Genomic DNA, 72089 nt, shown 5'->3' on the forward strand with positions numbered 1-72089 from the left:
ATGATGCACTCAAGTGTTGTATCATTTCCAGAACTCCTTTAATTGTTCTGGATTTTTACTGAGACACATTTTTCAATTAGGCATAAGAGGCACTTATAAGAGACATTAGGTATTTTGTTCAAATTTAAATTTCGCAGTTTTTTTACAATGTCTTGTTGTAATGAGCATAAACAACAACCAACTGGCCAATCAAACAAGTAAGAAACACATACGGTCCATTCACTATTGATTTGTAACGGTGCCAAAAGTATAATTAGCTATCTTAAGAAACATTTGGTAAGGTAGTAGTTTTTTTCAGTATTCCGATTATGTTTTTTTAATAAAATTAAATAAACGTTTAAGAAACTTCATACTTTGCTTATAAAACAATGTTAAAAAAAACCTCCAGGCATGAAAAATATTGCAGCGTTTGCACAAATCCCTCTTTCACCATACATGTCACAGCTGCTGGTCGGAGCAATAATAAACATTGGCACAGTTTCCCCCTCTCAAACCATATGTTCCGATCGATGCCGGTTCGGTTCGTGTGTTGTTGTTTCTGTAACACTAATGGGTTGTTTCCTCTTGCTTGATTTTCCACTTTTTCCAGGGAGGCAACAACGCCGGCCACACCGTCGTCGTCAACGGCGTCGACTTTGATTTCCACCTGCTGCCCAGCGGTATCATCAACGAGCGCTGCAAATCAATTATTGGTGAGTTTTGGTTTTTTGCTTTCCAGTTTTTTGTATTGATTTAATAGTTTTCCCTTTTTTCCGGCTTTTGTTATCCATTAGCAATGCCTCCAAGGTCATGGGGCAAACGCTGGATTTACCTTAAAACCCCAAAAATATCGACCAAATTTCCCTAAACTCAACGGTATTTTGTCACCCATAGACAAGTTTCTTTATAGATGGGTAGATAAAAGGGTTTCCCAGCTTGCCACACAGTTTGATGATTTGTGGTAACTTTGAAGGTTACAAACTTTGTTTTATTGCAAAAGTTGTGGTCGCGTGACCAAAAGCAATAAACTAAAGTAATTCAATAACGCGACAATTTGTTGAATTGAGTTCAAAACTTGAACCGTTTCAGAACTATAGATTAACCGCCAGCAGAAATTTGCTGATGAGACGGCTGCTGAAAGTCGGTAGTACCAAAATAGAAACACATCCGAATGATCGCCGACGCCGCGGACGGACTCTCTTGTTGATTGATGATAATTTACTGCCCACCGCCCCCACCAACAGCGTGATGATGGCTAGCAGCAGAGCAACAGCTGTTGTAAGGGTAGGGGGTAGGGTTACCAAATTTCAAAGGGTTCAAATTTCAAACAATCAAAAGCACTTTTTTTTGTTTGTCTTATTGTTTTTGTTTTAATGATTTTAACACACGAAACAAGAGACTGGATCTTACAATTCAATAATATTTTGTCCTTTGAAATTTTACAAAAATGTTGCCACTTTATCAACTCAGGTCCGAGTTCGGCTCCACAGCCCTGGTTTTAAATAATAAAAAAATACTGCTCTAGGTTATTGAAGATTTCAAAAGCACACAAAATTACCATAAAATAACATGCCCCACGTTTTTTTTTAAATTTTAGTAACGGGAAATAGGTACCTCAATTTAGACTGAAAAAGTTGCATCATACAGGAAATGAGGTAAATTTAAAAAGTTTTAGTGGTAAAATTAAACTTTTGTTTACATAAAATATGCACTCATTCCTAGATGAAATATTATCTAGATTTTTTTTTCAACTGTGTACGTCTCAAGTTCTTCAGATTTTGTGAACGGAACCCACACTTTAAGAATTATCTTGGGGAAAGAAAGAAGACGTGGACATACCGTACCAAACGCTTCGAATTATTGATGGGTCACAATAGAGGGATGGCGTTGTCCTTTTTAGATCTCGTTTTTCCACTTTTCCTCCAATAAAACCGACTACTTTATCGACACCTTTTCCACTTTTGCACTTAAAAAAAAAACCAGGTGGCAGCACGATGTAACGCCATCTCTCTATTATATGTTGTCGAAAAATGTCAAGGTCGGGAATCGAGCTTTGGACGTTCCGCTTATGATGCGAAAGCGACCATTATGCCATAGGCCGATTCTAAAATATGTTTTTGCCGATTTTTAAATTTTATTTTTCGCAAAAAATCTATTTCCTAAAATAACTATTTAATTGTAATTTTGTAATTTGTTGCTTTATTGGATACGATAACTTGTAGTGTGTACTTTTCGTCAAGTCAAGGAAGGAACTGTAGGATTTTACAATAGAGCCAACATAAAGATAGACAAATTTTCCAAACAAAGTTAGAATTGTTTAGAATTGTTGAAATTTTAGCTGACTTTATAGCTGTCGGCCACTATTGCTAGTACCAACCACTAGTGTCTTCTTTTAACTACAAGAACTTCGCCGCCCTGGGCTCCTAAGTGTTTGAGTACAGCACGGAGCGACGGCGCCGGAAAGCCATATTTACACTTAGAATTTTTATAGCGCCCGCGTATGATGACATAAACTTTGAAAAATATTTGCAACGGCCTTATCAGCAATTCCATTTGAAAGGAGCCTAAATCGAAAAAAAAAAAGTTCTCCGATCGGGCTCAACCATGTTCTGGGGGTTCTTTGGCTGAAATAATTAGACCCGTATTTTTGTTATTAGGGTGACCTACATCGTGCTAGGGTGGTTCCAAAAACGACCATTTTTGTCATTTTTTGCCAAAACCATTTCAACCGATTTTAGCTGTCTAGGACGCAAATAAAAGGTGATTAAATTACCTTTAAAAGAAAAATAGCTTAAAGACCGAAAAATCCAGGCAAACATTTCAAAAGGTCGAATAAAATTTTGAAATGCCGTTTTGCCTATGCCTGAAAATATTTTCATCGGATTCTTTGTACAATTTTACGTAGCATACTCAAAATGGGTGGCCTATGCCTGAAAATATTTTCATCGGATTCTTTGTACAATTTTACGTAGCATACTCAAAATGGGTGGTGTTCATTAACAGGATCCCGAGATATAATTTTTTGAAAATAAAAACTGGGAATTTTGGCGCGCCGCACGCAAAAACGTGAAAATGTCGAAATCGAGGAAAAATCAACTTTGAATCTTTGAAATTTAAGTGATGACCTATACATGTTTTGGTACCAAAATTTAATTAATTAAAAGACGCAACTTTTGGTATCCAAACTAGAGCTGGGACTTCGGATCGGATATTTTCGGACTCCGGATATCCGGATATCCAAATCCGGATAATTATCCGGATACTATCCGGAGCTCCGAAAAAACGGATATTATCCGAAATTTACGGATATCCGGATATTTTTCCATGTAATGCAACAAGAAAGAAGCATAATTTTCCCCAATTTTTGGTACAAGTGATGGTGTTTGGAGCAGAATAGTTCAGAAAGGAGAGGGGACAGGGAGGCCACCCTGAACAATTAAAATTTATGAGATTTGAAACAAATGGATTATTTTACTTCTGATAGCTTCATAAATCACGTTAAATGCTACATTAGTTAACTTCAATGATTCTGATAATTATTTGTAAAAAAAGTGTCTTATTTCAACATAAAGCAATTCCATTTGAAAAGAGTAAAAAAAACAAGTTCCCCAATCGGGCTAAAAATTATTCCGGGAGTTCCTTGGCCAAAATAATTAGACCTATATTATTTTGGTTTGGCCATTAGAGTGACTTGCAAAATTTCGTAAATTCCGCCAAAAACATATTTTTCAAAAAAAATATTAACTCGACTTCTTTCGATATCTTTTGACGGTGGGGCGGTACGATCCCTTAAATTTTTAATTTTTCTGGATATTTACTAAGACACGTTTTAATGAATTGTAGTTCAAAACCGTGAGGATGATAGAACATTTGGTGTTAAATGGACTTTTGTGTAACATTGGACGCCCGATTTGATGGTGTGCTCAAAATTCAGAAAAAAAAACTTATTTTTCATCATAAAAGTTAAAAAAATAGTTTTGAAAACGCTCCCGTTTCTCGTAACTGAACTGTCAAAAATCGAAAGACATATCGTTTCATTGGAAATTTAATGTACTTCTCGAATCTTCAATAACCCATTTAGAAAAAAATCATTTTCAAATTAGGGGAAGCTATCAACAAAAATAACCAAAAGTTAAATCATACTCTATAATAAGTGCAAGTCATTGGTAGGGACACTACTGATCTAGGAATAATGGCATTTTGATAAAATGACCTTAAAAACGAAGTCTTATTTTGGGCTTTCCAAATGTTATAAGAAAACAAAGGATTTGAAAAAAAAACACAATTCAATCTTGTGTCCCGTGGCGTTTACGTCGTTTTGGCGGTTATAAAATCACATCAATGAGGAATGGCTATAAAATCACTCGAAAAATGAATTTCTTTATTGTACCACGTAGACCCACCTCAACGTATACCTATCGACTCAGAATCAAATTCTGAACAAATGTCTGTGCGTGTGTATGTGTGTAAGTCCGTGCACCGAAAAATATGCACACGATTATCTCCGGATTGGCTGAACCGATTTGGACCGTTATGATCTCATTCAATCCGTCTTGGGGACGGAACTTTGGAAGATTGTAAAAAGGGTGGTTTTTGTAAGAAAACCCACCATGCTATACATTTTTAGAAAGGTATTAAAAAGACCTTTCCAACACGTTGAAGATCTGACAACCCTAGCAAAAGTTATAACCACTTAAGTGTTATTTATACACTTTTAAGATGCCGGATCTCACATATATTGATCCCTGGGCCTTGTAAAGTCAAGGGGCATGATTTGATCCTAGTGCATTAGTTAAAATTTGGGTATACATTCTTTTTTATAAGCACTATGGACACCACTTCATGCTACGAGAACTCGCTTTGCCGCAGCCCCAGGGCTTAAGCGTTGACCGATAAGCTGTCTTCGTGAACTAGGTAGTTCTCCGATAGTGAAAATATCACAATTGCACAAGACACCGCTGCTCCTGTGACTTTTTCACTATCACAATGTGGGATTTAGGTTGGGACTTCAGGATAGTACAATTGATTTGTTGCTTAGCATTAGCATTTAAAATAAACATGCATCCTTTCCAAATCTATTTGATGTTAAAGTTAGTTGCAATTGTTAAGTTAGAGTAATGCTGTCAATAAACTTTGATTGATGTAGAATACTAGGCATTCTTTTATGTCAAATTGTCCATAGAGTCTCGATCAATCAATAATGTAATGATATCGGACAAAATTCGTTGATCTGTTGAACTAACGGTTTTCGGATTATGGTTGTATTGACCATTGTTGCGAATCGAGGAACTACGGATCTTTTGACGTAAATGGTCATTTCTTTTTAAATTCGCGATTTCTATCCTATTTGTATATCAGTTCACAAATTTTTATTGTTTTTTGATAGAAGTAGTACTCTGCCCATAATTGAAAATTCGGCTATTATGCCAAATCAAGTATTCCGAGAAAAACGCGTTTTAGTGTTTGTCACAAAATCTCCGTCAAGGCAATTTCCCATAAGAGTGGCATATTAGCCGTTTGGTTTATCGCATCGGCAGCCAAGTCTAAACACTATTTCAGTGAAATTCAAGTTCCAGAAGATGCGTTGGAACATCCTCTACCACCTAGTGCTAATATCTCGTTTTTGCCAAAAGTGGATATTAGCCGTTTTTTCAATGGTGGGCAGTACTGCAACAGTTAAAGGAACGTTTAGTTTTGAACATTAAGTTTAGAAGATTTTAGTTTAAAATTAAGATTTTCAATCCAAAGTAGTTAGCAAATGAATATTTGGACTTAAATGAATAATTGAATAAGTTGGACTTATGAATAACACACAACTGTGCATTTATTCCAGAGTCAGATCCATACAGCGTCAGTGTTTATTTGGTCGAAGTGTACTAATTCATTGGCAGATCTGATTCTAGTTGTAATGTACGACAAGACTACTGACGGACGTGACAGGACGAGGGCCCAGTTTAGAGGTTTCAACATCAACGATGTGCGGCTGGACCACCCTCCCAAAAAAAAAAAAAAAAAAAAAAAGATGCCGGATCTCACATATATTGATGAAAACATTTTCTGGATCTACTATGCGCCCTATCGTTGGATGGGTAATCAAGAGATCTTTCCAAAGGTCAAAAAGATTAAAAATCTGACAACCCTATCAAAAGTTATAAGTACTTTAGTAGTCTTAATATACTTTTTTTGAGGCTGGATCTGAGATATTTAAATAAAGATATTTAAATAAGCGTTATTTATACACTTTCTTGAGGCTGCGTAGTGTATTCACTTTATGAATGTGAGGAAGGCACCAACCATCTAAAGGTGGTTTAAGTAACGTTTTATTTAAAAAAAAATCATATCTTGAATCCTGTAAATAAACACCTCTCATTTTTTAGTATGTTACGTAAAATTGTCCAAGGAATCCGATAAAAAGACAAAGGCTCTTTGATCCAGACACCGTCAAAACGGCATTTTAAAGTTTCATCCGACTTTTTCAAATAGTGGGCTAGATTTTTCGGTTTTCAAACTATTTTATCACCATTCATTTGCGTCCAAGACAACTAAAAGTGGTTGAAATGGCGTGGAGTAATGATTTTTTGAAAAATGTAGTTTTGTCTAAAAATGACGAAAAGGGCTATTTTCGGAACCATCCTAGCACGGGGAAGGTTACCCTAACGGCCAAACAAAAAACTACGAGTCTAAATATTTTATTTATTTAAAAAAAAAAAACTTCAAAATTTCAATGTAATTAGACGTGCAATCAGCTAAATACATTTTTCTGTGTTGATAATATTTTTAGCATGTTTGAACCTGCTTAAAAATGTCTTAATTTTTTTTTCAAGCTGGTAACCCTAACCCCACTGACCAATATGCACACTATTATTAACTACCATCCAAAGGGGTGGGGGCGTGAGTAGTCCGACTAAAGTGAAGTTCAACAGCTGCCCCGCAGGGATGATGGGGCGCACACTATTGATTAGCAGAGAAGGACTAACCCGAATCCCCCCGACTAATTGCCGCACAATAATAAACACTATCGCCGCGATGCCTTACTGTTTGGGTGGCAGTGAATTCTCAATCTATTTTAATTGTGTGGCATAACATTAGCGCGCACGACATGGTGATGGACATGATGCCGGCGGGTGGACGACGGCTTGACTTTAATCGCTCGGGACTTGTTGCCGATTTGGTTGATTTTTTTTTTTCATTTTGACAGATGTTGAAATTGGTAAATGGCTTAACTTGAACAAAATTGCGATAAATTTGGTCATCAGATCTATTGAGAATTTTTGTTTTCACCAAATTTTAATCACTTTGTCGTCGTGCCAACCAAGCTTCGTTGCCATGGATTATTTGATTAAACATCAGTGATATTCAATTAAATTTTCTACACTCGTCGACGTGCTTCCCAAACTACGATGCTATGAAATGGATTTGATGTTAATATTTTCCCAACTTTTTTTATTATTTTCAGGCAACGGCGTTGTAATTCATCTCCCAGGCCTGTTCGAGGAGCTGGCCAAGAACGAAGCCAAGGGTCTCACAAACTGGGAATCGCGGCTCATCATCTCGAACCGGGCCCATCTGGTGTTCGATCTGCACCAGCAGGTCGATGGACTGCAGGAGGCGGAAAAGGGCGGCAAATCGCTCGGAACCACCAAGAAGGGCATCGGTCCGTGCTACTCCAGTAAGGCGACCCGCAATGGAATCCGGGTTTCTGATCTGCTCGGGGATTTCAAGGTCTTCGGCGAGAAGTGAGTCAACGCAGGTTGAGGCTACGAGCGATTGGATTACGACTTTTTGCCTCCTTTCCAGATTCGAATCGCTGGTCAACATGTACAAGCGGTTGTTCCCCAACTTTGAGGTGGATATCGCGGCGGAACTGGCCAGGTAGGTGTCCCGCCTGACTTTCGCTAACCCCCTGCATACGAGATCTCGACCGGTTCCTTTCAGATATCGCGACTACGCCGACCGGTTACGACCGTTGGTGCAGGATACGGTCTCGTTCCTGCACGGTTCCCTCCGCGAGGGCAAGGCCGTCCTGGTCGAAGGCGCCAACGCCGCCATGCTGGATATTGACTTCGGTACAAGTTCAAGTTCACGAACCCCGTGTGAACCGCCGGGCTCGGTGGTCAACCTACGATTGAGTGTCGTTAATCGTTCTACTCCTTCCTCTTCCAAATCTCGCAGGAACCTACCCGTACGTGACCAGCAGCAACTGCAGCATCGGTGGAGTGCTGACCGGACTGGGGCTGCCCCCGCAAACCATCGGCGAGGTCATCGGTGTGGTGAAGGCGTACACGACCCGGGTCGGCGATGGACCATTCCCGACGGAGTTGCACGATGTGAGTTGCGCATCTTCTCATTGCAACATTTCTCAAAATAATCAATCTATCAACATTTTAGGAAGTTGGATCGCTGCTGCAGACCCGTGGTGGAGAGATTGGTGTTACGACCAAGCGAGTACGTCGCTGTGGCTGGCTGGATCTGGCCCTGCTGCGGTACACGGCCATGGTTAATGGATACACGGCGCTGTGCGTGACCAAGCTGGACATTCTGGATACGCTGAAGGAGATTAAGGTCGCAGTGAGGTAAATTTGAGAGTGTTGATGGAACGACTTGGAATATCGGGCGATTTTGGACGAGAAGAATGCAAACTAGGGGAATTATACCCTTTCTCAGCCTATTTCTATTATCGGCCTATCAGCACTTTGATCATGAATTACAGCTTTCATAAAGTGTGTTTGACTGTTCCAAAGTAATAAATAGCTCAAATAAAAGTGAGCAAGCAACTCTTCATTGTTGATACATCTAGAAATGTTGATTTAATAGCGGAAAACGGCAAAAGGGATGAGAATTGGTCTAACGGCTTTGAGTGATTAAAATGGGTATATTTCCCCTAGCTGGTCATTGTCCACATCGAAATCTCAAAAATAACACGTTGAGATCTGCATGACATCCCCTACTCACCACAAATTATAAAAATACCTCGAAGCGGTACGGTATGTCCACGCATCCTTTCTCCGCTGTTGATTCTGTGGAACGTTGGTCCATTCACAGAATTTTTCTCATGCGGCTAAGGGAACACCATGCGTGTTCGATTAAATTGGATTAGATTGAAACAATGATTTATAACTTTGATTTGAATTTTTGGACATTTTTAAAATTTTCAGGATAATTCTTTTTAAAGAGATACATAAATTTCATGACTGTTAATTTTTTTTCAACATCGAAAATCGGAGCAATTTTGAGTATTTGGGATATCGGCATGTTTTCACGAAAACATTTCCAGAGTTTTTTTTTGTTTTTGAAAAGGTCCTATAAACATGTGAAAGACAATAGCTTATAGGACCTTTCAAAAACAACTCTAGATTTGTTAATTCAAATTATCACAGGTTTTCACTAGCTTTTGAAAGCCTTCGGATCTTTTATTGGTTAAATATGTTTTGTAAGGAGTTTGAAAAGAACAGTTATTGAGAATCAACTTTGAACTGAGGAAAACTCGGAAAACTATCCAATTTATCCCTTTAAAATCAAACTGACAGTTGAATAAAAATGTCCTATTAGCTTTGGCCAAATCGAAAAAGCAATTCAATTTTAAACAAAGTTGTAAAAATTCCGTACAAATCCGTATTATGCCGTAAAAATCTGTACGGTAAGGAAATAACCGTACAGTTGGTAGCTTTAATCTGAAGCAACATTTTGAAAGGGCAGATAAACATTTTGACAGCTGGAACTATTTTGCAAATTCCGATACAACAGGAAACTATTCAACAAAACTCACAGTGTTGAATGGTAGCTGGGTTGGCCAGCAAATGTTTTATACTTCAAGTTTTGTGAAAAAGCTATTTTTTGTATCGGAGTTTGCGAAATAGTTCAAACTGCAAAATGCTTATCCGCCCTTTTCTCTTGTTGCTTCAGATAAGTGATGATGTCCTGAGTCCACTCGCCTAGAAATAAAACCAATTACAAACAAATCAGAATATTAACACCGCTGAACAACTGGATTTTTTGTTGATATTCCACTTTTCAAGAGGACAGGGGAAACAATTCTCCACGGTGTCTGCAAGCAACATAAACATGGGGTAACATTGATGGGATAAGTTTCCTTTGGAAAATTAAAAAAAGGACAAAATAAGAGCGGAATGGTATGAAACCGTACTGAGCACAGCAGTTGCCACGATCCATCTTCGATTTGCGTGAAATTTTATTCTAAGGGGTGTTTTTGGTGCCTGATCACGAATCCGAGGTTCGATTCGATATCTCGTGATAGAGGGGCGGTACGACCCCTTACATTTTTGAACCTGTGAGAGAAAATGCGGGTTTTTCAACAACTTGCAACTTGAAATGATTTTGAATTGGAAATTTGGTATCAAAGGGACTTTTATGTAAAATTGGACACCCGATTTGCAGGCCAAGGGTGAATGATACTGATGATACCTCTTCAGTTGACGCTCAGGCGAGGAACATCCTGGAAGGAGCGTCACTAACTACGTCCGTAGTCCTGTTAGATCATGGGTGCTCAAAGTTTTTGGAGGCCGGGCCAAATTAGAAGCACAAATGAGCTTGCGGGCCAAATTAAATAAAAGGTTGATTAAAACATTAAAATATGTACGTTATTTTAAATTGAAATACTTAAAAAATACATCTATCAGCGGAAGTTTTATGAAATTTATGTTATTTGTTGAATTTTTAATAAGGCCGTTGCAAATATAATTTTCTAGGTTAAGGTACTTGTACAAATGTTAAAGTTTTGTTATATATATTAAAAAAATGTGACATGTAATCTTTACAATTTATGTATGAGCGTAATCTTATCATTAAATTAAGTGTTATTAATTAAAAGTCGTTGCGATAATAATTTTCCAACAATTATGCCGATGCAAATATTAAAAAGACTTTTTGTCCTCGACACTGGCAATAGTCGAGAAGAGGCAAAAAAAAGAAGCCAAGCCAGAATTCAACAATTGAATGAAAAAAAAAATATGTTAGAAATTGTTTTAAATATACCCATACAGTTGAATTACAATCATTATTTTCAAAACATGTAAGATTCGACGAAAAAAATTTTGTAGCGAAAAAACACTGTTCATTGAAAATTCACTAAAAACGAAACTTGGATTTTTTAAATATCAAAATTCAAAAAAATGATTTTTCCCATACAAATTTGTATGGAAAATTTAATCGCTTTGCGCAAAGTGAGGACTAAACCAATCGTTTCCAAACTTTGGGGAGTTGTTTAGGACCCCAAAAGGAACTAAAATAATGCTGTGCTGGAAAATCGATTTTGATATTACACCCTAATGGGTAGTCTAAATATGAATAAATAATTAATTTTTATAAGCAAAAAATATAAAAAAATTGGCATAATTTTTTTTAAAATAAACCAACATTTTGAAAAAGTATAAAATTAATTCACAAGTGGTCAACGGGCCATTTTACATAATCATTCAAAATGGGTCCGCGGGCCACAAAAAATCACCTCGCGGGCCACGTTTGGCCCGCGGGCCATACTTTGGTCACCCCTGTGTTAGATCATTCTTGATCAGGACAGTATAGCTCTGGTTCCTTGCAAGTGTCCTATTTTAATGGGGTAGGCGTGGCTGAATGGTTACGCTGTTCGCTTTGTAAGCGGAAGGTTCTGGGTTCGATTCCCATCTACCCCTATCGAGAAATTATGGAAAGAAGGATTAATTCTGAACACTTAAATATGAACGAAAAATTCATTAGCTCGCGGCGGGGTTCGATCCCCCGTCCTTTGGGTCAGCAGACAAAAATGCTAACCACCAGACCATCGAGGCTTAGTTGTCTAGAAGGATTAAGAATGCTATAAGAATCCAAGAAACTTGATTGGAATCTGTGTGAACCTAAGAACAGGAAAATGCAATATTGAATGCAAGTTGAATTCAAGGAGACACTGGTTGCATAATTGTTAGGCGAATATTGAACTTTCAACACGACCAGAATTCACCACAAAAAAGCTTGGTGAACCGAATTGGAAAGCTTCCAAAAATGAATCCAAGAACATACGAAGAATTAAGGACTATAAATAGATTTGACCGGCCGCATCACTTACCACGGTGAATCCTGGCTTCACACCCATCTTACTAACACCCTCAAACCTCACGTGATACTTTGTCGAAGACGCAGCTGATTTAGCGGTCTTCATCACTCAAGTATCGGACTAAAATTCCTATCCACTTCCCCCGTGTCTTACCACTGGTCGTGGCCGGCGCTGTGATTGGCTAGCATGATAGGGACATTTGAAAGTTGCGAAGTGGTGATGATTGGTTCCTACTCTTCATCTGTGGTCCACGGAGCAATTCTTGGAGGTCCTGGTCAATAACAGAGTAGCAACTACGGGTAGACACCAATGCTTTGCTTTTTTTTTGGTTCCTTGCAAGTGTCCTATTTTCTTACCTCCACGTTGGCTTGGTTTTCATGATGACCTAGCTGGTGGCCTGTGGAAACGGATCGTAAACCTTTGATCAGCGAGGGTCAGAGTCGGGCAGCTAGAAGAATGGGGCGCGTCAATGTGGGAAAGGGAAGTAATTTGTGATTGTAGACGGTATTGTTTTGATTCGCAGTATGTTGAGTCAACTGCTGTGGATGTACCTGAAACATCGCACAATGGGGTTTCTCTTCTCTTCATCCTCAGCTACCACCTATCTCCTATTTTTATTTTGCTCTACTGATTCTCACTTCTTCACTGATTCTTCTGTTTAATAACCATCATTTGATTTTGATTTTACTAACTTTTGATTCTCTTATCTCTCAATGCTTTTCCACTCTTTTTTTTTGTTTTTTTTTTACCAATTGATACTGCTGTAACAATCTTTGTTTTTTTCCCTTAAAAATATACTTTTCCTTAATGTTAGTATGTGTAATATCAAGTCTATTTATCATTTGCCTATTCTTTTTTGATTTTATTGCGAATTTATTTATTTGAATAATTCTTTATCTGTCCTATAAATTATCATTACTATAATCTAAGCTTGTTTTTTATCTCTATTTATTAACTATTGTCTAATTTTACATCTACTACATCCAGCTTCTCATTTTTATTCATTAAAATACGCTCATCCTTCTCTTACTATTGATTCTTGATTTTAATAAAATATATTCTCTTTTACTGTCTATTGTTTTCAATCTTCACCCTTTTTTCAAACAAGTGAGGTTTGAGCCCTTACTCAATTTATGGAATGGTTAAAGGATTAACACAAATATTACTATTGTACTTTTGGTAAACTTTTATAACATGCTTAGGACCAAAAATTGTAACAAAACACCGTGACAAAAGAAATCTAATCTAATCTAATCTAATCTAACCCTAGCGCAGCCAGTCTTTCGAGGGCATCCTGGAGAATGCCTTAGGTTGATTGACGCCTAGCATCTTCTTGTCATTATCAACATTTGCAGTGCGCCATTGCATTAACATGCATTGAAACATCACAAACGTCGAAACGGCCAGGCCAACTGCGTAAAGTTTACCGCAAAGATGATTCGTTGAACTGGATTGAATTTGAACACGAATATTCAAACAGCAATACAGTTCTGAATCTACAGGGGAGGAAGAAACGTGGGGATCCCCCGCTCACGTTCCTGTTTTATAGGCAATAAATCGTTGGAAGCCACCATGCTAAGAAGTTTTGGTGCTCCGGGACCCTCGGGGATGGGACATTGTATTTCCACAAATGCCCTGGACACTATTTGCCGTGGTTATAGCGCCACAACTCGCTCATCCGCGACAAAAGAAATAGCAACATTTAAACACGACTCAACACTAGGAAAGATTTCAGGAGAAAACAATACACAGTAAAATAACAACTAATTTTTGAATTCAAACTAAAAATAAAACAGTTTTTGCTTTAATGATAGGCACACTATAGATGGTTAGGCGCTTATACTTACATCAAACCCTACGTAATGTACCACCCCCGGCCGAGTTAAAATGCGTAACCGGAAAAGAAGGTGTGCATGCCTGGCACGAACACTCAAAGCGTGTTCTAGCGTGTTGCTCGTACTGACTCAGAGCAAGGGTAAGATGTAGGTGTAAGGGCAGTGCGTGTTTGTCGGGAACCTGGTGCATAAGATCGGTCAAGGCCCGTTCTTACACTGAAAATTGCGAATTATTGCGAATTAAAAAAAGAACTGCTCATGTTTGAAAGAATGTTAAAACTCACAACATTTTTAAGTCAGTCTAGAAAAGTTTCTTTTAAAGAAAGGAAAAAAAAAACTTAGAAGTATCTTTTTTAGAGAACTGACCTTTTGTCCTTCGACCTATTGTCGCGGGTATTTTTTTATTTGGACCAAAATTTATCGTACCGCTCATCCGTTACGAGGTATAAAAAAATGACCTTTCGTGTGAGTTGGTAGATTTCGTGTGAGTTGGTAGAGAATGACCTTATCTCGTTTACAAACATTGGATTTTTTACACCCTCATTCCCTTCCAAAACACTGGTCTGAAGTAATGAGTACATAGATAAAATTAACAAAACCTAAACTAATTTCTACACCAGATGTCGTTTTTTTGCAATATTGTAATCAATATCAATATCTTAATTTTCCCGTTATTCTCGAAATAAGGCTAGTACGCTGATCGGAAGGAAAGGGGTCAAGAAATGGCTTTACGAACAGCAGAACAAAGGAGAGGGAGTGATTTCTTGGGGCTTTTCTTCACCCTCTCTGGCTTGCTTTAGCTGCCGCTGCTGCCCATTTGATTTTTTTCTTGACCGGTTTCTTCCGAAGTGCGTATACCGCTATAACAGTAACAGTGGTTCAGATTACAATCCAAATTTACAACTACAATACAAAGTTAAACTTTTCAGCACTTGTGTCGAAAAGTAATACCTTTCGCTATTGTTTTGAAGTGCTACACTTATCTTAAGAAAGGCAAAAACTGAAAAATAATATTAAAAGGATGTTTTCCGGAATTCGTCTAGTAATTCGATCATGATATTTACATTTTCTGACATTAGTGGTGGTGTGGTTTTGCCGTGGGAAAATCGATAGCTACACCATCACCTCTGTCAAACAAGGTAAACATTTTTATCGGATTTCTGACTAATTGCCAAAAATGTTGTATTCAACTCGTTGTAAAACTTGATGTTTGCAGCACTCTTTCTATTTATCTAACTCGATAAACCTCATTGAATGAATGTACGAATCGAGTTAAAATAAAGTTTTTGCAATTCCGTCGATAAACTACTTACTTTTCCTGTCATTCTTAAATGTCGAAATGGCCTTTTTCAATACCAAAAATATCAGTAATACTTTTCGATACAAGGGCTTAAAAAATATACTTTTCAGTACTTAGATGAGTGCTAAAATGTTGAAGTTTTCAGCACTTGTATCGTAAAGTAATACTTTTCAATATTGTTTTGATTTGAATAAAGAATCGACTTGGTAAACTTAACAAATCACAAACGAGTCCACAATATCAATTGGCGGCCAGGCCTACTTTGTAAAGTTAACCGTGAAGATGATTGGACTGAGTTTAAGCAAGATTGATCTCATAATCCATTTGCAGTGGTGCTTGAGAGTACCTACATCTCTTTGCAGCAATATTTGTGAGGCCTGTTTTTTAAATTCTTTTTATTTTTTTTTTTTTCATTTCTACTACTTGCTTACATATAGTTACAACCTGAACGGCGAACGGATGAACTACTTCCCCGGTTCGATCACCGCGCTCGGCCAAGTCGAGGTCAACTACATCACCGTGCCCGGCTGGCTCACCTCGACCGAGGGGGTGCGCGAGTTCAGCGAACTGCCACCCCAGGCCCAGGACTACATCCGGCTGATCGAGAACGATCTGGGCGTGCCCGTCAAGTGGATCGGCGTCGGCAAGGGCCGGGAATCGATCATCAACGTGAAGGATTAAGTGCAGTGTTTTTTTTATGTTTTATTTTCTTCGATTGGGTTTGTCTGTTTTGCTTCTCTTTTTCTTTTTCTTTCCAAAGGGATTTTAAAACTCTGTTTTTGAAGGTAGAGATATGTTTGTGTTTAAGATTAGTTCTTAATCGTGTATGAAAACTATAACCCAACACCAAATTACCGTCACAAGTGTTGTCGTTGTCAAAATGTCAATGTCCAGGTTTTGAAACACCATAAAGAGAGAAAAAAAAACCTTACAAATTATACGCTGTTTTAGCTCGTGTTCCTTGGCGAGGGATTAGTGTAGCGCTAACATTAGTTAACTACCGCCGTGTTTATAGATTTAGAGCAAATGGCGCAAGTTCGCACAAACAATATATAAACTACTATTACAATTACTAGAGGAGCCTAAAAGGAGTGTGAGACAAAGTCTCGGATGCCATTGTTTAGAGGGTTGTTTTCCAGAGTGGTTATCACAATTTCCCATTAAAAAAAAATCATTATTGCAAAAAATATTTTTCGATACTTCAAATAGAAAAATAAAAACTCCAATATCTGACGGCGGCATTCCAGCAATCAATTTCACTTGAAGCGATTGGTGGTGAACCCTACGCATAGATTCTGAAAATCAAAAATTCCAAAGAATTGTCTTTGCAACGACCTTGACGGAGTAGGTCTGGCCGCACTGAATCAACTCTCCGGTCAATTTGACACGGTAGGCCTGGCCGGCATTTCGTTTTGTTAGAATTTTAGAATTTGTAATGAAGTTCGTTTTCAATTAAATTTATGCGATGCACAGTAAAAAATCGATTATGATTCATGAACGATTGTTCACGTTTTCGCAAACTGATTTTTATTCGTGTAGGATTGTTGATTTTTACAAGTCGAAAAAGGGTTCAGAAACAAAATTCTGTGAAAACATCCTCTAAAAAAAACTATCTAAACGATGGTTCTCGAGAACATGTCAACAAAGTTGGTATCGAAACGGTGTTGCAACCAGTGTTGGAAGACCGCACAGGTCCAAACTAAACTACCCCAAATAATCTACTATAAATTCTCCGCTGAGAGAGCATGTTAACAGTACACTTATGCAGAAATAACACCGTCAAACCCTCCTTTCCCCCCAATTGTTAGCTAGGCTGTATAAGAAAATTAGAGTTTTGTTGAAGAGGATAAAAGAACAGCTACTTAAACATTGAGAAAAAAAGAGAAGCTACGCTACTTAATAAATGGGTCATGTCATTTAAGTTTTTAAAAACCCACAAAAACACACACTTTTGAAAAGGTATCCAGTTTTGGGCACTAAGTTTAGACGCTGTAAGACAAGTTGTAATATACTTAATTAGGTTAACTATTTTAAAGAAGGCAATCGTTTTATTTCATTCTTCTGTGGCAGCATATCACATCCTTAAATTCCTCTTAAATTTAAAATATTTCTAATCTAGCTCTTTGTACAAGAAAAATCTCACTTTAAAAAAAATATCTCTCTATTTACATAACCTCAAAATCAAACCCGCAACAAGTATCATTTCATCGGAGGTAGAAACGGTTCCCGCTTGCTCGGACTTCCGGCCCCAAAAAACGCAAAATGTCCTCCAACTGCTGGTGGTCCGCCACCTTCGGCGGCTTCCCGCTTTTCGCGGCGATCGCGCGCCCTCCGGTTCTGGAACCAGATTTTGACCCGGGTGTTGGTGAGGTCCAGGCTGCACGCCAGCTGGTTTGCCTCTTCGGAGCTCAGGTAGGTTGACACTTTGTACGCGTCCTCGAGGGCGCTCAGCTGGGACGGGGTGAAGGGAACACGGGGTAGACGACCGGGAGTGCGTTTGACGGGGCCGGCTTTTTGGGGACCTGTGAAATGGAGGGACGGAGAGAAATGGAGGTCAGTTTTTTTTTCTTAATTGTAAATTTAGTTATTACATTGGTACTTTAAAAAGTGATAAAATACATCGTTTTGGAGTTATTTGATTTTGGTTTTGCTAAATATTCAATCTAAGAAATATTTTTGAAAGTTCTAACGTAGTTTGAGTCGAAAACTATTTCACTAAAACTTTTTTTTTATTTATTGAATACAATAAAAAAAGTTATTAGCGTTTGGGTTCAAATGTTTCTCATAGTACTTCTGACACAAAATTATTTAGGATATTATGAAACTTTCCCTTACAAAATCTTTTAGAAACAAAGTTTTAAAAAGAACAGGATAATCTTTTGATTGTGTTGTCTTGAAGCCAAACTTCCTGTGTGATATCACTGTCTAAATAACTTATTTTGCGTTTTTTTAGATAAAAAAAATATAAATATTGAAATAAAAAGCCATAGTTTCAACATTTGCATGGAAAAAGTGTTGTTAAATGCATTTTACACTAGTTCAGTTGTTTTGCAACCATTATTTAAAAAAAAAAAATTAGCGAAAAAAAACTTTTCGCGATAGCGAACCTCGAAAATTTTCAAAAATTCAATAGATTTCTAAATCAACCCAACCCGATTGCATCTAACTCCATTAAAATTTTGAAGTTTTGGAATTTTTTTGCCCCCTGATTTTTCTGGCCGGGGGAGAGAAAAACTTTAAATAAAATTTGTACCAGCCTTAGCCTTAGCTGACTATCAGCTCTTTTTTGTATAATTATAACTAAAAAATATTTAAAAATGTGAACCTGATGAAAATTTACCAGAAACTGAGGGAAGGGAATTTCAGGCACCAGGTCTAGACTGTAAACGTTTCTCATGGTTTCTTGAATATAGTTCATGAATTCATGAAAAATATTCATGATGTTGGGATTTTACACAAATTTCTTATAAATCTTCTCTGTAGAACTGGTTAAATTAGGTCCTAAAATAAATAAACTTCTGATTCTATTTTACCCGACACTACAGCTTTTTTCTATGCGCATGACCATTGTACTACAGCATAGGGTTGAAAATATTATTTAAATTTATTTTTTACTACAAATGACATTGGCGGCTGAGCAATAGGGTGACAATAAAAAAATCGACACCAGGGATATCCTCTTACTCGATTCCTTAGGCAATAATAAGTATCTGTGCCAATTTTGAGTCCAAATCGGTTTAGGTTTAGTGGTCGCTTTTTATTGTTGCAGTTTATATGGGGAAAATCGTTAAAAATGTATGCAGAAAAACATAGTTTCTGTATTTTTCTGCCAGGTGGCGCGGGTCTCGCCCAAAATTGTCCAAGTGTGAGATTCTTGTAGGAAATTCAATTCCCTAAAACTTTGCCGGCGGGTGCAAAACGATCCGAGTTGTCTCAATTATCTACGTTTTGCTTAGACTTTTCTTTGGAATTTTCTATTCGATTTGGTGTCTTCGGCAAAGTTGTAGGTTACGTTTAGGACTACTCGGAAATGTGGGTACACGGAAAAAATAGCCTGTTTCTTATAAACGTTTTATCACAAAATATGTGCCAGTGCTAACTTTTGAGCCAAAGCGTATGACGGACGTTTTGTTTCGAAAGTATCAAAGTATCGAAAATTCCGAAAATTTCGAAAATTTTCCGAAAAAAAATATTTTTAATATTTTTTTTAAAGTGGTGTTCCCTCGTCTATCTCTTAAAAATTTAATATTAGAAAAGCTGTAAAAAACTTCTACAATTATCTTTATATGACATTTGTTGATCCGACTTTTAATTGCTGAAAATCGTGTGAAATCACTCAAAAAAAAAGATTGTTTAAATCACGACTTACAAAAATAATAACAAATATTATCTCGAAACGGTGCACTTTACAAAAAATTCAAAAAAGTACTGTTGATTTTAAATTCAAGTTTACATCCAAAAATGATTTTTTGAAGCTTCTTCCGATGAATTTTCATACTTTCCAAAAATCACTATTTTTTCAAGAAAATTGAAGAAAAACTAAACGGAAAAAGTTTAGTTTTCCAAATCGTTTTTTTGTGGTAAAAAGTTTATAAAAAATCGTTTCTCCCTGGAGATGGAGCCACACGTTGCCGTCGTTTCAGGGCTTTTATCCAAGATGGTTCCGATGTTGATATATATCACACATTTATTTTATATTTATATACTTGTGTTGATAGAAATCACAGCTTTTATAATATGTAAAATTGCAAGATATTGAAATTTTTTATTTGAATCTCAATATTCTTGTTCGTAAAATCTGTTAGGAACAGGTTTAAATCTGTTTGATAATGGGGAGGAATAGTTAGTTGTTTTTGTAACTTTTTTTAGGTTGTTTTATAATTCCAGACTCCAGTTATGTGTAAGCCAGTTTAGTAATGCTATCAAAATCACTGATTTCAATTGAAGTGGTACACTACCAATTTTGAGTTGTCAAAAAATCCATAGTGTCTCGATCAATCAATAATGAAATGATATCGGACAAAATTCGTTAATGTGTTGAACTAACGGTTTTCGGATTATGGTTGTATCAACCATTGTTGCGAATCGCGGATCTACTGGAGGTTTGACGATCAAATGGAGCCTAACATTTCAAAGGGACACATGGGATTTGTAAACAGGAGTGTGTCTCCTTCACTCAAATGACAGTTTACATAAGGTATGATAGGGATACGCTCCTGTTTGCAAAGCTTGTGTGTCCTAATAAAATGGGAGGCACGAAATAGTCGTCTTAACGACGAGTGTTCAACTTGTAAAATATGAACAGTTAATTTATGGTTATTGGTTTTGAGGCGACAGGTTTAAAAACTAGGTATAAGAATGTTTGGCTTTGTAATTAAAATTTCGGGGATTTGAGATTCAAGTTACTTTCGGACAGTTGAGGTTGTTGATTCAAGTTAGTTAGCTTTCCTGAAATGAATAATTGGGCATAAATGATTAGTTAAATTGGTCAAAGTGTACTATTTCATTGGCAGATCTGCTTCTAGTTGTAATGTACGACAAGACTACTGACGGACGCGACAGAACGGGGGCCAGAATAAAGGCCTCAAGATTTATGTTCCCTTGACAAGTTAATTTTCATCTTTTGTTTTCCAGTAAATGTATTTGATTTCCTTTAGATTTGAAGTACAATATAGGTTCCCTTTGTATAAATCTCAAATTAGTTTTTGATTGAATCAAAATTTCATATTTCCTTTATTCAGTTTTAAACTTAGATTAACGTAACTGCTCAAGTCATCCAAGTTCTTACTACTCACACCTACACTAATTTTCTTTCACCTTCCCCCTCCTGATCCCCTATATCTTCCGGTGGTGTTCATTTTGTATGCAATACTAGTTCGGCCACTACCCTTTTTTCCACAAGAAACCGGACTTGGACTGACTTGAGGCCGCGTCCCCCACCTTGCTCCGTAAAACGAAAACGAAACGATAAAAAGTTTATAAAAAATCGTTACTAAATAAACTGTAAGAGGCCTTCCTCACATTTGTATAGTTTTTTTTTTGGTAAAACAAAAACTTCCGACCTACAAATCTTCTCTAAACACAACTTCATATACCGTAAACCGGGGTGACTTTGATAGGATTTCAATTTGTTTTTAGAATATTTTCCAACAAGTAAAGTTTTTCTCAAGATTATTATTTTTAAAACATGTACTGGGGTAGACTACACAAAGTCCATGCACTATTTCGGAAAAAAGTTTTTTCAATAATGTTTAGAAAAATAGTTACGTTAAAAATTCTTAGTTTTAATTCCGGGGTGACTTTGATAGTCATAGTTTTTCTTGTTAAAATCATATTTAAGTTGTTCAAACTTTATTTGTACGCTAAATGTACCATCACTAAAGTAGCTGATATAGTTTTTAAGAAAAAAAAATCAATGTTTATATTTAGTTAACTAAGTGCGTAAGCTTTTTAGCAAAATACATATAAATTTTAGGTAAAATTGTTAAAAAGTCGGTATTTTGCCTGAAATTTGTTAAAACTAGTTTTGCTTATAAAATTATCGATTTATATTGCATTGTATACTGAATTCAAAGCACGAATCACAAGTTTTCACATTTTACATGAAATTTGTTCAACTGAAATTGCCTATAAATTTGGAGATTTTTTTTAATTGTGTTTCAAAAACACATATTATTTATTATTTACAAACTTTTTTAACCTTCTCCTTGTGGAAAATTGTCCAAAGAATCCGAAAATGCATTCCGTTTTCCGATTAAAAATCATGTTCATTGAGAAAATCATGACACTTTGAGAAGTTTAAAATAATGACTTTCATCAACATTTTCTTAACTATAGTTAACTAACTTTTTAAACTTGTCAACATTTTATGAAAAGTTCTTCTTGAGGTACTTTGAACACTTCTCTACCACTTCTCTACGGTCAGTATATTTCTAAACCATTCCTTGCGTATTTTAATTGTACTCTTTATTTTTCGGAAAAATCGCAAACCTATCAAAGTCACCCCGTTTTACGGTACTCATTTCTATCGACAGGGTTGTGACATCTTCTATCTTTTAGACTCGTTGGAAAGGTATTTTGATCCGGACATCATTCTCATCAAAATGTCTGATATACGGCTTCAAAATAGTGAATTATTACCACTTAAGTGGTTATAACATAGGGTTGTCGGATCTTCAATCTTTAGGACGCGTTGGAAAGGTCTTTTCAATACCTTTCTAAAATGTGTCTTCTTACAAAATAGAATGTTCAGGGTTTTAGTTTCCAATCAAAGTAGGGTTCTTCTTGGGTGGCCATATTTTGGGTGGATCACTTTTTGTTGTTGATAATGTTCGGTTAAAAAAGTTAATTATACTCTAAAACGGACCATTGTGACCTACAAAATCGCCAAATCTGCACTGATTTAGCTGGATTTTGCTCTAATTTCGGCAATCGGTCTATTTTTACGTACAAAATTGAACACTTAATGTTCAGATTGATCCGATGAACTTTTTGCAAAACCAATCAGGCAAATGGACAACCCGCAAATTCGCATGGAGACTTGTACGAAGAAACCAATAATGCAAAATATCTTATTATTGGACTTTAGGAAACGATGGACAAAGCTTCATCCAAACCCAAAAATACAAAAATTAACAAATTTTTTTTGCGAAATTCTAAGGCACTGCCCTTTTTTCAAATAAACAAATATTTTGTCCAGTTTATAATTATTTTTCTAGTTTTACATAAAACATAAAATCATTGCCTGCTGTTACTAAACACTCTTGAAAAAAAACTACTCACGTGGCAACTTTGGCGGCCGATAGCGCGTATAGTACAACCAATCGAAGCTCGGCATGCAGTTCTGCAGGTAGCTCGACGTCGTCGTTGCACTCGCCGTAGTATTCCTATCCACTTCCGGTGTTCTTCCTAGCGCCGCCACCGATATCCTCGGCGTCCTTCGATCTTCCACCACAATTTCCTCGTCCTCTTCCGAAGAACCTCCCCTCGTTTCACTATCGTCACTGTGGCTGGGCGATTCACTGTGGTAGTACGACGTCGAACTCCTCACCCCAAAGGACTCATCCTCACTGCTCAACTTCCGGCGCTTCCGGTACCGTTCGCCGGCCCTCGTCAGGATGTGCTCGATACTGAAGTCACTGCTCGAGGTTGTCGTCGGCGAAGCCATCGTTTCCACTTGTGACGAACTTTTCATTTCAAACTCACTAGAACTTGAGGAGCGAACGGATCCTCACAGGACGAGTACCCGGCACGGACTAATCAGGACACGCATCTCGGTACCACTTTTTATCCCGGCCACTCTTCGTCATCTTTGAACATCCTTCTCCTCACCACGAGGACGAGGTTTTTTGGGTTTGTGGTGATGGTGAAGCACACCCATCAGTTGCATATCCCTTTTCCAGGGGGAAAACTTTGGCCGTGTCCTTTTTCAGCGCCCATCTCGTCGAGGATCCTTTTTGGGCTGGCTTTACAATGTGCCGAAGGACACACGCACAAACATTTACGCATTTCATACTCATTACCTGGGTTCGTAACTGGCGCTAGTCAGGAAGGATTTCATTGTTCAATTTAAATTAGAATTATTCGACCATTTGCAATTACATGCAACTGATCGAATATACTTATTTTTTCAAATTAAATTACCAAACGTTTTTGAAAAAAAACCCTCTCTTTTTCAGTACTTCAAGGTTTTTTTTCGAGCAAAAGTTTTCTGTGTTGTTTGACATCCACATTTTGATTTAAAAACAAAAGTTTTGGGATTGACATTTCTGCAACTTTGTATGACTCATTTTCTCCCTTCAGACCCAGTGTCACCCCTGTTGACGGTATTTAAAAAAGCGCAACAGATAATATGAACCAACTTCAAATATCTTTTTCAAAGTAAGCAAGCATGTTGACAAAGATTTTGGATGAAAAACATGCGTGAATTGGTGAAAAACTATTTACGTCTACAGATGAACCGGTAACGTCAATTCAACGACGTGAATTCAGGAGTTATGAGAACACACCCTAAGAGTCTATTTAACCAAAATACATACATAATATTATTTGGCCCTATTGGAAAGTAAGTCGTGATTTCAAAAATCTGAACATATTTTCACACAAGTTTCACTTTTTAGCATTGAAAATCTGATCCATAATTTCCCAGATATCATCGATAGAAAATTGAGGCTAAAACTGAAGAAAAAATCTCATTTTTCCAATTCCGTTGTGAAACTAATAACATTTCCTGTAGTTCTCGCCTGACGAAAACGCCGAATCAAATAGTACAGTCGTCCCACAAATTCGGAACACTTTTGTGCTAATTTGTCAATATAATGCTAATGCATCTTTTCTGTCGATCATTCTATTTTTAGAACCTTTATTTGGACATTCTCTTTCTCTTTCACTAGTAAAAGTGGTACTTTTGGAAACAAAAACTGAATTTCAAGACAATTTTATCCAGAGCAGCAAAACACTGCCTCCAAATTGCCTGTTCCATTATTGTGGGATGTTATTGTGCTAAGCTTGAGTTTCATTGGTTACAGTGAGTGAAGTCATTATTTTGTTAAAAATGTGTACTCCCGGAGAAGATCAAAGTTTGTTTACATCCGTAAGAAAAAAGTGTTCCGAATTTGTAGATTTGAAGGGTCAATGTTTTTCTTCAAAAACTTGATATAAAAGTTAAAATTTGCAGTTGTTCGATACATCATTCGAAAGATCGCAAGAAAAGCTTTCAAATGAAGGTAAAAGCGAGTCATTAAGTTCAATTATCGATTTTCTATGATTTTTGGAACATTGGCCGATCTGTAAACTGTTCCGAATATGAGGGATGACTGTACCTAATACTTTTCAACACAAGTGCACCAATCGGAATCAAACGTTATTTAGAACTTCCGAACCCTTCACGCAGAAAAATGTTTTGTAGAATCAGGCTGTATGAGGTTTGAATCAACAAAATTTTTGTTGAATATAATCAACAACAAAAAATGCGTTGAAACAAACCTTAATTTTCTCAATTCCACAAAAGTCTCTTGTTGTTTTGAAAAAGCTGCTTTGACGTTTAGCGTTGATTCAACTAGATTCTTGATTTTCAAATCAACAAAACGTTTTGTTGATTCAAATATTCCTTATTTTTCTGCGTGTTGTCAAATGGACAAAAGCCCAGCGCGTATTTAGTTGGTAGTAACAGTATTCCTGATTCCAGTCATAGCTCACCAAGCCGTGATGGCGTATTTAGCCTTATCTCAAAATCACTACTAACATCTCATAAAGGAAAAATCATTCGTTTTAAGCTCTTTTTTAAGACTTTTATAGAGAAACTACAGTATACAGTCGTAGTTCAGTTATCCAAAAGGTTTGTTTGTGACTTCGGCTAATCTAATCACAAGCTAGGTTTTTTTTACTTTTAGTATCAAATTCGAATTCTGCGACCCCATTTTAATCAAATTTGATTGAATGACTTTAAAATTACCAAGTGAAGTGAAATTTTTCCTAGGTTTTCGGATAATCGAGTCTGGCTGGACTTAATTTAAGCCTCAGATCCCTTCGAAATCCTCGAAAAAGGCTACGTTATTTGTGGATGGCTCCTTATAAATGTGAGGAAAAAGTAACTTTTGTTTCTAAAATCATGTATATTTTGTACAGTTTCGACCTCAGCATAACTGTCAAGCATTTGTTTCCTTTATTTTTTAATTGCTTGATATTCAGTTGCAAATTTTTATCTAACCATCTAAATATTCCACTTCCTGTCCTGCGTCCTCTGCGGATGCCCTCAGGGATAATCGCGTGCGCACACACGCACATGTTTTCCTTCCACCAGACGCACACACACACGCACCCTCTTTTCGTCCTTCTTTCCTAACTTTTCGTGTGTGCGTTGGCCAAATCTAATTTTTAACACAAATATTTAGACAACAGCATGGAAGGGACGCGCGTGGCGAACAAGGAAGGATCATTATTCTTCCCTTAGGGACGAATTGGAATATCGTTCAAATGGCAGAGGGTCGATTTGGTGGTAAACCCCTCCTCCTTTTTATTTTATTTTATTTTAAATGCCCAAAGTTGAGGAAGAGCGGGAAAATCAAGATGACGTCGAGATTTGGCTTCATGGTTGATGGCGCACTGGAGAGGGACATCAGGACAGTAGCAGTTGTTGAGAGATAATGATAGTTACCGTTCGAGTTTCAAGTGGCCGGCCGCACTTTTTGTAAGGATTATTGCGGAACAGGAACATTTTGTCTTCAGGGGAAGGCGGCAGCTGTGTTTGATTGAGACACAGACGGTTATTTTTTCTCTGGATTTTGTCGTTTTGTCAATGGAAAGGAACCGGGTTTCGATCGGGTGCTGGAGATAATAATTAAAGAACCGTTTAAACAATTTTAAATTTCTGGATGATTTGACAATGTGGTCATTATTTCATTTTGAGGTGTAGTTAAAAGAGCTATGGATAGGCATTTAAGAATGGTTTCAAAATTATTTACAAAATCATCTCAAACCTTTTGAGTGCAATTGAAATTTATGCTTTTCTTGTTAAAACATATCAGTTAAAGTTTACAAAAGGTCTCAAAGGGATAAGAAATCTGCGTTTGAACAATGATTTATGGAGAAAATGAACATTTTCACTGTTCCCGACATGTGGAAATAAATATATCTCGCTTAATTTTCCAAATGGTCCTATGTACATATGAAATTTGCATCTTTTTTACCTTAAAATGGTTCACGATTAGGGTGATTTCGAAAATCTAAGTTTTCAGGAAGATTCTTGGGTTTTTTGTCTTCTAGAAAGTTGTTGGACTTGCCAATCCAAGCAACTTTGTTAAAGGCACTAAACATTTATCCCGCAATCTATGCCTTCTACGACCAAATTTCAATTCAATTCAATTCGGTTTTATTTGTGAATAATCAAGTTACAATGAGTTCATTTAGGTACACAACAGAGTTTTGGTGTTCCTTTCAGCTGTGTTTTACATCGTAATTCAATCGAAAAATTATTACTTATAACTATGGAATAGACAAGAGTAAGAAAAAGTTTTCAAAAAACTTACAGAAAGTGCAATGGGAAAAGGATAGATAGAGAGAAAGCTTAAAACTAGATCACAGACAAAAATAATCAATTATAGATGTGCTTGATCATCAGCTCCCCGAGGGCCAGAAATTGCTCCGCCTTGTTACGGCAGCTCCGAAACCGCGTCATCATCTCCCCCGCGAGAGCAAAGAACTCCGGCAGGGTAAAGAGATCTTCCCCGGTGACTCCTTGCTGGGCCGCATCGCCGCTACCGGCAGCGACCACGCTGGCAAACGACCGCCCCCATCCAGGAGGGATCGCTGGGTTGTCCGCTGGAACCGTACGCTGCCCAACTGCAGGAACGGCTGCGCTCGTACTTCGCTGAGGAGAGTGGGACGCTGCTGCTTTCTTCTTCCTCTTTTCCTGCTCCTCGAGGTAGGCCTTGCGCGCGACGCATCCGCGGTAATTGCCGGTATGGTTGCCGTCACAGTTCGCGCACTTTACGCGCGGCTTAGTTTGTCCGTCGGGTTCTTGGTGTAAAACCGCCAGTTTACCCAAACTGTTGTCGTGACTGTTGTCTTTCGCGAGAGCACTTTTATCTCCCGTGGCTTTATTCCGGCGTTCGAGAGGTGTCGCTTCAGGTCGGCGATCGGACGGTCTTGGTAACCCTGCAAGACGACCTTAACAGGGGGCTTCTCTGGGTCGTATGTGTAGAAGTTGAAGTTGCTACGCTTCAGTTCTTCAAGCACCAGGTCGAAATCTTTTCTGTTCAGTGTGATCACTTGCACTGCCGACTTACCGATTTTCAGACAATATCCGAGGCCTTCCAGCAACTCGTCAACATCGTCCGCCAACGTGTCCAAAACAAAAATTGGAGGTGGTCTTCGTTCCGTTGGAGAATTGTTCTTTTTTGACGTCGGCACTTTTTTCCGTGCACGACCATCATCGTCGTCGTCGTCGTCGGTAGTGCTGCTACCGTCGGTGTTGTTGTTTTCTTCGTCGTCGCTCAGCATCTGGAACTCGTTCCTGATGGGAATGTTGGCGGATGTCGATGAGCCACTGATCGTGGCACCGGAAGTACCTGAACGGGTTCGCACTGGTGATCTTGGAGCATATCCGGGATGTAGTAACTTTTTGTCGATTCCTTCTGCGCTCACGCTCCCCTGCACGATGGCGGTCGACACGGCGTTGTTTTGTTTACCTTTTTGCACACGGCCGGTAGACGAACTTCGCGGGTTTTTCGAGGCCGCACTCGAACTGCCACGGCCACGGCCGGCTACAACCAAATTTAGATAAAGCATCCAAGCAAACCTTCAAAAATCAGTTTTTTGGGTGTAGCAATTCAAGGTTAAGTTTTTGAGAAAATTGTTACAGTCCAGACTCGATTATCCGAAGGCCTCAAAAAAAATTCACATCAGATAATGATTTCATCGAGACTTTGGATAATCGAGTCTGGGCTCTAAAAAACACTCATTTTTATTTTTGACAGGTTAATTTCGACTTAAGGGTCAGAAGTTACAACCATTTTAAGGTAAAAAAGATGGAAATTCAAAACTTGAATAACTCGAAAAAGAGCGGGCCAAATTTTAAGCGCCACATTGCATTTGAAATGGGAGATCTAGCACAACAAACGCTGAAAAAAATTCAGAGGTTCTTTTCTATAAACTTTAAAATATCTTCATTTCAAACTGTTAATTTTCAAGAGAAAAGTGTATGGGACCACCCTAACGAAATTTGAAAATTTTCCAACTATATTTTTTTCCATGTAATTTTGCCCACTGAATCTGATTCCGCTCTCAGAATTGAGCCAAAGTGTCAAAATATAGATATTTGGTCATAAAATATGCCTTTTCAAATATTAGGCTAGATTTTTTAAACTTCTAACTACAATGGCCTCTCTGGTTGTCGATCTTCTCGATATCAATATTGCTCCAGCTGTCAATAAATTTTTCAGTCCCTTCAAATAGATTGCTTTGATTTTTCGTTCTATAATTTGATAACTCCCGCTCTCGACGGTCCCTTCAATATCGACAATGAGAGAGTCCACTGTATTTGTCATTGAAAGGCCAACTAACCACTTTTCATTTGCGCGGAGTTATTATTTTTTGGAAAAAGTTTCTTTTGCGAAAATCGACGAAAATAACATTACCTTATCACGGTGTAGGTATAGGTCACCCTAATGGCCAGAGAAACAAAACGTGTCTAATTATTTGGCACAGGAACACCCAGAAAAATTTTGAGCCCGATCGGTTTACGCTCTTTTCAAATAGATTTCACATAAGTTTTAACAAATACATTTTAAAACACTTTCGAATCAGTCACATTATAGAGAACAGTTTGCTAAACAAAATTTCTGGTTTAAATTGCCTTTAACACGATTTTAACACCTCCGTGTACGCACGAGTGCAAGCAGCAGTCAAGTGCTCAGTGCTCCATCGTTTTTTTCGAAATTTTTCGCCGTAATTTACCGTGATTAGCCGCGAGTTTGCTCCAACAGCATGCCAAGGGCCGGCCGTGGCCGTGGCAGTTCGAGTGCGGCCTCGAAAAACCCGCGAAGTTCGTCTACCGGCCGTGTGCAAAAAGGTAAACAAACCAACGCCGCGTCGTCCGCCATCGCGCCGGGGAGTGTGTGCGCCAAAGGATTTGACCCCAAGTTATTACACCCTAATTACCGTGTCCAGGGCCGCAGCCCTATAAGGCTCCGTTCAGCTACTTCCGGCAATCTGTCGACCGATGGCGCTTCAACATCCGCCAACATTCCCACTAGTAACAAGTTCGCGAGACTGAGTGACGAGGAAAGCAGCTACAACAACACCGACGGTAGCACTACCGACGACGACGACGACGAAGGTCGTGCACGGAAGAAAATGATTTCGCCAAAAAAAGTAATTACTCCAAAGGAACGACGACCACCACCAATTTTCGTTTTGGACACGTTGGCGGACGATGTTGACGAGCAGCTGGAAGGCCTCGTGTACTGCCTCAAAATAGGTAAATCGTCAGTGCAAGTGTTCACATTTGACCAAAAGAACTTCGACCTGGTTGTGGAGAAATTGAAGCGTAAAAACTTCAATTTCTACACATTCGACCCCGTGCAGAAGACCGCTGTTAAGATCGTCTTGCAGGGGTACCAAGACCGCCCGACCTCCGTTCTCAAGGAGCACCTCTCGGGTGTCGGAATAACGCCGCGAGACATAAAAGTCCTCTCGCGGAAGACAACCGTTACAGGTACACACACACTGTACCTGTTGTACTTCGATCGCGGCACCGTCAAAATTCAAGACCTGCGGCGGACTAAGGCGTTGGACGGTTTTTGGGTAAACTGGCGGTTTTACTCCAAAAATCCGACGGACGCAGCGCAATGTCACCGTTGCCAGAAATTCGGCCACGGCTCGCGGAACTGCAACCTCCGGCCCCGCTGCGTGAAGTGCGGTGAGTCACACCTCTCGGAGGTGTGCGCACTGCCACGAAAGGCGGACTTGGGGGAAAACGCAGAACAAACCAAGCCGCGCGTAAAGTGCGCGAACTGCGGCGGTAACCATACCGGTAATTACCGCGGATGCGTCGCGCGCAAGTCCTACCTCGAGGAGCAGGAAAAGAGGAAGAAGAAAGCAGCAGCGTCCCACCCTCCTCAGCGAAGTACGAGTGCAGCCGTTCCTGCAGCTGGCCAGCGAACGGTTCCAGCGGACAACTCAGCGTTCCCTCCTGGCTGGGGGCGATCGTTTGCCAGCGTGGTCGCTGCCGGCAGCGGCAATGCGGCCCAGCAAGAAGTGACCGGGGAAGATCTCTTTACCCTGCCGGAGTTCTTTGCTCTCGCGGGGGAGATGATGACGCGGTTTCGGAGCTGCCGTAACAAGGCGGAGCAATTTCTAGCCCTCGGGGAATTAATGATTAAGCACATCTATAAAGGATAAAAAACTGTGATCTAGTTTTAAGCTTTCTCTATTTCTATCCCCTTTTCCTAGCAAGTTTAGTAAGTTTTTTTTTCTTAATTTTTCTTACTCTTGGCAACACCTTTATTTACAAGCAATAACTGTTCCAAAATGGATTATGATGTAACACACAGCTGAAAGGAACTCCAAAACTCTGTTTTGTACCTCAAAAGAACTTATTGTATCTGATTATTCACCAATAAAACCGAATTTGAATTTGAATTTGAAACACGATTTTAAAATGCCGTTGTTGATACTGTTGAATGACATCTTTAACAGGTCCTCTCATATTTTTTGACGTAATTACACACAAATAAAGTTTATGTTTAACAAGCCGAACTTTCTAGGAGAGCAAGGAATCTATGGAATCGGTATTTTTTCTTAAATTTTAATTTTTGTATTTTTTAATCCGACTGAAACTTTTTTGGTGCCTTCGGTATGCCCAAAGAAGCCATTTTGCATCATTAGTTCGTTCATATAATTTTCCATACAAATTTGGCAGCTGTCCATACAAAAATGATATGTGAAAATTCAAAAATCTGTATCTTTTAAAGGAATTTTTTGATCGATTTGGTGTCTTCGGCAAAGTTGTAGGTATGGATAAGGACTACACTGAAAAAAATGATACACGGTGAAAACAAATTTGGTGATTTTTAATTTCACTTTTTGTCACTAAAACTTGATTTGCAAAAAAAACACTATTTTTATTTTTTGATATGTTTTAGGGGACATCAAATGCCAACTTTTCAGAAATTTCCATGGAAAAAATTGTTGACCGAGTTATGATTTTTTGAATCAATACAGATTTTTTCAAAAAATCGAAATATTGGTCGCAAAAATTTTTCAACTTCATTTTTCGATGTAAAATCGAATTTGCAATCAAAAGTACTTTAGTGAAATTTTGATAAAGTGCACCGTTTTCAAGTTAAAGCCATTTTAGGTAACTTTTTTGAAAATAGTCGCAGTTTTTCATTTTTTTAAATTAGTGCCCATGTTTGCCCAACTTCGAAAAAAATAGTTTTGAAAAGCTGAGAAAATTCTCTATAAACAACCCACTATTTTCTAATGGTGATATCTCAGCAACTAATGGTCCGATTTACAATGTTAAAATATGAAACATTCGTGAAATTTTCCGATCTTTTCGAAAAAAATATTTTAAAAAATTTAAAATCAAGACTAACATTTCAAACGGGCCAAACATTCAATATTACGCCTCAGGAGACCATCCATAAAAACCACGTGGACACTTTTTTTTAAGTCTCAGACAACACCCCAACCCCCCTCGATGGACAAACAAATTTTTTGTAACTTTTTTAAATATAACTTCTAGCGTGGATTATTTGGACACCTCTGCCCGTAATTACTCGTAAATTTCTCAACTTTCTTTTCAACTATTGCATGAAAGTCGCAAAACTTTTCGATTATGTCATCTTCGTTCATAATTCTTAAGGTCAGGTTTAGTTCAAAGTTTGGCCAGAACACACCTGCGGTTGCGGATATCATCATGCTGGCTTCCTCACTGCGTTCGCAGTCCTGTTCGTTATCAATCCTGCAGTGCAGGACCTGCACAAACGCAATTGTATCGTGTCGATTGTGACTAATTCGTTAAGGAATCTCTTAGAGTGTTGAAAACGGTGGTGATGTTTGATGAAAAATCGTCCCAATGAGACCGTACGTTTATAACGCGTTGGCGATTTATGTTGGTGATAACTTTAAACTTTAGCGCTGCTCCGAGGTTGATCAAGATAATTTTATCCGGTTTAATTGGTCGGCAAAGGATGGAATTTTGCAAGTATATTCAAACAGGAACGCAGAATGTTCGGTGTCGACTCTTTCGAAGGATAGAAAGGGAAATTTACGAGTACGACTTGGATTTGTAGGGCGGTTTCAGCCCGAGGAGTTCAACAGGAATGTTTTACATTTGGCAGAACGATTCTTTTGTGGTGAAGGAATTTTGGTTGACGGAACCGAGTCCGAACAACTCTGTCCTCAAACCAACTTCCAAAAAGCCAGAATGTAATGAAACACTTCTTGATTTGAATGTGTACGAGCAACCGAAAATTACGCGTAAAGCACAACTTGTTTTGTGTGGTGTTTTTGGAACTGCAATACAGTAGTTGTTCGGTAACCGGGCGTTAAAAAGCAAACAATCGTCAAAAAACCAAAACAAACCGAAATGACCGAGGGGTTAATAAATGCAAAAATCGTGTTTGATAAAAATAAAATAAAAATTTCAAACTTTCAAAAATAATTTAAAAAATATTCAAGCAAGCATAGTTTATTAATATGAGAAACTTTTATTTTTATATTAAAAAATAGCACAAACAAAAAAAAGCACAAATGTTTGTGAACTTTCTTGAATAAATAAAAAAGTTTAGTTATTGATCAGGAAATTCTTCTTTTCTCAGGAAAGACATCATTTCTGGCTTGTTATAGAAATTATAAAAAATCAATTTGTAAACCGACATTTGTGCTTTTTTTTATTTTGCCGGCTTCCAAAAAGTACATAAATATTACTTAAGTGGCCATATCTCGAGACAGGGTTGCCAGATCTTCAGTGTTTTGGATTCGTTGGAAAGGTTTTTCGATTACCTAACCAACGATGGGTCGGATGGTGGATCCGGACATAGTTTACATACATTTAAGTGAGATCCGGCTTCCAAAAAGAGCATCAATATCACTTAAGTGGCCATATCTCGAGACAGGGTTGCCAGATCTTCAATGTTTTGGACTCGTTGGAAAGGTTTTTCGATTACCTAACCAACGATGGGTCGGATGGTGGATCCGGACATAGTTTACATACATTTAAGTGAGATCCGGCTTCCAAAAAGAGCATCAATATCACTTAAGTGGCCATATCTCGAGACAGGGTTGCCAGATCTTCAATGTTTTGGACTCGTTGGAAAGGTTTTTCGATTACCTAACCAACGATTGGTCAGATGATGGATCCGGACATCGTTTACATACATTTAAGTGGGATCCGGCTTCAAAAAAGTACATCAATATCACTTAAGTGGACATATCTCGAGACATGGTTGCCAGATCTTCAATGTTTTGGACTCGTTGGAAAGGTTTTTCGATTACCTAACCAACGATGGGTCGGATGGTGGATCCGGACATAGTTTACATACATTTAAGTGAGATCCGGCTTCCAAAAAGTGCATCAATATCACTTAAGTGGCCATATCTCGAGACAGGGTTGCCAGATCTTCAATGTTTTGGACTCGTTGGAAAGGTCTTTTGATTACCTAACCAACGATGGGTTGGATGATGGATCCGGACATAGTTTTCATGCATATAAGTGAGATCCGGATAAATGTGAAAACACATTTTTATAAATAACTTTTGAACTACTTATCGAAACTTCAAACAATTCAATAGTGATGTATGGGACCCTAAACCAAGTCGAATGCAACCGGTTTGATCAAAATCGGTCCAGCCAGTGCTGAGAAAACTTGGCAAGAATTTTGAACACATACATACATACACACACACACACACACACACATACACACACACATACACACACACAGACATTTGTTCAGTTTTCGATTCTGAGTCGATAGGTATACATGAATATAGGTCTACGAGCTGTATTTCAAAAGTTCATTTTTCGAGCAGGATTATAGCCTTACCTCAGTGAGGAAGGCAAAACGTTATTCAAAGTAAAGAAAAGTTTGCAATACTTTGTTCCAAAAAGTATCACAAAATAAAGTTATGATGCCGTTTAAAAAAAAAAACAAATCTAATAATTCAAATTCCCAACTGTTTCAACATTTTCCGCCATTCTGCACACTTCCTCCACGAACCCATGAGTACGCACCCCTCCGTTTGATGTTTCCACGAACAATATATTAATATTACAACCTCCCGAAGGGCAGGGCTGGGCCTGTTTCTGAAATTTGGAAATAACCTATTTAACCTGGACGAGGAGCCGTCAGTTGCAGCTTTTTGTGGCCTCCGCCCCTCGAAATAAAACATTTCCCTCACTCTGACGAGATTTTCCGGGCCTTCGAGTTCATGTCCAAACAGGCTGGTACTGTACTACATTAAAGTTTAATTAAATTGTCTCGAGTTACAAGGCAGTTATTTAATTGAGTTCGGCGAGACCACTTTGAGGAGGTCGGAGATTTTTCTGTTGGATTTTTATTTTGAGGGGTGAATCTGGCTGGCATGGAAGATGCAGACCACGTGTGGGAATTGAAATGGCTCAACGACCGTCTGTTGTGGCCATTTTGGTTATTGGAATATGTAAATTACGTTATGGTAGAATGAGCTTGGATTTGATTGAAGTTTTTTGTTGGGGAGGAAGATGCGACGTCGAGGGAGAAATTTGATAATGGGTAGAGGGCTAGTCTTGAGAAGATTTGGTTACAGCAAGAGTTCAAAATTTAATAATCACAAAACGTGGCCATCCTTTTATGCCAGGTCCTTCAAACGAACAATAACTGATCTCTCTCCAAAAAAACAGCCACACTCATTAGGGGGAATTATCCGGGGTTGATTACCTTCAAATCCGATCGGTCGCTCCATTCTTAAGTTGTTCGCAACAATTGTTTACAATCAAAGTGCCATTGAACTTGACAAAGCCGGCGAAAGTAAACCTAAACAGAGGTAAACAGAGGAGACCCCGACGACGACGACGACACGGGATCTACGGTACTTAGACCTTTCTTCTTGTTGTCTCTACCTCGAGAACCCTTTTTGCGATCCTTCCGTAATTCTTTCCTTTCGGGAGAGAGTCGAGGGGTCCCATTCTCTTAATGCCCGAAGAACAGTGGCAAAGTCCTGAAAATATTTACGACAACCAGGAGTGAGCTGATGTTGCTGAAAGGCTGCCAAACAGAGCCAAACAAACATCGCTAATACCGCAAATATTTGCTTCTAAGCAGTTGAGATTATCTTTCGTTTCAAGCAGCAGACTCGGGACTTCTTTCTTGCTCGGGTTCATGAGAGGCGAGAGTGATCACCGTTGAGGCAAACATTGGGATAAGACCGGTGGTGATCTCTGAAGAATGGTTCTGCAGAAAAGGAAAGGAGACTGAATCGATCCACCTAATCTAAAACTATGATGGTTATATGTTGAAACAACTCTGAATGAAACTTTGATGATAAAACGTCCAGTTAATCAGTTATTAATAAATTCTTAAAAATCAAATAGTTCATGTGTCATTTGGAATACATTTTGGCCATACATTCTCATAAGAAACCTACACAACCATGCGAATTTGGGCAATATGAGTCTAATGATTCAAGGTTTTCGAAACCGGAAATGAAAATTGACATTTAACATATTCGACCTCAACTCAGATTTGAAGGATTTTTGATTGTTTTTATTGTCCAACAATATTTTTTTACATTCTGGTCATGTCCGTAACATAACCATCAGTACATTTTTTTTCTCATGAAATATTCGATAACTCGCGATAGTTGCGAAAAATTACGCTTAAATTTCGTATTTTATTTTTCACGACGATAAAGCCTTTTTTCTAAAGCGCAATGACATCATGTTCTACCACAGAAAATTAAAAAGAATGTAGAATAAATAATAAAATTGATTTTTAAAATTTCAACCATGGTCTTTCCTGACAGATTTTTAAAAACTTAAAACATGCTTTTGAATTAAAAACAAACCGCAAGGGGCTATTTCTACCAATTGCTGCTTTTTCAAAATTTGGGAAAAGTAATTGAAAAATGTTAAATGAATGTAGAATAAAACAATTAATTGATTTTTTAAATTTCAATCGCGGTCTTTCCTGACAGAAATACTTTTTTTGACATAAAACACCACATCATAAGCGAAAAAAATATGATTTGCAATTAAAATCAAACTTCAATGGGCTTTTTCTACCAAACAGTAATATTTCAAAATTTGGGAAAAGTGATAGCAAAACTTTAAGGAGTAACATTTTTTCTGAATGGTCCTTTAACTAGATGTGCGACAAAATGTCGAAAGTCATGTGGCCGAATGGACAAGAGGTCGAATGAACCAAACGTCGAAAGGACAAAAGTTCTTGCAAACATGAGCAGCTCTTAAAAACACTCGTAGGGTAGAGTAGTCATCAACGAGAAACGGGGAGCAATGATAAAATGGCTCTCACAAGTAGTAGTTTCAACCAATCAGGCTAATATTTTGGGGAATGGTGTGTCTACAGGATACACGCTTTGGTTATGGACGCTCCCTTGAAAAGTTATTCATTAATGTTTGTTTCTGGGGTGTAAAAGTAAATTACGGACAAAAAATACTTTTTCGCACGTAGGCTGCAATTAGAGGGTGACGAGCGGGAATTCCCGGGAAAAATTTCCCGGGAAATCGACCATTTTTGGACCTCTCGATTCCCGGGAAATTCGGTCGAGACTCCCGGGAAATTTTTTACTTATAAATATCGAAGCAAAATTATATAAACTAATCAGAAAAACATATGAAAAATTCAATTGTTTTGAACATTGAATGATCAATCAAGTTCCAATAAACCAATGCTTCTCTTATCTTCTTATTCAGAAAGTGTAAATTTTAACTTGTCAAAATTCCAAAAACTATAATTGAGAGGAGCACTTCGGATAATCGAAACTTCGGATAATCAAAACTTCTGATAATCGAATCACGATTTTTTTTTCGTTTTCTTATTTTTGATTGTTTAGCTCAAGAATGACCCCTAAACTACTCTGAAGTGATTTAGAAATTTTTAGTCCAAGATAGATAGCGGCCAAAATGGCGGTGTGAAACATTGAAAAATGCATTTTTTTTATTTAATAGGCAATCAACTATTCAAATTTTACTAAAACGGGGTCGCAGAACTCGAATTAGAAGTCATAAGTAATAAAATAAAAAAAACAAAAGATTTTTTTTTGTTCGTGATTCGATTATCCGAAGTTCCATACAAACCTTCGGATAATCGAACTTCGGATAATCGAAACTTCGAATAATCGAGGCTTCGGATAATCGAGTCTGGACTGTATTAGTTTTTTTTACAAAGATCTTTGTGCAACTTTTGAAAAATCACTCAGTGCGAATTAAGATTCGTTAATATTTTAAACTACAATTTTGAGTCTTAAAAAGCTCAAGAAACGATTTTGTATTAGCAGATTAAAAAAAAATCAAAAGGTTTTATATAGTTCCCCAAAATAATGAGGCTACCTGAATAAACGTTTCATAGAATTAGTATGAATTGATTGTAACAAATTCATTACTTTTCATTTTAAATTTTGCCACTATTGGCATAGTCAAAAAAAACTCCCGGGTCCCGGGAATTCCCGGGAAATGGACAAATTCAACTCTCGATTCCCGGGAAATTGAAAATCTCGAGAATCGTCACCCTCTAGCTGCAATTAACACCAAAACTAATATTTCTTCAAATTTCTTTCGATGTTCCATAGGGATTGAGTTGGGCTACAATGGCCTTTCATTAGATTTGGCTCAAAATTAAGAATATACCCAGAATCCTGTCTTGTTATTTTTGTTGTTAACAACAACAAAATAAAATCCAGGGCTGTCTTCTTGTTCCCTACTCTTTTCAGCCCATGGGTAACAATGAGACACTTTGATGTTTCTTCAATAAACTTTTCAAAATCTATGTAATTTTTTCAAAACATGAATTGAAAGTGATTTTTGGCATTTTTATTGAGTTTTAACTCCATTTAACAAAAAAAAGTTATTTGGTATAAATACATGGATTTTACAAAATTTAAATACTTTTCAATATAAATTTTGTTAATTAAAGTTTCAAGTTGGTGAAATTGTTTCAAAATAATTAAGGCAAGTTACCTGCAATGGAACAAACATGACGTTTTACTTGAAAATTATTGATTTTCGTAGAGTTTCATTGTTCCTGCCAAGTGCGTCTACAATGGGACAGTTGAATAACTCTGGCTGTAAACGTAAGATCAATCTCATATTTTGGCCAATGTTAGAACACATAACAATAAATAAAATGCAACAAAAAGCTCATTAAAACACGCTGATAAAAAATACAAAAATCGTTGAATGTTAAAAACCAAAAGTGTCTCATTGATGACTACCCTACCCTATTAATATATTTTGAGTCTATCTATTTTTCAATCAATAAATAAAATTAAACAACAACATACTGGTGGTTGGAATATTTTAGTGACTTTTTCCATTTTTACAAACATAAGCAGTTCTGTCTTACTTCTTAAATATTTTTGCAAGTGACTCTAAAATATTTACAATTTTCTAAGTTCCAAAAATGGTTCCGTAAATCCGGGAGCATTTTTTTTTTCTTCAAGAAACCTCCAGCATTTAGCTAATTTTGATTTTTTTTCGTGAAAACATATTTTTTCAAACATTCGATCTTTGGTCCATTCGACATTTTGTTTTGTTTTTCGACCTGTTGTCCATTCTATCTTATGTCTTTCGACCTTTTGTCATACATTCCATTTCAAAAAGTTTACAACCTTTTTCCAAACGACAAAAGTACCAAAGATTCACAATTCAGCCAACCATGGTAAAAGGCATCGTGACGAGAGCTTCCGTACCCACCGGGCTGATGTTGAACCTGGCAATTGCAACTTTGTACTGCTGATCTTTTCAAGTGTGCGCTTGCGGATTTGCGGATCTTTGACCATCCCGTCTCCTCTTATCCTCTTTGTTTAGAAGAAAGCCGTAATACTCTTCACATATTTCCAGAAGTAAGGGCCGAACAAAAATATGTTTTGAGTGGAAAAAAAACATAGAGAACTTAATTCGGTAGCCGCCTCTCATAACATAATAACTTCCCTGCCGAGATAAGTTATTATAAACTTATTTAATCTACATTCGCAGCACGGGGCCGCCCCAGCCAAGGAGAGGCTGTTCTCTTTTTGCACTTTAAGGATTGCGCCTTTGCCGCCACCGATCGACACCGAATACTCCTGGAAAACAGGCGGGAGGTTTGATCCTTAAATTGAATGTTTCTGGATCAGTGAATCTGGTCGGCTGCGATGACCTCCAAAGCTACCTGACCAGATATGTATGTTGTACTTTTGAAGTTTGGAGGACCCGCTTCTTCCGGATAATCCTCTTGGGCGGAGGCGAAAGCCTCTTTTGGGCAGTGTGTGGTGAGATTTGCATTTTTGCTCGAATTCGGGTTTCCTTCTTGAGGGAATTAAACCTCACCGAAAAGCCCGGTGTGTGAGATTAATGCAAATGCAAAAGGTAAACAGCAGCAAATTGTGTAACTGGGATTAACATTAGTATCAAGCTGCGGCTTTCTTTATAAGGAAAATATCAACGTTGTATAGAAAATCAACCTTCGCATATTGTTCAGCTCGAAGAATCGAGAATATTTGAGCATTATTACAATTTACTACAGCCAAAGTTAGATAACGAGGGGATAGTCGTGAGGAAAGTGCTATTTTGCGAGAGTATAGTCCTCTCGCGTGTTCATTCGTTCATTGGAACAGTTCATCCTATTGAGTGGCTTATATGGACAAATGACCGCCACTTAGTCATCGAACCATGGTGGCCCATACGGCAAAGGCACGGTTCAATATGCCGAAGGTCTTGGGTTCGAGTCTCGGTACCGGTACTTTTTTTTTGATAGATGAACCTTTTTTGAAGATGAACCCATGAGTAAAGTACTCTCGGTAATTTCGGGATTTATCCTAAAATGGTCCGCACACAGTACCATTTTACTACCGAATCGTGCTCTTTATCCTCTCGTATGCCGATGCCCAGTTATGGGTGTATAAACAAATGAAAAACAATAGTTTATAGGACCTTTAAAAAAAAAAACTCTGGACTTTGAAAGAAAGAAAATGCAACAAAAACCTCAATAAAAAAACTAGCTTAATCCACCTATGTGGTTGGAGCCTTCCTCACTCATTACCAACAATGGCTGTACACAAATTTCATCTATTTTTTAAATTCGGAATAAAAAAGTACATAAATATCACTTAAGTGGCCATATCTCGAGACAGGGTTGCCAGATCATCAATGTTTTGGACTCGTTGGAAAGGTCTTTTGATAACCTAACCAACGATAGGTCGGATGGTGGATCCGGACATAGTTTACATACATTTAAGTGAGATCCGGCTTCCAAAAAGTACATCAATATCACTTAAGGGGCCATATCTCGAGACAGGGTTGCCAGATCTTCATTGTTTTGGACTCGTTGGAAAGGTCTTTTGATAACCTAACCAACGATGGGTCGGATGGTGGATCCGGACATAGTTTACATACATTAAAGTGAGATCTGGCTTCCAAAAAGTACATCAATATCACTTAAGAGGCCATATCTCGAGACAGGGTTGCCAGATCTTCAATGTTTTGGACTCGTTGGAAAGGTCTTTTGATAACCTAACCAACGATGGATCGGATGGTGGATCCGGACATAGTTTACATACATTTAAGTGAGATCCGGCTTCCAAAAAGTACATCAATATCACTTAAGGGGCCATATCTCGAGACAGGGTTGCCAGATCTTCAATGTTTTGGACTCGTTGGAAAGGTCTTTTGATAACCTAACCAACGATGGGTCGGATAGTGGATCCGGACATAGTTTACATACATTTAAGTGAGATCCGGCTTCCAAAAAGTACATCAATATCACTTAAGGGGCCATATCTCGAGACAGGGTTGCCAGATCTTCAATGTTTTGGACTCGTTGGAAAGGTCTTTTGATAACCTAACCAACGATGGGTCGGATGATGGACCCGGACATAGTTTACATACATTTAAGTGAGATCCGGCTTCCAAAAAGTACATCAATATCACTTAAGGTGCCATATCTCGAGACAGGGTTGCCAGATCTTCAATGTGTTGGACTCGTTGGAAAGGTCTTTTGATAACCTAACCAACGATGGGTCGGATGATAGACCCGGACATAGTTTACATACATTTAAGTGAGATCCGGATATATGTGAAAACACATTTTTATACATAACTTTTGAACTACTTATCGAAACTTCAATCTGTATAAAACTCGATCTATGGGACCCTAAACCAAGTCGAATGCAACAGGTTCGGATCAAATCGGTTCAGCCAGTGCCGAGAAACATGAGCTAGTTTGTTGGTCACATACATACATACACACACACATACACACACACACACACACACACACACACACACACACACACACACACACACACACACACACGCACACATACACAGACACAGACATTTGTTCAGTTTTCGATTCTGAGTCGATATGTATACATGAAGGTGAGTCTACGACGTTTTTTTACAAAGTTCATTTTTAGAGCAGGATTATAGCCTTATCTCAGTGAGGAAGGCAAAACACTTCGGATTATCGAATCTTCAGATAATCGAACCACTTAAAAAAATATTCGATGTCTTGTTTTGGATCGTTGAGCTGGGTTCGCACAAAAACCATCCTGCATAATCAGTAAAACGGGCCACATAAATCCATTTCAAGCTTGATTTGTGCAATCAAGCAAGATGATCAATTCAATTTTATAAATTCTATCATATCGTACTGGCTTAGATTAAGCTACACTCAAACCCCGATGGTTTGACACCAACTGTTGTCAAACGAACGGGGTCACTTTTTAGTTTGACACCCCTTTTACACGGAGTTCACACATACTACCAAACGTTTGTTTTGATAGTACGCGTGAGCGGCGTGTAAAAAGTGACAGTTCGTCACTTTTTAGTTTGACTTTGACCAACCAACGGGGTACAAACTAAAAAAGTGTCAAACGAAAAAGTGACCAACCACCGGGGGTTGAGTGTACCGTCATTATAACCGGTTTTATTCTCACCACTTCCCATCACCCACATGCATTGCCCAATGCTTTTTAAAATGGATTCCAACCTAGGTTGCATGCTTCCAGTTTGATTTTTATGAATTGATCAATAATAAATCTAATAATAACGCGTCATTCCATGCGTTATGTTGAGTTGATAATCGGAAGGCCTGTTCTGTTTGTTTAAAATTCGGATTAAGACATAAAAGAAGCTTCTTTGAAGCGAACAACTGCAGTCGTCAGTTAAGTTGAAAGCGGTTAGTAGTGATTCTAGACGGAATTAAAAACTTTTGAAAAAGTTTCAAGAATTTGCTTAGTAGCTGCAAGTATTAGGTATTTTAAAATTTACTGTTTTATTTTCTCTTGTGGAATAAAATGTGGAACCACCCCAACCAATGAATTCGCTTATAATCAACGCGACTCTCCCCCCAATACACTCCAATACACGTGCACGACACATGGGGGGACAACACAAGTTCACAACCCAACTCCAGGGGGAACCCAGGGCGCTTGGGTCGCGTCCCACAACGACACAGTCGCGCGTTGGCTTGCCTGGAGAGTGGTCACACTTTTAAGTTCCTCTGGGTGCAACGTTACGTTGCTTTGGCGGTGCAGGTCATAAATAATTATAATTTTTTTTTCCATTCTCTCGCGAGTTTCGTGTACAGTATTTATTGTGTGTGCATTTTCTGCTGATAAACTGGTCTTTTTGAAGGAAGAGCAATGGCCTGCAAGATGAGCTTAACTTTCGAAAACGGCACCGAAATGCCGGCCCTCGGATTCGGGACTTGGCGGGTAAGTGCGCCACTTGACTTGACCTGACTTAAAGCCGTGATGAGCAATTATGAATTGTGCTCTTCAACATTGACAGGCGCCCAACGAAGAGGTGGAGAAAGCGCTGAACGAAGCCCTGGAAGCCGGCTATCGCCACATCGATACGGCCCCGGTCTATCTGAACGAGAAGACCATCGGGAACGTGTTGAAGGAATGGCTGGACGCGGGCCGGTTGACCCGCGAGGAGTTGTTCATCGTGACGAAGCTGCCCCCGCACGGGACGAGGGCCGCCACGGTGGAGAAGTTTCTGCGCCGATCGTTGGACGATTTGCAGCTCGAGTACGTGGATCTGTACCATGTGCACGTGCCGTTTACGGTGCCGGAAGTGGATGGGCCGTTCCTGATGGATGACAACGGGGAGGTCGTGCTGGAGACGACCACGGACCATGTGGCGTTGTGGAAGGTAGGGAATCTGATTGCATTTGGATTAAAGGTAGTTGCACAATTGATTATTCAAGATTTAAGGTGACGACTTCCATCAATGCTATGATTTCTCGTTGAACGATATAATTTAGCTTCTTTTTCGATATTTTCTGAAAATTCTTTCTACAAGTTGTTTAGAATAGTGCCTTGCACGGGTTGATACTTTTTGGTAACGATTTTCCTCTTTCTTGTAAATTTATGAAAATCATTAATAATCATTGTCAATGATGTAGTCAATGATTGCTTCACAAAATTATATAACTTTTGAGACATATTTGGTTTTTATACAACATTCCTTCAGGGACTTCTAGAAGGGTTCAACCGGATTTTACTGATTCATTATGATGCAAAAATTCGTAAAACTGAACTAAAAACAGAGCAAAACTTGTGAAGTATCGTAATCGAAACAAATATCCGGCTTTCAAAATGTTCAAACCCGTTACATTCAACATTTTACATATTCCAGGTAGAAAATGTCTCTATCGCTAATGAAAAGGAACCAAAAGGTGGACGTTACCGATTCAAACCCCAAAGATGTCGTTAATTGCCACAAAAAAAAACTTTCTCCACTTTACGGTCCTAAACTTCCGGTGCGCCGATACTGAAACAAAAAAATTAATTCATTTGCATAACCAGAATGTGAAACAAGCGCAGAGTCTGTCGATCTGTTTGTTTCGATTAAATTTCTAGGTCACCCACCACCACCACACAGCAACATTTTCGGAGGCAATATTTGCCCGTCAAATGAACGCCGTAGGTCATTCAACCGAAAAGTGCATTTACGCGAAAATAATACAAAAAGGAAGTGAGCAAAAATAATACAGAACTGCATCGAAAGCGGCTTTATTCGAGGTCAACCAGTATTGCGAGATTACATTTGATTTTAAGATTTTTAAATGATCAATTTTTAAGAATTTTACCAAATTATTTAAGAGTTGAACAAAATAGAAATTCCTAAATAATTTTGTTAAATTCTTAATTCGTGATTAACCTCATTCTTTCCTACATCCCCCTCCCCCCCCCTAACAAAGTACTGGATGTTGTAGGCTTTTCTGAAAGGGCATACGATTTTGAACCAAACTGCATCAATAACCACCGTCCAACAAAATTTCTGCGCAGGCTCAACTCGAGGGGAAGCATGAAGTATGGGGTCCCCAGAAACACGTGCACTTTGAATTTTTCAAAAATATTTTTTTTTTTGGGTTTTTCTCCAAAGTTTGTATGGAGAATTAGGGCGGTTCGTCGCTGTTGCATACAATCCAAAAATTGCATGCAATATGTGGAAGTAGCGAACAGCCTGCGCAGAAATTTTGTTGGACGGTGTAATGAATAAAAATTCTGTTTTTGTTTGAGAACTCTTTTTCATTCAATGATTGTTGTGTTACTACTGTTACGTAATAAAAGAACTCTTCTTTAGTGGGTTGATAAGGCTCATCTTGAAAGATATTTTACAAAAACATATGTTTGAACTTATTTTTTAACACTTTTAGAGCTTCAATCAACTATTAAACGGGGATTAAAAAAAACTGTTTTTTAAATAACTTTTCTGCTTGCTTAAAGAGAAGAAAGTCTAAAATTTAAAAGCCAAGTCATTTAAAAATTACATCAGTTGTGGACTGCCGCTCTTATCGAGTCCGTCCCATATGTAAAAACAGCAAGCCGAGAAAAACGCAAGTCAAATTTGTCCCGCCCATAAGGCTACGTGTTAAATTTTGCGAAAAACTGGATTTTCTACGGTTTTCTGGAATAAAGTACTAAATTTTATTGGTTTTTCTGATAGTTCACATGATTTTGAACCAAACTGCATCGTTAACTCAAAATTGATGAAATTACATATGGGACGGACTTGATTTGAGCGGCAGTGGACATCTCCTTTAAACAAACATAACGGAAAAAGTGGGCATTTTTTACATATTTTTCTAACATCGAAAAAAAAACAAACATAATATTTGTAGCTTTCCATCATGTTATATTAATACAAAACTGTTCGATCCATTTTTCAAATTTAAATTCACTTAACTGCCGCTCAAATCAAGTCCGTCCCATATGTAATTTCGTCAATTTTGAGTTAATGATGCAGTTTGGTTCTAAATCATGTGAACTATCAGAAAAACAAATAAAATTTAGTAGTTTATTCCAGAAAACCGTAGCAAATTTCTTTTTTTCGTAAATCTTAACACGTAGCCTTATGGGTGGGACAAATTTGTCTTGCGATTTTCTCGGATTGCTGTTTTTACATATGGGACGGACTAGATTAGAGCGGCAGTCAAAAAGATCCAGAGTTTTTTTTTTAAAAAAAAGGTCCTGTAAACAAAATTTTCAATATTTGCTTCTTGGGTGTTTTTAGAACCGCCTTGAGTCAGGGGTATTCAACAACAACCAAAAAGTAAAAACAATCCTCCGGTCCCGGCGAGGAATGAAAGATTATGAGGAGTAATTAATTTATTCAACACAAAAAATCTCAACTTTTCAAGAAGAACTGTAACTGTAGGGTTCACCTCCCCTAAAAAGAACAGAGAATGTTTTTGTAAGAATTTACTCTGCATATGTGTTTAAATTAAATAAATAAGGGGTTGGTAAGTGGAAGGGGCGTGGCTTATTAATTGAAAATGTGTTAACTTCTCTCCTAACTTTAACTCTTCCCAAAGTTAGAAAAAGAACATCAGAAGAAAACTTAGTGCCAAAGGGACTTCCGGAAGCCAAAAATGACGCCCAATTTGATAACATACTCGAAATTCCGAAAAAAATGCATTTTTCCTTAAAAATAAGTTAAAAAGGTTAAAAAAATATGTACTTTACGAATCTACAGTGGAACAAAGATTTTCAAAGTTACAGAGCATCAAATTCTATACCCAGTCGACTCTCCGGTTGTCTAGCTCTGATTTCCCGATGATCCTTCTTGTTTCGATGGATTATTAAGTCCCTTAAAACTTCTCTTCCTCGAACAGTTTCGGAGATTGGGTAAATTAAACACCCTAATGAAATTGGTCACCCACAGGCATAAGCATTTTTAAGGAAAGTCCATGGCAAAAAGGATTTTGGAGATCATATTCACTGAAAAAAAAAAACACTTATTTCGATAGTTTTTAAAAAATATTCATTGTTATCGCAATAAGGTCTAGGGGGGAGGGGGGTCAAAAAATTTAAATAACAAGCCAGAATTTAAAACAGTTGATTTGCAATCATTCGTTTTCAGAAAATGTTAGAAATAACGAAAAGAAAATTAAGAGAAAACATTTCCTTTTTACTTACAGCTAGTAACGAAATATGGCAGATGTTTTAAACATATTGTTTTTGCAATTCCGTCGTGAAACTACTAACTTTTTCTGTCATTCTCGAACGCCGGAGCAACCTACTTTTCTCTACCAAAAATAACATAATGGAATAGAAACCCCTTTTCAATGTTCTACTTTTCAGTACTGAAATGGATGCGGAAAAGTTGTACTATTCAGCACTTGTTTAATACTTTTCAACATTGTTTTGATTTACACGGTGGATTGACTAAATACATGGAAGTTTGACTTAAAATTCCATTCAAAGGGTGTTTTTTGGGATTGCAAAAAATGTTGTATGGACCTCGCAGCAAATCTTGACTTTTCAGCACTCGTCGTTTTAATTAAACTCGGTGAACCTCGTTGGATAAATGCACGAATCGTGCAGAAAAAAATCGTCTTTTTGCAACTTGTTGCATGAACTACTTTTTTTTTTGTTTTGATTTTTTGGAATGTGACACAAAATTTACGACTAATTACTGTTTTGAGCTGCAAGTTGTTAAAACAATGTCGAATCCTTAAAAAAATTGAAGGGGTCGTCCACCAAACCGTGATCAGTAACCAAAATTAGCCCTTAGGGCAAAGTTTCTCGAAAATCGAAGAGGGGGTTGGGCAGCCTTTCTCGATTTCTGACGAACTGAGAGTTTGTTGTCTTATCCTTAAATAAATGAATGTATTTTAAAATGTAGATCTCCAAGTGTGTGTGAACAAATCACGAGAAAAGGGCGGATAAGCATTATGACAGCTGAAACTATTTTGCAAATTCCGAGACAATCAGTAATTTTTTCCCAAAACTCGAAATGTAAAACAATAGCTGGCCTTCAAACTACATTTCTTGACTTTTTTTTGATAAGGTCCTATAAACAAATGTAAACATTGAGTGTATCCCTTTCACACCTTATGTCAAAGTCCATCGGAGTAAGCGGGATACACTCAATGTTTACATTTGTTTATAGGACCTTATAAAAAAAAACTCAAGATTTTCACACTCCAGGTATTGTTTAATCTATATCTATCTATCTATCTATCTATCTATATATATAAAAAATTTCGACGGTTTTGTTCGAACGCGAATCAGTTTAATACGGAGCGTCGAATCGAGGTGCTCTTTGTTGCGTTGGGTTCGTAAAAGTCCAAGGAAGGTTCTTACGCTAACTAATTGACACTTTGGCCACTCTGGAACCGATTCCGGAGCATCGGCAAATTGTATGGAGAAAGTTAAGTAAAATCATATTTTGATCACAGGAGGCTGAATAGGCAAAAATCAAAAAACGTCAACAAACGAAAAAAAGGCACAACGAAGTTTGTCGGGTAAGACTTGTACAGTATGTAAAAAAAAGTAAAGTAATTTGACTCGTTTGAATATATTTACGTAAGCTTATTTCCTATCCAGGTTTGTACCACACTGAATAAAATATTCTATTTTTCAGTTATGAGCAATGTAATAATGCTTATATCTGTAAGCCCATACATCCAATTGAAATGTGGTCAAAGACAAACTTATGGGAAATTGGACGAGCTTTCCGGTAAAAATATTTACGAGACTGAAAAATCAAGTCTGTCATATAGAAATTGCCAAAAACCACAAAAAAACCTATTTTTTCAACATTTTTATTTTTAAAACCGCTGTATCTTCACAAGGATTGGACATAGGACAATGGTCAATATGGAGACTTTTTGGTAAATGATTTTTGTATTTTTTTAGGAGAGACATACCATCATGCATTTTTCGTGAGTCTTTTTGTCACATTTTAGGCTATTTTCACAAAAAATTTGAACGAAAAAAAATCGTGACTTCACCTTAAAATTTATTTTAAACTTAAAAATTGAAAAATCTCATAGAATTGGCGTGTATTTTTCTTTCAGTGTATTTTTTTCAAAAAGCTCGTCTAATTTCCTACAAGTTTGTCTTTGACCACTTTTTGATACGATGCAACGGCTTCGAGATACAGCAATATTTAATTTACAAAATACAAAAATATTTAAAACCCTTACGCCCTTCTAAAATGTCATTATCGAGTGCAACTGGCTCTATATACACAAAAATGGCTTATATAGGCCTAGGATAACATGTCTAAAAAGTTTCATTGAAATCGGAGAGGGTCGGGTACAAAAGTACCAGAAAAATTCCTGATTTGAGGTGGAATTGCTCAATAGTTGCCTGTTGTCTCGGAATTTGCAAAATAGTGCTTGCTGTCAAAATGCTTATGCGCCCTTCTCAAATGTTGATCCAGAAAATGTTTAATCATCCCACGCGAAACCGGCATTCCTGCTTCCCGATACCGGTTGACCTCGAAGCAACAACTCTCACCTTATACCTCACCGCTGCGATCGCGTTCTGTCTCACACGTTTTTGGCATGTGCACCGGTTTAACGCGAAAATGCACTTTTTCGGTTCAACGACCCACGTCTCACAACACTGCTGCGATTGCGGCCTCCAAAAATGTTGATTCGGCTTTTGCTGACCTAGAAATTTAATCAAAACACAAACAGTAAAAATGGTTCCTAGGGTGGTCCAAATCCGGACTTTTTTGGGGCTACCCCCTGAAATCAAAGATTGACCCATCACTAGGCTAAATTCCAAATTTGAGCTCATTCTGACCACGGGAACTCCTCCCGCCAATCGCTTAAAGTTTGTATGGGAAAAATCAAGGGTTTCCAGAAGCGTTTATTACTTGCCAGTCTGCCAATTAATTACTCAAATTACTGGTCAAAAATGATTAATTACATTAATTACTTAATTACTTTTCACTACGATAAAAAACATTTAATTTAAATTTAAGTATTCATTTCTACGGTTCTAAACTAAATTATTTATCACCTAAACTCCCAAGCTCGAGAAAAAGGGGAAATTTGTATGGAAATTCCCCCTTTTTCTCGAGCTTGGGAGTTTAGGTGTTTTAAATAGCTCATTCGATAGCTATTTAAAAAATTATGCTGTTTATTTTTTTGTGCCAATCTGGATATTATGAATTTTGCGTACAATTTTTATTGAAAATAGCTATAGGCGATCAAAAATGCCCTCCTTTAGAGGGCGCTGAAACTTTGGGTGATGTTTACAAAATATCCTACAGCGAATTAATTGGTTTGAAATTTGGAATTGTTTTATTTTATTATAAAATTGACATTTTATTTAATTATACCATTTTCAGGTAAAAAATAAGTAGCTCAATTGATATTAACAATAATATTTGTTTTATGGCCAATTTAACCTGTTCATTATCTGATTCGAAATTCCATTATGTTTCACGTTTCAATCAACCGAACCCTTATCAATCAATTGCAAAAGAAGATTATTTAAGTTGACTTACGTTTTTTGAAGTCGTGTTTGTCATAAAAACAAAAAAAAATACTGTACTGTTTTACTTCAATGTATGAATTTTAATATAATTAATTAATAATTTAAAATTGTTTTCAGTTTATTGCAAATCGAATGCCATTAAAATATAGAAGTTGTTTGAAAAAAGGTCCCCTGATTTTTCGAGCCAAACATAAACTTTGACAAATATTTGCAGCAGCTCTTCATGAAAATTGTGAAATTCATCAAAATAATGTTAAGTTTTAAAATGTTTTTCAAACATTGGTTTGACAATTACTTTGCATGTTTTTTTTCTCAAGCAAATTTAAAAAATCCGTTACTGAAAATACGGATAATGTGAAATGTGACATTTACATTGGATTTAATTTCTGCATCTGAATATTGGTCGATTTTAATTTCACTGAGTTTGATTTTTAACATTGAAACATTTGTCTCAGAAATATTTGGAAATTTTTCGGGGAAATAGCTCTTAATAGAGAGATGTTACAGGACTGTCAATTCCTGCAGATTATGAAAAAATATATTTTTTTAATCAATAAAAATAGATTTTTAAATGGCTATCACTTGAAAACTTTGTTTTTATCAATGATAATTAAGTACATTTTGGTTTTAAATATTTGATCCACATAAACTTAAAATAATTTTGACTGCCTATTAGAAGGAAAAGCATAAAAAATTAATCAATTCTAATGTAGTTCTTGCAAAAAAAAAGAAACATATTTTCATAATAACTTAATAAAAATGAATTGATTTCGGATTCACAAAACATTTTTCACTGGGTAATATATCATGGCGTTGCCTTTTGTTGTTAATCAGCTTCGATAAACAACATGATTAAAATAAATTTTTAGGATAGTTTTAGGAGAGAACTATGGTGAATAAGGCCTCCCACATACAGAACCAGTCTATTTTAATCTTTATGTTTCACTCTTATTTGAAATTAATAAAATACTGTTATAATAGATTATATATAAAAAGTAAATAGTGTTGTTGAAGAAGTACAATTTAAAATAATGAATTACTTTAATTACTCAAAAATTACTTTAATTATCAATTAATTACTTTAAATTACTCTAACTGCATGAATTACTAAGTAATTAAAGAATTACTTAATTACCAGCTGAAAATCAAAGTAATTATTAATTACTTGCCAGTCTGAGGCCTTGCTGGAAACCCTTGGGAAAAATCGTCAAAATGTATGGAGAAAAGCAACTGTTTTACTTTTTTACCTGTGGAAGGCGCCATAATTATCCGATTCTTACCATTTCTCAAATGTAGAACCTTCATTAAATTTAGAACAACTTTCCCGAAGACACCTTACTTTTAGGATTTTTTCCCGCAAAGTTATTAGCGCCCAAAACTGACCCTTTTTGCGCGGTCAGCTGTAAGGGGCTACCTAACAACGATGTTTATTTCCAATTCGTACACACACGTGCTCTCTCTCAGGTTCAAACTCTCTCACGAGCTTGCTCGCCTGCCTGCCTGCCTGTTTACCTACAAGCGCGCGCTGTTTCTCTGCTTGGACTTTTGTCGTCGTCGTCGTTTTCGTTTGCTATCCGCTGCGCTGCGTTCTTGACATGTTTATTATAATTTTGAACTAAAATACCAGGTTTGTTTTGAGATATAAAATGTTATGTAATATGTGATCAACAATAGATATCATGTTATAAGAGCGTGTGAGAGAGAATACAAATTTGATGAATTAGTTCATCCATGAACCGTCATCTGTTCTGATCCAAACCTAATTGCAAACGTTTTGGATTTTAATTTATCTGCTTTTGTTACAAGAAATACCATGCAGTTTTTGTAGATAAAAAAGGAAGGAATTTTCTTTAGATTTTTTAAAACTGAATCCAAATGAGTATCTTAGAGGAAGGCCGCAACTGCAAGATCTGAATGTAGTTAACGATTGTGCAGAAAGAGATGTTTCCTGAATCGAAAAAATTACAGGTAAAAACTACCTAAAGGAACAACATTTGTATTACCTGAAGATTTTTTTTTTAAATAATTGAATCATTATCATGTTTCTTTAGCATATACGAAAAACTGCGTGTAATGCTTGGAAAAACAAACAAACCCTGTTCTCATGACATTTGCTGTAATTTTTTAAGTGAGCCTAAGCTGTTTTTTTCTTTAATCTCTTTTTAGCGCAGTTTTTTTTGACATAATTAAGAATTTATATGCTAAATATATCTCAAAACAATCCTGCTATTTCAGTTGAAATTATAATAAACATGCCAGAAACGCAGCGCAGCGGATAGCAAACGAAAACGACGACGACGACAAAAGTCCAAGCAGAGAAACAGCGCGCGCTTGTAGGTAAACAGGCAGGCAGGCAGGCGAGCAAGCTCGTGAGAGAGTTTGAACCTGAGAGAGAGCACGTGTGTGTACGAATTGGAAATAAACATCGTTGTTAGGTAGCCCCTTACAGCTGACCGCGCAAAAAGGGTCAGTTTTGGGCGCTAATAACTTTGCGGGAAAAAATCCTAAAAGTAAGGTGTCTTCGGGAAAGTTGTTCTAAATTTAATGAAGGTTCTACATTTGAGAAATGGTAAGAATCGGATAATTATGGCGCCTTCCACAGGTAAAAAAGTAAAACAGTTGCTTTTCTCCATACATTTTGACGATTTTTCCCATACAAACTTTAAGCGATTGGCGGGAGGAGTTCCCGTGGTCAGAATGAGCTCAAATTTGGAATTTAGCCTAGTGATGGGTCAATCTTTGATTTCAGGGGGTAGCCCCAAAAAAGTCCGGATTTGGACCACCCTAATGGTTCCCCAATCTGGTTAAGCAAATTGTTTGATTTCAGTTTGGTTTTGATATCGCTGCTGCACCGGAAGTTTGTGTAATAAAGCGAAGAAAGTTAGTTTTATTTTAGTAATTAACAAAATCAGAGGTTTCATCTGGTCTTTGTCTCACTTTGGATACAACTTCATCGTCTCTGCAGAAGGGTACAACTTCCTGTCGCGTGACAATTTATTGGCTCGATATTAGGGTGCCCAGAAAAAATTAGATTAACCCACTGATACCCGAGCCTAAAGTTGTAGAAAAATATTTTTTTTCACACAAAAATGACTATTTAAATCGTTAATGACTTTTCAGGATCGAGTTTTACACCATTGGTATGTTCTACAAAGACCGTTAAATTTTCAATAAAAATCTCACTTTTGAGGGTATTTCGATGGAAGTGACGCACCATGCAGACAAAACCGTGAGAAGATTGAGTTTTTCATACATTTTTTTTCGATTTTCCCCATACAAAGTTCACCTTCGATTATCAATGGGTAAATGTTGACCGATTTTGCTCATATTTGGCCCAGAGTCCTAAAATAGCTCAAGGAACAATATTCAGCTTGTGGAGCGCGGTTTTGAAAAAATGTTCCATATTCTGGGCACCCTACTCGATATGAATAACTCTGTTGTGGGCCTACATTTCTACATGGAATTATGAGTTTTGCTCAAAACGGTATAATAAATTAGAAGAAGTGAAGTCTAGGGCTTTTCAGCTACTCGCATAATTTGTTGTATATCAAGTTTTTTTTGATGCGTTGAGTTTTAAATTCCGAAATGACCGAGAGCGACATGGTTCACATTATTTCAGAATGAAAATACAATTTTTACTAAGAAATTACAAAAAAAAATATTGGTAATGGTATATTCCTTCATCTATAATAATTTGGTTTGACTAATAGGCTGGGTTTTGATCAATTCCAAGCACTATTAAATTTAATGTATCTTCTACCGAAAAATACTGGTCTTGTTCGATGATTTGAAGAACCATAAGAAAATTACTAACATTGAACAACTAGTTTACAAATGCTCACTGCAAATTAGGGATGAGGTACGTTCTGGAAACTACCACTTTGATTCATATCCTGAAGACTCACCGTGCAGTAGTTAAATGAAATGACTTGCATTAAACCGATTACCTAGTTCAATTATTATCGATTTCTTTGCGGTGAAATCCGCCTGCATGTGTCCTTACATTGTAACAATACTTTATGGTTCGTGCAATAAAAAATGCAAGAGAATTATACGCAATTTTTTTTTCGAATAATTCAGGTTCTGCCAGGAATACAGAAACAGTAGGTAGGTAGCCAGCGGCTACCGTTCCCAGCTTGAAATCCTTTCTCAAGTAGTTTTTCTTAAGAAGTTGATGTAATTACCGTTACCAATCTTGCTTTTCCTTCTTCAGACAATTTCCGGCCGCCGCGTCCTATATTGTGTTTAAAAGTCAACCTCCGAACGCCAAAAGACCAGAAAACAAATCTTTTCATCGCTTCCACTCACCATTAAAATCCCATTCGAGATGCCTCAAAATATCGGCCAAAACTAAACTATCAGTTACAATTGCACCCTCTTTTCGTTCGCTCCGTACACCCTTCAATTCCCAACAATTGGGTGACGAGTGTTTGTTTTGGCCACGTTTCTCACCGGGTTCCGTTTCGTCCCTCTTTTTTCTCTTTCCACAGGCCATGGAGGAAGTGCAGAGGGCCGGCCTCGCACGCAACATAGGCCTATCGAATTTCAACCAACGGCAGATTCAAAGGATCCTCGATAATTGCCAAATCAAGCCGGCTAATCTGCAGGTAAGGTGATCTCTTCGGGAGAACGAAATGTAATTTACTTTTATCTGCTTTTTTTGTTTTTGTTTGGTATTTTCTTGGGTCTTAGATCGAGAACCACATCTATCTGCAGCAGCCGGAACTGGTAAAGTTCTGCAAGGCCAACGGAATCACGGTGACGGCGTACTCGCCGCTGGGCTCGAAAGGAATCGAGAAGTTGTTGAAGTGAGTATCAGTATTGATATTATGTTTTATTTTGATTTCTATTAAAAAAAACAACTCCGTCTAACTTTGTCCACTTCTTAAAACTTGTTTGGCATGCCAACCCAAGCAACAGCGCTTTTTGCAAATTTGTTTTAACATACACATACTTTGTATGTATTTCGCAATCGAAGCCTTCTACGATTAAACTCGCAAAAGCTCTCTTGTTTCATTCACTTTATAAGAGCCGCCGGCTTAAAAATTCTTTAATAAAGAATTAAAGAAATGGATTTTTAATTGCATTTATCTACCTTAGTTTTCCCTTTTTTTAGTTTCGCAATTTCTTTTCGAGGAATCAAATTTTGTATTTTTTTTATTTAGATAAAATTTTATCCATTTATTCTCTATGTCAAGAAATGCAAAAGATACTAAATGGGTATGTGAATATTCGAAAATCTGTATCTTGAGAAGGGATTTTCTGATCGAAAATATTGAAATAAAAAAAAGCATTCCTAAAATACGTATTTTTTAATTTTCCAAATATTTTTATATGTTTTAGAGCATCTTTTGCGCTTCAGGTGAAACCGTTAATCCTTTTGGAATAAATCTGATCACCACTCCTTAATGCTCTGTATTTAATTCAGATTAAGGTCGTTGATGGTGTCATTCACTCGCCAATGACTGTCAATGTTGGTATACTTCTACAAACAACACAAAGAAACCCATTTTTTTATTGATACATTCTGAATCAAGATTTGAATGTTTTTCTAAAACAAACATGGCCGCCAAATGGCCGACCGGGAATGATACCTTTCAGAGCCTTAACGAATATCTGAACCAATCATTGACGTCCTAGTTGACAATCATTGATTAATGGCGATTTTCATAACTTCACAAGGAATAGAAAAATCGTCTCCAAAAAGTATCACGACGTGTTGGGTTCTGTTATGAACATCTTAGAGAAGGAATTTTGTCAAAATATTTACAGCGAAGCAAAATTCATATCTTTGAGAGAAAAATCATGCCACTGATGGCCAAAATATATCCCTGAGTCGTCTCCCTGGGTCCTGTTTGGCTGGTAGGCAGATGGTCGTCAGTGCGAATCCCGGGGTGGATGGAAGCTTAGGTGTAAAAGAGGTTTGCAATTGCCCCAACAATCAAGCGTTCGGACACCTTGCTTCGAGTAGCAATATCGCAATCGAGAACGCCAAGGCAATGCTGTATAGAGCTAACAGGCATTTTTACGTAATTTTTCTTCGTAAAATGTTAATATTTTGCAATTTAAATATGGGACCATCCATAAACCACGTGGACACTTTTTTTTAACATTAGGATCAAAAACAAAGGATTCGAGGTATCACGTGTTGAAAACAAACAAATTAGATGACACTGAGAAAAACTATTTTTCTGTAAAATTTAAAATTTAAAATGCTGTGATCAGCCAAGTCAAAGAAAACAAATGGTTGGAAATGTTTCCAGCTCTTCGAAAATATTTTTGCAGGGGTACTTTTCCTTCATGAAGTATTTTTAAATAAAAAAACTGAACATTTTTCGATGTTATTGTACCTCCCTCAAATACGAAACACCTGAGTTTTACTGATAATTAAAAAAAAAAGATTGTTAACAAGCGTTTGTATTCATTATTTTGCTGAAAATATGCCCTTCTGGAGAGAACCCATGTTTGTATACATCTGTAAGAAAAGAGTTTCCGAATTTGTGGTTTGCATGGGTCAATGTTTTTCTTTAATTTTTCTTTTCGGATCAAAAGATGTCTTTTTTGATTTTTTGAAAACGAATTAAAAAAAAACGGGTAATTCTCCACCAACTCACACAAAATCGGAAAAAGTAAGTAAGGGATAATTTTGGTAAATTTTTGGATATCTTGTGGAGGTGGAGCGGTACGACCCCTTTATTTTTCTAGATTTTTACTAAGACACGTTTTTCAATAATTTGTAGATAGAAAAATCCCGTGAAGAGATGAAAATTTCAGCAAATTTTGCATAAGAATAATCTTTTAAACGTTATTGTGGCTCGTGCATTGCGGAAAATAACCCATACATTTTCTTAAAAAAAGTAATTTTGCTCGAATCGATTTATAGTGTTTGTGAAATAAAAAACGTTTCTTAATCCACCATTAGGTGGTTAGTGCTTTCCTCACATTTACAAAGAAATAATGAAAATAAGGGAGCGTTCTTTTATTACGTAACGCAAAAAATCGGATTTTTAAACCCACTCCCCCCCCCCTCGTAACAAAATTTCCATTTAAATTTTAAAAATTTTGTATGGAGCGTAACACGGCATCCGACCCCCCCCCCTACTGCGTTACGTAATAAAAGAACGCTCCCTAAGTTTATGAAAAAAATATATATATCTGATACAGACTTTTCCAGAAAACATGCAGCTCTCATTTGAAACAATGTGGCAACCGGGTCGCACGTAAACAAAAAAAACGGCCTTTTGAGGTTATGCAAAAAATCACCCTTTTTGTAGATAGAAAAATCTTTTTCCTAGCATAACTTTTTAAATACTTTACTAAACAGAATAAATTTTAATAGGGTCTTATGGGACCCCAAAACGAATCGAATAAGGCTGACCCGGCCAAAATCGATTCAGCCAGTTCTGAGAAAATCGTGTGGAAAAAAAATCATGTCTACACACATCCCACAGATTTTTGCCCAGATTTGATTATGAGTCGATATGTATACGTGAAGGTATATCTAGAAGGTTTATTTAAGAAGTTCAATTTTCGGGTGATTTTATAGCCTTGCCTCAGTGAGGTGAGGAAGGCAAAAAGGTTTTTTTTTAATGTACCAACTGTCAAATTTGTATGGATACTTGGATAGTTAAAAACTTGGGCAAAATAAATCTTTTCCGGGGTTTCAAACCATCACCAATATATTTATCAGGATTTATTTTTAAAAGTGATAATTAATATTGTTTGGGTTTTCAGAATCAATTTCATGGAATTATGAGCTGGTTTCCGTACATGATGCAACATTGCTTCTTTGGTCATAGGGAAGAACCTCACAAAACATTAACCAAATATTACATTAAAATAATTAAAAAAAATATATAAAAAAAACTATCTAAATCTAGAGTAAGGCCGCTATAAGCTTTTATGTTTTATATGTTTATATGACTTTAAAAAAAAAACTCTAGAAATAAAATTACAAAAAAGAATGTAAAAATCAGAATTGGAAAAATCTTCGAACGGATATTTCTTAAAGCATGACGAAACAAATAAAAAATTGGTTATAAGTGAGTTAAACTAAGACATGTCACACACTTTTGTCTTCTTCAAATTAAATCTTTTTCCCCAGCCGCGAAGTGCCCGACCTGTTGGACAACCCGGCGGTGAAGGAAATCGCCGCCAGGCTGGGCCGGTCCTGCGCCCAGGTGCTGCTGCGCCATCTGCTGCAGCGCGGGATTTCGACGATCCCGAAGAGCACGAACCCGCGCCGGCTGCGGGAGAACATTGCTCTGTTCGACTTCGAGCTCGCCGACGCGGACATGGTGCGGCTGAACGCGCTGGACCAGAGCATCCGGATTTGCGACTTCGCGTTCTTTCCGGGGTAAGATGGTCATTCGTTTTGGGAGGATTTTGGAGAGAAATTCATGTTGGTGTTTCTTTTTCTTTTAGAATTACTAAGCATCCAGAGTTCCCGTTTGCCACAGAATCAACCTGAATATGTTGAAAGGAATTTCTCAACTTTTCTATAGTATTGAAAACAAACGAATATATTTTTTAATCAATTAATGTTACTGAATGCCTATCGCTTGGCTACATCGAGTAAAAGAATTAGATTTTAGTATTTTAAAAATATACACTTTAATAAAGTTAGATTTCGCACGTATTTATTCTTATTATGATTTTATATCACATCAATATAATTTTGATTTGCAACGCCGGCACATATTTTAACAACGATTTGATAGTGTTATAATTGGGATTAGCAATCAAAATAATATCATTGGTCAGGTCCTCAGATATCTTTTCAAGCGGTTCAAGCCAAGTAAATCTTTCCCAGTTCCTGAGTGGAACACTCCCCTTCAAGCAAACAGTTCTCAAAGGTATACGTTAAGAAATCATTAAACATCATTAGCGCACAGCTGCACATAGTCTAATGTAAGTCTTAACGTAATTGTGTATTCGTTTCATTTTTGATTTTAATTTTTCAAATAGTCTCACACAAAACAAATAAACAGGCAATCACGAAGAGTTTGTTCGCTTAAGATACGAGTACTAAGAATTTCTATGAATGCCGGTTTCTAAAACAAATTCAAAATATAGTGTAGTTTAATCCTAGCAGGCCCGAATAACTTCTTTAGTCTCTTTGACACTTAGGGTTGTTCAAATATTACGTCCAGAGAATTTCAGGATTTCAGAAACCCCCCCCCCCCCTCCCTCCCCCTGTCAAGCACTTTTCCTATACCTTTGGTAAACAAACAAACTAGATAAGGGTGTAAGGGAGCGTTCTTTTGCTACGTAACGCAATGTTTGGGATTTTTGACCCCCAACCAACCCCCCACCCCCGTCGGTCATGACCGTCATTTGGATTCGACCGTCAGTTGACGGACACGAAGATGACGCGAAAGAATGCCGAGCTCAACATTCAAACAACAATGAGACCCGACTCAAGGTATACAGACTAGATAAGGTACACCCTTACCAAAAATCATGATTTTTTGAGTTCCAAATCCCACTTTTCATACGATTTTTTGAGTTCAGGTACTACAACCATAAAAATGGTTATATGGGTTGAACTGAAAAATTCGTATGAAAAGTGGGATTTGGAACTCAAAAAATCATGATTTTTGGTAAGGGTGTAAGGCAGGGTTTTCTGCTGTCAACACGGAGAAAACGGACACGGACGCTTGTTCATGATTTTGGGAACTCTTTTTTCTCCGTGAAAAACATTCTGTTTTTCTAAAATGTAAAATTTGAACATTTCTGGGCTATTTTCACCTAGATTTTTTGCATGCCAAACTGAATTTAAAATGCCTTTAGTTACACTTTATTTTTTGAAAAAAATATTTTTGTTTTAAAAATGTTTTTTTGATCCTTTTTGGCAAGCTAACAACCCTACAGAAAAAAGATCGGTCACAATTGCCCGGAAAATAATCAAATTTGCGCATTTTATTTAAGGAGTTACATACATGTATTTCGGCAAAAAAGTCAGAAATTAGTATGAGCACACATTTTAACTTTTTTTTAAATCTTTTTTCAGGGCATTAAAATATACATTTTCACCTTCTAACCAAACAAATTTGAAGATATTTGGTTGCATCATTGCCGAGATATAGCATTTTCAAGTTAGCAGTTTCAAAAAACGGGTGCCAGCAGCGCTTGTGGTGTTGCCAGGAAACTTTCTCTATAAATGCTACTTTTCGTGAGTGTTCGCTTAAAATTTCATCAATTTTGGCAACACTAAGCAGACCCAAAAGAGCGCTGGAAGAAAAAAAGAACTAAGCTGAAAATAGAAAAATGGGCGTGGCCCAATGCACTCGACTGATTAGAATGCATTTTTGAAATATTTTTTTTAAATGCTTGTAAAAGGAATAGCATAACTTTTAAGAAAAGTGAAAATAACCAGAAATGTTCACAAAAAGTTGCTCTACTCGTTGGTGTACTTGGTTTTAGTGAATTTTAAGGAACACTCCAGATTATCCAGCATCATTCAAACACGACCGCTTATTAGGCTTAAAATGGGTATATTTCTCCTAGCTCGTAAATGGATTTTCTGGCATCTTCTCACGGTCATTGGAAACGATCGTGGACAATCCAACTTCGGATAATCGAGCCTGGACTCTATTGTCTTTTTTGGGTAAATACAATATTGCACAACAATACTTTAAAGTGATCTGGGGATTTAAATTGTAATTAGTTAGAACACATGCAATCAACGACTTGAATTTTACTTATATGGGGTCGCTGAACTCTAATTTGATGTTCAAAATAAGAAAACTAAAAAAAAATTGTTTCGATTTTGCCAAGTTTGTTTGAAACCTTCGGATAATCGTAACTTTGGGCTTTGGATAATTTAGTCTGGATTGTATTTAAGGAGTTACATACATGTATTCCGGCAAAAAAGTCAGAAATTAGTATGAGCACACATTTTAACTTTTTTTTAAATCTTTTTTCAGGGCATTAAAATATACATTTTCACCTTCTAACAAAACAAATTTGAAGATATTTGGTTGCATCATTGCCGAGATATAGCAATTTCAAGTTAGCAGTTTCAAAAAACGGGTGCCACGATATCTCAACACTGTCTTGACCAAATCGGCTCAAAATTTTGGTGAAGACTCGTTAAACCGATTCCGTGTGTATGACGAAGCACGATTTTCAAAAAGTTTATTTTAAAAAAAGTAAAAAATATTTTTGTGTTTTTCATATAAAAATCCGTTAGTTTTTGATTTATATATTTTTTTAAGCAGATTTTAAAAATAAGGGCTTCGCCACGCACACGGGATACATCTTGAGAGTCTTCACCTCAAATTTCAGCCAATTTGGTCCATCCCATCTCGAGATACCGTGGCACCCGTAAATCAACTCGGGGTTTAGGGAAAAACGCCAACAAAGTTTGACAGCTCACTCTGCGCATGGCGAAATTTTGAGCATAAATCGCCTCTTACTCAATTTAATCGTGAAATATCTTCATGAAACTTTCAGGAGTGATTAACAATCATCTTTTGAGTGGATTTAACAAATATTCAGTAATATAAAATTTTGTGATTTTCTACATGTATGTAACCCCTTAAATCGTATTTAGAAAATAAAGTGACAGTTCGTCACTTTCATTTTGATTTTTTCAAACCAACGGGGTACAAACTAAAAAGTGACTAGCAACCGGGGGTTAAGTGTACTAGTCAATTTATAAATAGTTTAAGAAACAATCTATTTTACTCAAAAAACTCTTATTTTTCAATCATAAATTTTTCTCACTACTTTTCTTCACTGCCCATGATCGCATAAATGTCCCATTTGCATTTTCATCACTTTTGAGTTATTGATGCAGTTTGGTTCAAAATCGTGTGCTCTTTCAACATCTATAACATCCAGTACTTTGTTCTAGAAATCAGGAGGAAATCCAGTTTTTTTGTGAAAACTTAACACGTAGCCTTATGTGTGGGACAAACTTCAAATGCGTTTTTCTCAGCTTGCTGTTTTTGCATATGGGACATTTATGCGAACATGGGCAGTTCAGGTAACTACGATTTTGTGGTACTTTTTCATCGAGTTGTTCCTCTTAAGTTTAAAAATGCCAATGGAATCTAAGCAGGAATTATTATTTTTTCAATACTATCGTTCAGATCTTAACTTGAAGATCTTGTTTCAAAAATAATTTGCTCAATTTTGTGTGTTCAACCTACATTTACTAATGATCCGATCATTTTGGTAACATCTAATAATAGTTTAAAACTACAGCGAAAGCTCGTCCAAATGTTTCCGTAATGCACTAACCTGTTCTGCATTTCGCTTAAGCACCACTAAATTAATCAATTAGCCTTCGTACAACTATTACAAAAAAGTCCGACGTCCGAACAATTCCACTTTGGCACAAACCAAAAAGCCGCTCCTCCTCCTCACTCCTCTCCCAGCAGGTCCTCTACGGATGATGCCGTTGAGCTGGCGGAAAGCCTAGAAGTCCCGCTCCGGACGTGTCCACCATCTCGGGGAAGGTACCGTAGCGATAGTTTGTCCTTTTATTTTGTTGGGTGTGGATTCGGATATCGGGTTTTTAGCACAGACACGAACCACACAGACACACATGGACATGGACGGAAACGAGCGCAGACATGGAATTGAAAAAAGAGAGGTACGTGGGACAAGACGATTTTTGGTTTGTGGTTAGAACGAGACAAGTAACTATGGGAGAGAGTGGGGGACATAAAATTCTAGCTGGTTTTAGTTACAAGTGCAACGCCATCTATTTTTCGAGCCCAGCAAATGTGTATCTGCTAAATTGCTGTTGGTTTGACTAGTGGCCAACAGATGGCAGTCTAGAGAGTGCTAGTAGCTCGTTTGAAAAGATAGATGGCATTTTCAAGAAGAGAGTCTGTGGATTTCTTTTTTGGTCTCTAAATTAGTATGCAATTGTGTGATTTAAGCAGGTTAAATGTAAAATAAAAAATCTCAAAAATGTCAGTTATGTACAGAGAGTTGGGTGAAATTGCATTCAGTGAAGAAGCCTTCCCCCGGTATGATTAAGCACGATCGGTGAGTTGAGGAACTTTCCATCCTTGGTCCTGGTTAGGTAATTCGCGGGAGTTTTGCTAGATTTAGATGGTGATGAAAATTTTACAAAAAAAACGTTACTTAATCCACCTAGGTGAATGGGGGCTTCCTCTTCTCGGTTCATACACAAATAAATGTATTGAGAATGTACATGTATATATAGAGGCGATTCGTTGATTGAGTTCTAAAATTCAACTAAATTGGTAATATTATTGTTCACAATGATAAAGCTTAATTTTCTGGGTACAATGACCCTTTGTACCACCGCAAAGGATTTAAAATGGATTTTTAAAACAATTTAAAATAATAACTTTGCGATCCTTTTTGACTGAAAGCAGAATACTTAGTATATAGTCTAGAGACTTACTAAATCGAATGCTATTCAATCCGAGTAGAAGTAAAATACGCCCATGTTCGTCGACGAAAATCCATGTAAGCAATGCACGCGAGTTTTTACACCGTGACGGCATAGGGGGATGGCGTCACTATTTTTAGACCACGTTTTCCACTTTTTCTTATCGAAACCGACTACTTTATCGACTTCATTTTGCTGGGCGAGATAGGACGCCGTCTATTTTTAGACGATGACTCAGCACTTTTGCACTTAAAAAAACCAGATGGCAGCACGATGTAACGCCACGTCCCTATGCAGTGCTCGAACGAGTCAAAATTTCCGTAAACTCTCTCCTTCTCTCGCCTTGCATTCCGCTCTCACCTTCTACAGCTAAAGCGAAAATTTAAGAAAGGGTAAAAAGTGTATCGCTAACGGAGTCGATCGATGGCTCATGGATAGGTATCTAAGAACACATTACATATTGTCATTTCCCGAAATGACTTGACTTGTCTTGGCTTGGCGAAGACGTTTTTGAGGCTATTCTGGTCCTGATTTAGGGACGACAGAAACTTAGCATGCTGGACGCGATTCACAAAGGGAATTTTATTTCCTAAAATGACATTCGAAGCACGATGAAAAATGCTTTCGAGTGAAGTATAATAGTTCTGGGTTTTTTAGCCGGATGGGCGAACCAGCATGTGATAATGCATTGGTATCGTCAAAAATAGCAGTTTAGTGCAGATATTAGCGACTAAGCCTAATAATTCGTCGAGATATGTATCTCATTGGATTGGGTTTTGAAAAAGCTTTACAAAAATGTGCAACATGCCGAAATTTTGGTTAATTTTGGCCACGTTTTAGTCGATTTGGAGGCGGCTGAATGCAAACAGTTTTCTTAAAGTGGCTGTAACTTTGGCTAATTTCAATGGATTTTTGTCCCGTTTCAGCCGTGGATGGAGGACATTCCAGACTACCTAGTTGTGCAAAAATGAAGCAATTTTGAAAATTTTTCATCGTTTTTTGTTTTTCCATTTTAGTTTTGCAAATCGTTTTTCGTAAATATCTTCTGACAGGAAAGGGCTACGGGGAAGATTTTCAATAGCGACTTATCGGAAGCTAAGAGGGATCGAATGCAACCGGAAGTGTCCAAATCCGTTCAGCCATTTCCGAGAAATCGAAGTGCAATTTTTTGGCCAATTTTCAAGTGATTTTATATGGCATTCCTCGGAGAGGAAGCCAAAACTCGGGTTCCCCCAAAATAAAATAATCTGCCGTAAACCAATTGCGACCAGTTGGTCGCGTTCTTGTTGCACTCTTCTCAACAAGTCGAGTCGGCGTAGTGAGCTAGGGCGCGCCCTAGAATTTTATTTTTGGCCGTGGGTTCGAATCTCGTTCTCTCCCGCTCGCTCTCTGAGCTGATTTGTTTTTTTTTTTCTCTCTGCGCGTTGTCGAGCAATCTTCCGGCCGGAAGGTGCTCGACTTGGTTTTTCGAGCAATCTTCCGGCCGCTCGACTTTTGGGGCCATGCTGGACCTGATTTGAGGTCGGCGGAATCTTTGCATGCTGGACGCGATTCACAAAGGGAATTTTATTTCCTAAAATGACATTCGAAGCACGATGAAAAATGCTTTCGAGTGAAGTATAATAGTTCTGGGTTTTTTAGCCGGATGGGCGAACCAGCATGTGATAATGCATTGGTATCGTCAAAAATAGCAGTTTAGTGCAGATATTAGCGACTAAGCCTAATAATTCGTCGAGATATGTATCTCATTGGATTGGGTTTTGAAAAAGCTTTACAAAAATGTGCAACATGCCGAAATTTTGGTTAATTTTGGCCACGTTTTAGTCGATTTGGAGGCGGCTGAATGCAAACAGTTTTCTTAAAGTGGCTGTAACTTTGGCTAATTTCAATGGATTTTTGTCCCGTTTCAGCCGTGGATGGAGGACATTCCAGACTACCTAGTTGTGCAAAAATGAAGCAATTTTGAAAATTTTTCATCGTTTTTTGTTTTTCCATTTTAGTTTTGCAAATCGTTTTTCGTAAATATCTTCTGACAGGAAAGGGCTACGGGGAAGATTTTCAATAGCGACTTATCGGAAGCTAAGAGGGATCGAATGCAACCGGAAGTGTCCAAATCCGTTCAGCCATTTCCGAGAAATCGAAGTGCAATTTTTTGGCCAATTTTCAAGTGATTTTATATGGCATTCCTCGGAGAGGAAGCCAAAACTCGGGTTCCCCCAAAATAAAATAATCTGCCGTAAACCAATTGCGACCAGTTGGTCGCGTTCTTGTTGCACTCTTCTCAACAAGTCGAGTCGGCGTAGTGAGCTAGGGCGCGCCCTAGAATTTTATTTTTGGCCGTGGGTTCGAATCTCGTTCTCTCCCGCTCGCTCTCTGAGCTGATTTGTTTTTTTTTTTTCTCTCTGCGCGTTGTCGAGCAATCTTCCGGCCGGAAGGTGCTCGACTTGGTTTTTCGAGCAATCTTCCGGCCGCTCGACTTTTGGGGCCATGCTGGACCTGATTTGAGGTCGGCGGAATCTTTGCATGCTGGACGCGATTCACAAAGGGAATTTTATTTCCTAAAATGACATTCGAAGCACGATGAAAAATGCTTTCGAGTGAAGTATAATAGTTCTGGGTTTTTTTAGCCGGATGGGCGAACCAGCATGTGATAATGCATTGGTATCGTCAAAAATAGCAGTTTAGTGCAGATATTAGCGACTAAGCCTAATAATTCGTCGAGATATGTATCTCATTGGATTGGGTTTTGAAAAAGCTTTACAAAAATGTGCAACATGCCGAAATTTTGGTTAATTTTGGCCACGTTTTAGTCGATTTGGAGGCGGCTGAATGCAAACAGTTTTCTTAAAGTGGCTGTAACTTTGGCTAATTTCAATGGATTTTTGTCCCGTTTCAGCCGTGGATGGAGGACATTCCAGACTACCTAGTTGTGCAAAAATGAAGCAATTTTGAAAATTTTTCATCGTTTTTTGTTTTTCCATTTTAGTTTTGCAAATCGTTTTTCGTAAATATCTTTTGACAGGAAAGGGCTACGGGGAAGATTTTCAATAGCGACTTATCGGAAGCTAAGAGGGATCGAATGCAACCGGAAGTGTCCAAATCCGTTCAGCCATTTCCGAGAAATCGAAGTGCAATTTTTTGGCCAATTTTCAAGTGATTTTATATGGCATTCCTCGGAGAGGAAGCCAAAACTCGGGTTCCCCCAAAATAAAATAATCTGCCGTAAACCAATTGCGACCAGTTGGTCGCGTTCTTGTTGCACTCTTCTCAACAAGTCGAGTCGGCGTAGTGAGCTAGGGCGCGCCCTAGAATTTTATTTTTGGCCGTGGGTTCGAATCTCGTTCTCTCCCGCTCGCTCTCTGAGCTGATTTGTTTTTTTTTTTTCTCTCTGCGCGTTGTCGAGCAATCTTCCGGCCGGAAGGTGCTCGACTTGGTTTTTCGAGCAATCTTCCGGCCGCTCGACTTTTGGGGCCATGCTGGACCTGATTTGAGGTCGGCGGAATCTTTGCATGCTGGACGCGATTCACAAAGGGAATTTTATTTCCTAAAATGACATTCGAAGCACGATGAAAAATGCTTTCGAGTGAAGTATAATAGTTCTGGGTTTTTTAGCCGGATGGGCGAACCAGCATGTGATAATGCATTGGTATCGTCAAAAATAGCAGTTTAGTGCAGATATTAGCGACTAAGCCTAATAATTCGTCGAGATATGTATCTCATTGGATTGGGTTTTGAAAAAGCTTTACAAAAATGTGCAACATGCCGAAATTTTGGTTAATTTTGGCCACGTTTTAGTCGATTTGGAGGCGGCTGAATGCAAACAGTTTTCTTAAAGTGGCTGTAACTTTGGCTAATTTCAATGGATTTTTGTCCCGTTTCAGCCGTGGATGGAGGACATTCCAGACTACCTAGTTGTGCAAAAATGAAGCAATTTTGAAAATTTTTCATCGTTTTTTGTTTTTCCATTTTAGTTTTGCAAATCGTTTTTCGTAAATATCTTTTGACAGGAAAGGGCTACGGGGAAGATTTTCAATAGCGACTTATCGGAAGCTAAGAGGGATCGAATGCAACCGGAAGTGTCCAAATCCGTTCAGCCATTTCCGAGAAATCGAAGTGCAATTTTTTGGCCAATTTTCAAGTGATTTTATATGGCATTCCTCGGAGAGGAAGCCAAAACTCGGGTTCCCCCAAAATAAAATAATCTGCCGTAAACCAATTGCGACCAGTTGGTCGCGTTCTTGTTGCACTCTTCTCAACAAGTCGAGTCGGCGTAGTGAGCTAGGGCGCGCCCTAGAATTTTATTTTTGGCCGTGGGTTCGAATCTCGTTCTCTCCCGCTCGCTCTCTGAGCTGATTTGTTTTTTTTTTTTCTCTCTGCGCGTTGTCGAGCAATCTTCCGGCCGGAAGGTGCTCGACTTGGTTTTTCGAGCAATCTTCCGGCCGCTCGACTTTTGGGGCCATGCTGGACCTGATTTGAGGTCGGCGGAATCTTTGCATGCTGGACGCGATTCACAAAGGGAATTTTATTTCCTAAAATGACATTCGAAGCACGATGAAAAATGCTTTCGAGTGAAGTATAATAGTTCTGGGTTTTTTAGCCGGATGGGCGAACCAGCATGTGATAATGCATTGGTATCGTCAAAAATAGCAGTTTAGTGCAGATATTAGCGACTAAGCCTAATAATTCGTCGAGATATGTATCTCATTGGATTGGGTTTTGAAAAAGCTTTACAAAAATGTGCAACATGCCGAAATTTTGGTTAATTTTGGCCACGTTTTAGTCGATTTGGAGGCGGCTGAATGCAAACAGTTTTCTTAAAGTGGCTGTAACTTTGGCTAATTTCAATGGATTTTTGTCCCGTTTCAGCCGTGGATGGAGGACATTCCAGACTACCTAGTTGTGCAAAAATGAAGCAATTTTGAAAATTTTTCATCGTTTTTTGTTTTTCCATTTTAGTTTTGCAAATCGTTTTTCGTAAATATCTTTTGACAGGAAAGGGCTACGGGGAAGATTTTCAATAGCGACTTATCGGAAGCTAAGAGGGATCGAATGCAACCGGAAGTGTCCAAATCCGTTCAGCCATTTCCGAGAAATCGAAGTGCAATTTTTTGGCCAATTTTCAAGTGATTTTATATGGCATTCCTCGGAGAGGAAGCCAAAACTCGGGTTCCCCCAAAATAAAATAATCTGCCGTAAACCAATTGCGACCAGTTGGTCGCGTTCTTGTTGCACTCTTCTCAACAAGTCGAGTCGGCGTAGTGAGCTAGGGCGCGCCCTAGAATTTTATTTTTGGCCGTGGGTTCGAATCTCGTTCTCTCCCGCTCGCTCTCTGAGCTGATTTGTTTTTTTTTTTCTCTCTGCGCGTTGTCGAGCAATCTTCCGGCCGGAAGGTGCTCGACTTGGTTTTTCGAGCAATCTTCCGGCCGCTCGACTTTTGGGGCCATGCTGGACCTGATTTGAGGTCGGCGGAATCTTTGCATGCTGGACGCGATTCACAAAGGGAATTTTATTTCCTAAAATGACATTCGAAGCACGATGAAAAATGCTTTCGAGTGAAGTATAATAGTTCTGGGTTTTTTAGCCGGATGGGCGAACCAGCATGTGATAATGCATTGGTATCGTCAAAAATAGCAGTTTAGTGCAGATATTAGCGACTAAGCCTAATAATTCGTCGAGATATGTATCTCATTGGATTGGGTTTTGAAAAAGCTTTACAAAAATGTGCAACATGCCGAAATTTTGGTTAATTTTGGCCACGTTTTAGTCGATTTGGAGGCGGCTGAATGCAAACAGTTTTCTTAAAGTGGCTGTAACTTTGGCTAATTTCAATGGATTTTTGTCCCGTTTCAGCCGTGGATGGAGGACATTCCAGACTACCTAGTTGTGCAAAAATGAAGCAATTTTGAAAATTTTTCATCGTTTTTTGTTTTTCCATTTTAGTTTTGCAAATCGTTTTTCGTAAATATCTTTTGACAGGAAAGGGCTACGGGGAAGATTTTCAATAGCGACTTATCGGAAGCTAAGAGGGATCGAATGCAACCGGAAGTGTCCAAATCCGTTCAGCCATTTCCGAGAAATCGAAGTGCAATTTTTTGGCCAATTTTCAAGTGATTTTATATGGCATTCCTCGGAGAGGAAGCCAAAACTCGGGTTCCCCCAAAATAAAATAATCTGCCGTAAACCAATTGCGACCAGTTGGTCGCGTTCTTGTTGCACTCTTCTCAACAAGTCGAGTCGGCGTAGTGAGCTAGGGCGCGCCCTAGAATTTTATTTTTGGCCGTGGGTTCGAATCTCGTTCTCTCCCGCTCGCTCTCTGAGCTGATTTGTTTTTTTTTTTCTCTCTGCGCGTTGTCGAGCAATCTTCCGGCCGGAAGGTGCTCGACTTGGTTTTTCGAGCAATCTTCCGGCCGCTCGACTTTTGGGGCCATGCTGGACCTGATTTGAGGTCGGCGGAATCTTTGCATGCTGGACGCGATTCACAAAGGGAATTTTATTTCCTAAAATGACATTCGAAGCACGATGAAAAATGCTTTCGAGTGAAGTATAATAGTTCTGGGTTTTTTAGCCGGATGGGCGAACCAGCATGTGATAATGCATTGGTATCGTCAAAAATAGCAGTTTAGTGCAGATATTAGCGACTAAGCCTAATAATTCGTCGAGATATGTATCTCATTGGATTGGGTTTTGAAAAAGCTTTACAAAAATGTGCAACATGCCGAAATTTTGGTTAATTTTGGCCACGTTTTAGTCGATTTGGAGGCGGCTGAATGCAAACAGTTTTCTTAAAGTGGCTGTAACTTTGGCTAATTTCAATGGATTTTTGTCCCGTTTCAGCCGTGGATGGAGGACATTCCAGACTACCTAGTTGTGCAAAAATGAAGCAATTTTGAAAATTTTTCATCGTTTTTTGTTTTTCCATTTTAGTTTTGCAAATCGTTTTTCGTAAATATCTTTTGACAGGAAAGGGCTACGGGGAAGATTTTCAATAGCGACTTATCGGAAGCTAAGAGGGATCGAATGCAACCGGAAGTGTCCAAATCCGTTCAGCCATTTCCGAGAAATCGAAGTGCAATTTTTTGGCCAATTTTCAAGTGATTTTATATGGCATTCCTCGGAGAGGAAGCCAAAACTCGGGTTCCCCCAAAATAAAATAATCTGCCGTAAACCAATTGCGACCAGTTGGTCGCGTTCTTGTTGCACTCTTCTCAACAAGTCGAGTCGGCGTAGTGAGCTAGGGCGCGCCCTAGAATTTTATTTTTGGCCGTGGGTTCGAATCTCGTTCTCTCCCGCTCGCTCTCTGAGCTGATTTGTTTTTTTTTTTTCTCTCTGCGCGTTGTCGAGCAATCTTCCGGCCGGAAGGTGCTCGACTTGGTTTTTCGAGCAATCTTCCGGCCGCTCGACTTTTGGGGCCATGCTGGACCTGATTTGAGGTCGGCGGAATCTTTGCATGCTGGACGCGATTCACAAAGGGAATTTTATTTCCTAAAATGACATTCGAAGCACGATGAAAAATGCTTTCGAGTGAAGTATAATAGTTCTGGGTTTTTTTAGCCGGATGGGCGAACCAGCATGTGATAATGCATTGGTATCGTCAAAAATAGCAGTTTAGTGCAGATATTAGCGACTAAGCCTAATAATTCGTCGAGATATGTATCTCATTGGATTGGGTTTTGAAAAAGCTTTACAAAAATGTGCAACATGCCGAAATTTTGGTTAATTTTGGCCACGTTTTAGTCGATTTGGAGGCGGCTGAATGCAAACAGTTTTCTTAAAGTGGCTGTAACTTTGGCTAATTTCAATGGATTTTTGTCCCGTTTCAGCCGTGGATGGAGGACATTCCAGACTACCTAGTTGTGCAAAAATGAAGCAATTTTGAAAATTTTTCATCGTTTTTTGTTTTTCCATTTTAGTTTTGCAAATCGTTTTTCGTAAATATCTTTTGACAGGAAAGGGCTACGGGGAAGATTTTCAATAGCGACTTATCGGAAGCTAAGAGGGATCGAATGCAACCGGAAGTGTCCAAATCCGTTCAGCCATTTCCGAGAAATCGAAGTGCAATTTTTTGGCCAATTTTCAAGTGATTTTATATGGCAT

The 72089-nt window shown here is 37.9% G+C and overlaps 4 protein-coding genes across 4 annotated transcripts in view; 2 read left to right on the forward strand and 2 right to left on the reverse strand.

The window, feature by feature from the left end:
* Positions 1–550: 550 nt before the first annotated feature.
* LOC120427183 (adenylosuccinate synthetase) lies at positions 551–17203 on the forward strand (the record flags this gene model as incomplete). The annotated part of the gene is made up of 7 exons (XM_052711423.1): positions 551–692; positions 7436–7715; positions 7777–7851; positions 7915–8045; positions 8152–8306; positions 8368–8552; positions 15598–17203. Coding segments are annotated over 7 exons (1212 nt in total), but the record flags the coding sequence as incomplete, so codon positions are not given.
* Positions 16723–23785, reverse strand: LOC120427185 (homeobox protein engrailed-like ceh-16). Its single transcript, XM_039592049.2, has 2 exons — positions 22943–23785; positions 16723–17682 (listed from the first exon to the last, which is right to left on the reverse strand). The coding sequence occupies exons 1-2, from the start codon at positions 23352–23354 to the stop codon at positions 17360–17362; spliced, it is 735 nt and encodes a 244-aa protein (XP_039447983.1). The 5' UTR covers positions 23355–23785; the 3' UTR covers positions 16723–17359.
* A 19527-nt stretch (positions 23786–43312) lies between these two features.
* LOC120427184 (1,5-anhydro-D-fructose reductase-like) lies at positions 43313–59788 on the forward strand. The gene is made up of 6 exons (XM_039592048.2): positions 43313–43582; positions 43659–44024; positions 55108–55224; positions 55310–55425; positions 58722–58973; positions 59042–59788. Exons 1-6 carry the CDS (start codon positions 43511–43513, stop codon positions 59085–59087), a joined length of 969 nt encoding a protein of 322 aa, XP_039447982.1. The 5' UTR covers positions 43313–43510; the 3' UTR covers positions 59088–59788.
* Positions 59789–61483: 1695 nt separating this feature from the next.
* LOC120427181 (transmembrane protein 245-like) overlaps positions 61484–72089 on the reverse strand; it is a 23626-nt gene continuing 13020 nt past the window's right edge. The window contains exon 9 of the mRNA XM_039592039.2: positions 61484–63105. Within this exon, the coding sequence (XP_039447973.2) occupies positions 62989–63105 (117 nt within the window). The 3' untranslated portion in view covers positions 61484–62988. The remainder of the gene's footprint in view (positions 63106–72089) is intronic.

Source organism: Culex pipiens, unplaced genomic scaffold (assembly GCF_016801865.2).
Source record: "Culex pipiens pallens isolate TS unplaced genomic scaffold, TS_CPP_V2 Cpp_Un0013, whole genome shotgun sequence".
In the NCBI taxonomy this organism is placed as follows: Eukaryota; Metazoa; Arthropoda; class Insecta; order Diptera; family Culicidae; genus Culex; species Culex pipiens.

Excerpts from the sequence above, each read along its gene's own strand:
- LOC120427185 (XM_039592049.2), bottom strand. The coding sequence starts at position 23,354 with ATGAAAAGTTCGTCACAAGTGGAAACGATGGCTTCGCCGACGACAACC. Across the intron at positions 17,683-22,942 it reads TCGGCCGCCAAAGTTGCCAC|GTCCCCAAAAAGCCGGCCCC; the intron begins GTGAGTAGTTTT and ends TCCATTTCACAG.
- LOC120427184 (XM_039592048.2), top strand. The coding sequence starts at position 43,511 with ATGGCCTGCAAGATGAGCTTAACTTTCGAAAACGGCACCGAAATGCCG. Across the intron at positions 43,583-43,658 it reads TCGGATTCGGGACTTGGCGG|GCGCCCAACGAAGAGGTGGA; the intron begins GTAAGTGCGCCA and ends CAACATTGACAG. Across the intron at positions 55,225-55,309 it reads TCAAGCCGGCTAATCTGCAG|ATCGAGAACCACATCTATCT; the intron begins GTAAGGTGATCT and ends CTTGGGTCTTAG.